At 41.1% G+C, this 57,333-nt stretch overlaps 1 protein-coding gene across 1 annotated transcript; it reads left to right on the top strand.

The window, feature by feature from the left end:
- Positions 1 to 25,047: 25,047 nt before the first annotated feature.
- Positions 25,048 to 48,289, top strand: LOC139641301 (uncharacterized). The gene is made up of 18 exons (XM_071515608.1): positions 25,048 to 25,196; positions 29,177 to 29,514; positions 29,805 to 30,110; positions 30,206 to 30,376; positions 32,720 to 33,025; positions 33,957 to 34,121; positions 34,516 to 34,602; positions 34,687 to 34,845; positions 35,194 to 35,267; positions 44,683 to 44,806; positions 44,898 to 45,123; positions 45,520 to 45,790; positions 45,903 to 46,157; positions 46,514 to 46,700; positions 46,798 to 47,046; positions 47,258 to 47,429; positions 47,554 to 47,702; positions 47,940 to 48,289. The coding sequence occupies exons 1-18, from the start codon at positions 25,048 to 25,050 to the stop codon at positions 48,119 to 48,121; spliced, it is 3,570 nt and encodes a 1,189-aa protein (XP_071371709.1). The 3' UTR covers positions 48,122 to 48,289.
- The last annotated feature ends 9,044 nt before the right edge of the window (positions 48,290 to 57,333 follow it).

The raw sequence follows: 57,333 nt of genomic DNA, 5'->3' as shown, positions 1-57,333 counted from the left end.
CCACTTGAAAAACAAGACAACACAATCAATATGAACATTGTAAACAGCATAGACAATAAAAACAATAATCAATAATAACTCAACAGGAAACTACTCAAAAACAGTAATTTACCAAGCTGTGAACTATTTCACATCGGGTGCTTGGTTTAAGCACAGCATGTTATGATAATCCTCCATATATAATGTTATTCCTTTTCTTTAAAGGTCCCATATTGTGGAAAAAGGGATTTCCCTTGCCCTCTGATTATAAAGAAGTGGGATGTGCTATCTAAACATGGTGAAAGTATCAAAACACGGTCGCCAACTAAATCCACACAATCCATATTAGAAAAGCGAGCCTCTAAACGAGCCGTTTGGACTTCCGTAACTTTGTGGCGTCACAAAGGTTCGCTCATTATCATTTTTGTAAGAAGTAATACACTAACAAAGTGTTTTTTTCAAAGCGGTTGAGCAGTTGTCACCGGAGAGTTTTCCCTACCTGTAGCTGCCAGGCTGTGGTGTCTCATGTTTCACTCTTGGAACGGTTAGCCAATCAGAACAGAAGGTCTTTAATATTAATGAGCATTAAAGACACAGCAACAGCAACAGAAACAGCCTGTTCTTGGTAAGGCTCAGAGAGATGCTGGAAAAATGGAGTAAGAATTGATTGAGAGTGTTTTTGGTACATAACATTACACAAACAGCTTTTAATGGACCTCAAAACATAAAAGAAAACACTGGAAAGTGTAGAATATGGGACCTTTAAAGACACTTCGAGACTCTTCAGACACAAATTTACATTCTACACACACATGACAAAACATTCATCATGGTACATACTGCCATGTCTTTTTTAAGTGATGCTCTATACATTTGAAGATATTTTAATTTGGTGTCTGGCCAGGACAAAAGCCAGCCAGCAGAATTGTAGAGAGCTTTAATAACATGCTCTCCCATTCAGGAGACCAACCCAACCTCATCCTCAACATTTTTACACCTGTGACATAGGACATCTGCCAACTCTGAAGCAATATGTCACCTGTCCAGCTCACATCACACAAATCATGGACCTCTGTTTTGAAATCATCAAGGATGCACCCAAAGCTGTCTGCAGTGTTTTACACCAGTGATTCTCAACCTTTTTCATATCAAGGACCCCTAATTTTGTCCACATAAGAGCCACGGACCCCCATTTGATGAGATTTTGTCCCAAATCTGAGCATATTTTTATTGCTAGATATGATTTTGTCCAGAATTCCATGATTGTCTGTATTGTAGGTAGAGAGATAACAGTGAAACTATGACCAAAACAGTCATTCTTCTGCATTCTCTAATTGTGTTAACTTCTTGTAAATGAAATAATGCTGAGGTTTAACGATTCATCAGTTTGCTGGGGACCCCTTGCAACCCCCTCAAGAACCCCTGGTGGTCCCCGGACCCCACGTTGAGAACCACTGTTTTACACCTCCCAAAATACAAGGCCAAAGTCAAAAGGGAAAAGCCCATCTACAATACAAGGAGATACAGGTTTGGTCTGAATGCTGCAAAGAGAAACTTGGGGACCATCTTGAGGATACAGCATGGGGCACTTTTTTGTTCTTGTCAGGACAGTCAAACTAACAGACACTATAGCCTCTAATAATTTATGTGAATCCAATGCAGCTCAAACTAAAAGTATTACAATCTCTCCAAGTAAGTTATGGGTAAGTAACAGCTGAAAGGTTGCCTCAATGAAAAGGAAGCATTTTGTAAAGGTGATACCATGAGTGCTCATGAAAAGAGGAGAGAATTAATGGATAAGATAAGGAAAGCAAAATTCTACACAGGCAATGTGAGGCAGGCCTGGTTGGGCCTTTGTGTTATGATGGGCAGAGAGGATAAGAAACAGGAATGTAAAACCACAAATAGTCCCTTTTTTGTTAATGATCTGAATGTTTTCTATAGCAGGTTTTAAAGGATAAGGCTGGTGTTTTTTAATGCATTTCTTACCATCAGCAAATCCTATGAAAATAACAAAATCAGCAATGAATTTGTTTTGCGTCCATGTAGCCGATGCCCAATAAAGCCATGTCTCAGTAGCCATAGAACTCCATTGTATTAAAAAAAAAACTATTAAAAACACGTCACAGAGCCATGCTGCTGCTCTGGCAGCATATTTCATCATTGCGAGGCACCTGGCCAGCCTACTTTTTCTCAAACAACTTAATAAGCCAACTGTAAACACTAGTGTTGTAGTACTCGAGATCGGTCTTGGTCTCGAGACCGGTCTTAAGACCACATTGTGATGGTCTTGGTCTCGTCTCGGACTCGACTGCATTTTTACTTGGTCTTGACTCGTTCTCGGACAAAGAGGACTCGGAATTTTATTTCAAGACCAGTCGAGACCACAAGTGCAGTAACATCATTACCTGCCGGTGCATTGTCTGATTTATTTATTTTTTACTGTGATTGGATATAAAACTTTCCCCTTCAAATTGCAACCGATAACTTGGCTTATTTTAAGTTTGAAAGTTTATTAACCATTAAACGCTGCCACCCTCACTCACCCCCCTCTGAGCTGCGCCAAGAAAGAGAACGCAGGATACAGGGGGAGAGAGCACCATGTGTGGCTGAGGAGGAGAGAATGAGAATAATACAATTTGCCTACAGAAATCACAGAGAGTTTTGCAAAACAGTTCTAAGAACAAGCACCGATTCGCAGGCACATTCAATTCATTCGCGTTCAATTCAATGCGATGCATTAAAGCATTGCGACAGTTATCGGTTAAATTATAATTTCACTAATGTTAGGCTTAAATTCCACAAGGTAATAACGTTACCGTTAAAGTCTGTAGTGCAGCAGAAGACGTGTTATCAGGTTACTGTGTCTACCGTTACTAACACAGGCGAGTAAATTGTGGAATTTTAAGTTTCACTTTCGTCTGCACAGCGGGGCTCTGGCAGATTGAGTAGGGGAGAGCAGGGCAAGTTGTCACATTGGTCAAAGTCAAAACACTATCACATAAAAACAATTTGTAGCCTATACATGAAAGTAAGTTTATGTTTCTTCTCATTTCAGGAATCAAAATAATTATATATTGTGACATAAAAGCAAGGGTCAGCTATAACCTGATAATAATTTTGAATGTTTTAGTGAAGCTATCTGCTCAGGGTGTTTTAACACTTCTGTTTCATTCTGCCAACTGTCTTGAGCCTTTCCAAAGGTCAGTGAAATCGATTTGCAATGTTTCAAAGGATTGCCTTCTGTCACTGAGTACATACTGTACATCCATTTGTATTTTACTTAAATTCCTAAATAATGCTTTCTTTCTTTTTTAATTTTAGCAGAGAAATGGTGTAAATGTTGAGCCATCATTCTGATTACATGGTCTTGAAAATGGATTCGCATTGGTCTGGTCTCGGTCTTGACTCGGTCTCGCCCCCCTTCGGTCTTGGTCTTGACTCGGTCTCGCCCCCTCAGAGTCTTGGTCTTGACTCGGACTTGATACGCTCTGGTCTTGGTCTTGACTCGGTCTCGGTTTAGGTGGTCTCGACTACAACACTAGTAAACACGTTCAGGAAACATCTCAGGAAAGTAGTTCCGTAGCACCGAAAATAGTCCCCGGTGTAATGAAGAATTTGTTCCCATTTGAATGGGATTTGATTTGGTAATAACTACAAAAGCCTGACTTTTCATGGAAACAGTTAGCGATTTTTAAAATTGAATGTATGTCTTTGTGAGCTGTATTTCAAGGTTTTTAGCTTACAATTGGAGCCAATGACTTCTGGGTTTAAGGCTAAAAAGGGAACGTGGGAAGTCAGAAAGTAATGGGAGTAGAGCAAACGCATTGTTGATTGTGTTATTTTCATAGGATTTGTTGACGATAAGAAATGTATTTAAAAACACCAGCCGTATCCTTTAACTAAATTCTTCCAGTTTTTGTGGGATGGCAGCACTGTTCCAAGGCATGGATGTATTAAACTATGGATGAGGTATTCAAAGATGGCAGCCCATTCATTCCAATAAAAGTTGCTCACCCAGCGCATGTGCCAAAAAACTTTCTACGACTCCTACTTCTAGGCCCAACATACATTAGTGTCTTTCTTGGCCCCGCCTGGCCTACATGAACGAGCCTAGTCGCATTCTCGTAATGACTGTGACAACAGCATGTTCGTGAGTGTCGGCAGGCCAATTTTTTTTTTTTTTCTGTTTTTTATTTTACTTTTGGCACATCAAGTAAAGTGTTTTATATTCATGTTTTTTGAGTAATTTTAGATACATTTTTGTTGTTTGTGATCCTTTCTGATGATAAAGCCTTTTATCTACACAGGTCCTTGGCACATATATTGGAAGTAAGCATGTTCAATTCTTTTCTCTGTTGAAATAACACCTACACTAGTTTTTTTTCCCCCCTTGCTTTTGTGGAATCTTACCTTGTACTGACATATTACAGCTGCCCACTGTGGACTTGGGCTCTCAAACCATCCACCTGTTATAAACTAGTGTTCCAGTCCAGAGATGATTGGTTTTTCTTATCATTGGATTGGTCTCCTTCAAATCTGAGACTGTCTTGTAATGCTTAATACCCCTGAGAATGTTTCACGCATTTGGAAATGGAAAATGAAATGTTTATTTTGAAATAAATGTTTATTTTACACTACATATAACAATTTGTCTTGGATCATCTCTTAAATAACTCTTATGTATCATCAAATTGTAGTCCATTGCCCTCAAATTACTTTTCTCCATCTTACCTTGGTTATTACATTTACCAGCATTTAATTACATGTTTTTTTCCAGCCAGAAATATCAATATACAGTATACAATATACAGTGTTACTAACAGTGTTTTTAATTATACAAGCCAGTCTTACAAGAATATACGCTGATACATTTTTGAATTCCTCTTCTTTGTGAGTACTTTATGACAATATTGACTAAAGCCACACATCTAGACCACATAGTCCATGTTAATGAACATTCTGTTGCCTCAGTGTAGAGATAGTATTGCTTGCCATTATTCTGCTGCACGTATTGATTTAAGCCATGGGATTGAACTACACTGGCTCAAAGGTGAGTCGCCTCAAAACATTTGGCCATGACATAAATATTAAAGCTCTCTGATCAAATGGAGTCCTATGTAAACAGTGTATGAAGATTGGTTTGTGTTATGCAACTTAAATGCAAGTTTTGCTCATTAAAGGGATAGTTCACCCAAAAATGAAAATTCTGTCATCATCTACTCACCCTCATACCAAATGAAACACAGGTGAAATTTGTTAGTCCATCACAACTTCGTAGCAGCCTTCTCCAAAACAACTGAAGTCAATGGGGACCTGTTCTTTAGAGTTCAAAACAAAAAGTTTAAGTTTAAGTTTATTTATTTAAGAAGGGACAATGCACATTAATTAGTACTTAAGTCCATCATGTAAAAGTGCCAAACAGCCAAACAATCACTCTGTGAATAGAAAGACCTATACACCATTATTTGTTGCAAATCAATCAGCTGTAGTTAAGATTTGCACTAAATTATGGTGTAAATATACTGTAGGTCTTTTTGGAACTCTGAAGAACTGGTCCCCACTGACTTCAGTTGTTTTAGAGAAGGCTGCTAATGGAGTTGTGCTGGCAACCTCCCTGTGTGTTATATGGACAAACTTCACCTGTGTTTCAACTGGCATGAGGGTGAGGAGATGATGAGAGAATTTTCATTTTTGGGTGAACTATTCCTTTTAAAACAAATCTGTTAAATTGTAATATCATTGAGAATATGCTGGGTTTGTTTGGTGTCACAGCAAGTTTGCAAGTAGGTATTAGTATCTAGAAAAATTCTATATGCTTGATCTCCCTATACAGTGCCCACAAATGCACCTGTTTGGAAATACACACAATGCCATTTACATAGATAATAGACATTAGCAGTATGTAACTCTTGCAGGTTAACTCCAGTTGAACAAGCTAAATTCACAGACAGAAAAACAAATTAGAACAACCCTCAAAGCCAAAATATATTCATAATTTAATAATAGGATAGAGAAAACTACATAGGCATAGTCTGTAAATTGACAATTCTGAGATATACAATAGTAAGTAGGTTTAGATAGCTAGATAACTACAGCAATTTTACAGTTTCTTTTCTAATGTATCTATGGGAAAAAGCATTTTTGGGCCCCATGGCATCACGTGAACTGCAGTTTCGAGCTTGGCCACTACACCAAAATTGCAGCACAGCCCAGGGCTCTTCCTGGGGGCTTGTTCCAAGGTCTTGGAAACTTTCTCACATGGAATCTTTCTGTAAAGTTCTCAGTCAATTTTGCAAGAAAGTCAGTCATGATGGGCGTGATGAGTACTCCTGGCAATGTGCTCATGAATGCACAGAGCTGTGGGAAGTGTAGCAACTTTGTGCCGTCAGGTTGGACGTAACTTTAGTCTTGAAGGCACAAAGCCTCTCCACCGAATCACCGACAGATTTTTCCCAACCTTGTAGTTCGAGATTCAGTTTGTTCAAGTGTTCTAAAATATCACAAAGAAAGTGGACCTCCACCATAAATTTTTCATCCAACATGCGCTACAAGAGGTTCCAAATACCCATCTGGAAGGGGGCACTGGCGGTTTCTGAGGTTTGCATTCGAGGGCAAGTCCTACAAGTTCCGTGTCCTTCCCTTTGGCATCTCCCTGGCACCCCGCACTTTCACCTGGTGCATGGATGCAGTCCTTGCACCCCTGCTGTGGCAGGTTGATCTGCGCCCACACAGAGCGGTGTCATGTGTCCATGCTAGGACTTCAGGGCTTGGGTCTTCACCTGAACGTGAAGAAGAGCAGGTTGGAGCCCTCCCAGACAACGCAGTTCCTGGGCATGGTATTGGACTCCAGGTCTGCGATACTGACACTGACTCTGGAGAGGCAAGAGGCTCTCAGAGCCTGCCTCTCTCATTTCCGGCCAGGGGGAAAAGTCAGCTGGAGGATGTGCCTGCGCCTCATGGGCCTAATGGCAGCAATGGTTCAAGTAGTCCTATTAGCTCTCTTGCACATGTACAGAGGTGCTTTCTGGGCTTGGCCCTGGCCCTACAGAAGTCCTTGTTGACCAAAGTGTCAGTCACTCAGAGACTTTGTGTGGCCCTCCGCTGGTGGGAGAGCCTGGGCAATGTTGCGAGGGGCAGCACATTGGGTCCGGTGACCTTCTGTCATCTAATCTCAACTGTTGGACTGGGTCTTGGGCATCCCAGCATATAAACATGCTAGAGCTGAGAGCTCTATATCAACAGACAGGGGGGCCTCGGCTCTCCTGTCCTGTGCAGGCTGGCACAGAAATTGTGGACTTGGCTATTCCCGTGGTTCCAGTCTTTGAGGGCCGTCCATGTGCCAGGACCTGCGAACCTCACCGCAGACTGGTTGTCAAGAGTAGGCCCAAACCCAGGGGAATGGAGGCTCCACCCCCAGGTGGTCCAGGGGATCTGGCACCACTTTGGACAGGCAGAGGTCGACTTGTTTGCCTCCAGGGTGTCAACACACTGCCATCTGTTCTTCTCCCTGGGGAGAGACGATCCTCCTCTCGGGAACGATCCCCTGGCACACCAATGGCCTCCAGGCCTGCTGTATGCCTTCCCTCCATTTAGCCTTCTCCCACCTCTTCTTCACAGAGTGCAGGTGGAGAGTGTGAGGGTGATCCTGGTTGTTCCACATTGGCCCCACATGGTGTGGTTCTCCAGAATCCCCCCTCTGCTGGACGGGGTGCCATGGGAAATTCCAGTCCGGAGGGATTTGCTGTCCCAGGCAGGAGGGACCTTGTTCCATCCCTTCCCTTGAGGAAGGCGGAGAAGTCCGCTGAGGTCATCTGTGGCCCATTGTCAGTGGTAATGGCCAACGGCATACCCCAGTGGGAGAAAAGGCCATCCAAAACATCTGTCAGAGCATGCGTTGTGACACTTGAGACCGGAATCACTTCAGGCCACGAGTGGAGATCATACACCACCACTAGGAAACGTTGGTGGTGGGGAACCGCATGGCCATGGATCTCCCCACATATATCCAGCTGGAGATGTTCCCAGGGGCGAGATGGCCACAGGAGCGGCTGCAGAGGGGGTGGGGTTCCACCCCCCGCTTCACGGGGGGTGGGACTGGCATGCTTCACAGTCTTTGACCAGAGCTTTGATATCTCTGTCGATGCCTGGCCACCACATCAAGGCACGGCATCTCTGCTTCAGCTTAATACAGCAAAGTGTAGACCTGTTTGTTTGTTTTTTAAGATATGTACCAACTATCCTCTGTCCTATTTAGTGGTAGAAGAAGTACTCTGATCATTTACTTAAGTAAAAGTACCAATTCAGCGATATAAAAATACTCCATTACAAGTAAAAGTCCTGCCTGAAAACTCCTACTAAGTAAACGTGCATAAGTATTAGCAGCAAAATGTAGTTAAAGTATTAAAGTAAAAGTAGTGGTTTGGTCCCTCTGACTGATATTTTATTATATATGACATCATTAGATTATTAATACTGAAGCATCTGTGTGTAAGCAGCATGTTACTGTTGTAGCTGCTGGAGGTGGAGCTAGTTTGAACTACTTTATATACAGTTAGCTAGTTTAGTCCAGTGGTTCCCAACCTAGGGGTCGGGCCCCTCCAAAGGGTCACCAGATAAATCTGAGGGGTCGTGAGATGATTAATGGGAGAGGTAAGAAGAAAACACAAAGTTGTGATACACAAATCTGTTTTCAGTTTTTGGACTTTTTCTCTAATCTTTGACTTTTGCTGAAATATTTTATCATTTGAACATTTATTGAAATGAAACTGTTGGAGCCGTTTCACATTAGTGCCGCCCCTACTGTTGGCATAGGTGAATAGCGGCATAGCTTACTTTAATTAAGCATCAGGTGCGCGTGGAGGCAGAACGCCAGAAAGAGAAAAGGTTTTTAACCGCACGCACGCATGCACATGTACAAGAGTATAGATTAACGAGCATGGTAGAAAGAGTTTGTTTCGAATATTTGTTTTTTTTGTTTGTTTGTTGATTTGAACTCGAATCCCTGCTCTGTTTGGGTTGCTTTGCCTTTTTATTTTGATACATCGATCGCACACACACACACTCCAACCACAAAATCTCCGCTTGGACTCCAGCATAAGATCATCAACCAAGAACATCAAACCGTGAGTAACCTAAGCAGCAGAAGAATCCAAGTGTGAGCGCGTTGTTGCCCCGTATTATCTGGCGTAAAGGCTGTTGGTAAAGGTGAAAGCCATAGGCCTTACAAAAAGTTAAAAACCTTTCCTGATACGGACGCTGTATCGTTGGAAATGGACTCGGATTGAAACAGATAATTGAAACGGATGTGTCTCGCCTAACTGAAGTTTATGGAATACGTGATGTGATGTTTTGGAAATTGAACGTGGAAATTGTTTGCTGTGGACAAGGATTGCTGTTGGTGCGTTCTGAGTGTGAAAAGAAGAGGACCGCCGCTACATCTTCCGTGAATATTGACGGTCTGTGTATTTTGCCGTTTTAATTATGTCTGCGCATGAGAGTGAAAAATTATCTGAAGCTGTTGGTGGAGTGACTGAAGTTAGTACAATTCACTGCTCTGAAAAAATCATACACTTGCCTGTGACTGATGGAAAAAGACAAGGGAAGCCAACACAAAGGGCCCTTGAAGCTAATTTTGCAAAACAATGTAAGGCAAGAAAAGCTAAACTTGGACAGCTCACAAGCAAAAGGAATGTTATAGAACCACTTCTGGTCGATTTCAGAAATATTGAATTGGTGAAACAACTATTCAGTGGATTTATTGATAAAACAAATGAGTTCAAAGCACTTCACATGTCAGTACAGCAACTACTACAGAAAGAAGAAATGGAAAAGGACCATAATCAGTGGTACATGCCAAAAATTCTATTGTTGCAAGAATTTCATGACAAAGTTGAACAATGGCTAAAAGAGGCACCTTTTCCACAAGTGACACAAGCACAAAGTTTAAAATCAAGTGATAATGTTTCAGTTGGCATGATTAGCAGAAGATTCAGCGGAAGCACTTCAAGTACCTCCTCAGTTCGTCGTCAGGCAGAGGCAGAAAAAGCAGCTCTACTTGCACGTGCTGCTACTCTTAAGCAAAGGCAGGCATTGGAAATGGAGGAGGCAAATTTGAAAGCAAGAAAGGAAGCATTTGAATTGGAAGTGGAAATTTCAGCTGCTAATGCAAAGTTGAAAGTGTTGGATGCTACTCAGGATGTAGACCCCAAGCCTACTGCTAAACCTTCAGACCGCATCAATGAATATTTTGCATCAATGGCACATGTACCATTGGACAATATGGAGGATGATGATGATGATGATGATGATGGTGATGACTATGATGATGATGAGGAAAATGGAGCTTCACAACAGCCAACCAACTATCATGCCCCTAGTGGCCAATCACATCACTTTCGGGGACAGAAATCTCAGCAGCTGCCTTCATGGCAACAGATGCCTACTACTCACCAACAACCCAACCCAAATGTTGGCTTTCAAGATGGTGCTCAGTTTAACTTTCAACCAAGTGGAGGCATGATGGAGATTATGAGGAAACAAAACTAAATCACAGAAATGTTAATACAAGAACAGAGACTCTCACTCTTGCCATCCCGAGAGATTCCTGTTTTTAAAGGTGATCCGTTAAATTATATCACCTTCATTAGAACATTCATTTGAACACTGTGTAGAAAGCAAAACAACCAACAACAGAGATAGATTGCTCTTTCTTGAACAGTTTACTGATGGACAACCAAAGGCAATGGTGAGGAGCTGCCTTCACATGGATTCCCAAAAAGGCTATGTGGAGGCAAAAAGGCTGTTACACAAACACTTTGGGAATGAGGTTTTTATTGCTGCTGCCTATCAGGAAAAGATTTTGAATTGGGATGTAATCCGGTCAGAGGATAGGAAAGCCTTGCACAAATATTCACTATTCCTGAGAACATGCTGTAACGCTATGAATGGTAATGAGATTCTGCAAGACATGAACAATCCTACACACATGAAGTCTGTGATGTCAAAGCTACCATTCAAGCTTAGAGAGAGGTGGAGGACAGTGGCGTATGACTTTCATAAGAGCACAAACCAAAGAGCCAAGTTTCAACAGCTTGTGAATTTTATTGAAAGACAAGCAAACATTGCCGTTGATCCCCTCTTTGGAGACATTCAAGATACTGTATCAACGAAAGACAAGAAGGCAAACCCTCGAAGCAGCAAATTTAAATCCATTCCTGGTTCATCATACAATAAGAGCAGTTTTGCCACTGTAACAGAAACACATGAGCAAAGGAATGAACATCCAAACACAAACACTACATCCATGCCACTGAAGACATGTTTGTTTTGCAAAAGAAATCACAGCACGGAGCTGTGCAAAGAGTTTGACAAGAAGATGCACAAGGACAAAGTTGAGTTCTTTAAAATGAATGGTTTATGTTTCGGTTGTGTTAACAAGGGACACATGAGTAAGGAATGTAAAAGGCGAATGACTTGTAAGATATGTTCAAAGAGGCATCCTACTGTGTTGCACATTGAAATGAAGAAAGATGCAAGTCCAAGCACAGATAATGTGTCGGTAAGCAGTGCGTTAGTCACTATGAAAAAGCCTATCCATATTGGGGCCGGTGACCAACAGAAACTGTCAATTGTTCCTGTACAAGTTAAGTTGACAAATTCCAACCAGAGACTCCAAACGTATGCTTTCCTTGATCCAGGAAGCACTGGGACTTTCTGCACAGAAGCTTTAAGGAAGCAACTGAATGCCAAAGCGACGCAAACTAGAATCCTACTTCGCACTCTAGGACAAGAAAAGGTCATCGGTATCGACATGATCAATGGGCTGGAAGTGTCAAGTCTTGAAGGAGATGATTTTCATAAACTGCCACCACTCTACACCCAAGAAGAGATTCCTGTTACCAAGGAGCAAATTCCCACTCAGGATGATGTGCAAGAATGGGACTACCTAGAAGAGGTTAAGTTGCCATATATCGATGCAGACATTGGACTCCTGATTGGTAATGATGCAGCTAAGCTTATGGAGCCATGGGCAGTGATCAATAGCAAGGGTAATGGACCCTATGCAGTTAAGACAAGACTTGGATGGGTGGTTAATGGACTACTACATGAAAACACGAGCCAGAAGCAGCCAAACCACATTTTCAGCAATCGCATATCAATAGTAAACCTGAATGACCTCATGATCCAACAATACAACTACGATTTTCCAGAAAGACGCTACGAAGAGAAGTCAGAAATGTCTATGGAAGATAAAAGATTCATGCAAATCATGTCTAACTCTACTGAGATGAAGGATGGTCACTACCAGCTAAAACTTCCATTCAAGCAGAATGACATCGCAATGCCTAACAACCGCCATCTTGCAGAGCAGCGTGCTATGTCACTGAAAAGGAAGTTCAGAAAGGATCCTGAGTTTCACAAAGAGTATACTAACTTTCTTGAAAGTGTAATTCAAAAGGGACACGCCGAAACTGTACCACAAGAGCAGCTAAAACAAGAGGAAGGAAAGATCTGGTACTTGCCTCATCATGGAGTGCGTCATCCCAAAAAACACAAACTTCGTGTAGTCTTTGACTGTTCAGCGTCATTTCAAGGAACTTCATTAAATGATGAACTTATTCAAGGCCCAAACTTAACCAACACATTGTTGGGTGTCTTGATCCGATTTAGACAGGAGCCAGTGGCAATGATGGCGGACGTAGAAGGCATGTTTCATCAAGTGAAAGTCACACTAGCTGACAGCAACTTCCTTCGATTCCTATGGTGGACAAATGGTGATGTCAGTCAAAGCCTAGTTGAGTACCGAATGACAGTGCATCTGTTTGGAGCAACATCTTCATCCAGTTGTTCTAGTTATGCCTTGAGAAGGACTGCTGAAGATAACAAAGACAAGTTCTCAGCAGTGGCTGTTAATGCTGTGAAGGAGAATTTCTATGTTGATGATTGTTTGAAGTCTGTGTCAAGTGAGAACGACTGCATAGCACTATGTAAAGAACTAAGAACCCTGTGTGCTCAAGGAGGTTTCCGCCTAACCAAATGGGTAAGCAACAGCCGTGCTGTATTGACCTCTATTCCAGAGGAAGAACGAGTGAAAGACATTGACTTGGATAAGAAGCACCTACCGGTTGAGCGGGCCCTTGGGGTGCAGTGGAATGTGGAAGAGGATACATTCACGATTCAAGTGAATATGAAGAATCAACCCTACACAAGAAGAGGAATCCTCTCGACTGTAAGTTCAGTCTACGACCCGCTGGGATTTTTAGCTCCATTCATATTCGCTGCGAAGCATATCTTGCAGCAGGTATGTAAACTGAATTATGGATGGGACGACAGGATTCCAGAGGCCTTATGTCAGTCATGGCATAAATGGCTCACTGGACTACAACAGATGGAGAACTTTAGCATTGCAAGATGTATAAGATCTAAGGAATTTGGCGAGATCAAGTCAGCCCAACTTCATCACTTCAGCGATGCAAGCGAGTCAGGATATGGTACTGTGACCTACCTGAAACTGAGCAACGCTGAGGACCAAGTACATCTCGCTTTAGTCATGGCAAAGGCAAGAGTCGCCCCCTTGAAGCAAGTCACGATTCCAAGAATGGAACTTACAGCTGCCGTACTTGCAGTACGAGTCAACAGGATGCTAGAGACAGAGCTACGCCTTCCACTTAGAAGAGCTGTGTTTTGGACAGACAGTACCTCCGTCTTGAAGTATATCAGAAACAACACCAAAAGATTCCAGACATTTGTGGCTAACAGAGTCGGCATTATCAGAGAACTCTCTGCTATTGAACAGTGGAGATACGTGAGCACCAAGATCAACCCTGCAGACCATGTATCCCGAGGTCTTACAGCTGATGCATTTTTAAAGTGTGAAAGCTGGAAGAATGGTCCAGACTTCCTACAAGAAAAGGAAGAGACATGGCCTGACTTGCCTGCTGATCTCGCCTCCATACCAGCCGACGATCCTGAAATCAAAAGAGAGAAGGTTACAGTCAATACCATTCAGACAACAGATCAAGATCCTACTAGCACTCTGATACATCACTACTCAAGTCTCGATAGATTGAAAAGAGCTGTAGCATGGATGCTGCAATTTAAAACTCACCTTTTGCAACTGAGTAGGAAAAGGAAAGACATGTTTGCCATGGTACAAGTTCAAGAACCAGACCCAGACAGACAAAGACATATGATTGAAGTAGAGATAAAAAGGTTCAAAGACACTGTAAGAGTACACAGCCTCTCTCAGGATGATTTGAACAAGGCAGAGATGGCTGTTGTACAATTCTGTCAAAGACAAGGATTTCAAGAGGAGATTGAAACTTTACAGAAGGGAAGCTTGAACGTGAGAAAAGACAGTTCAATCTACAAGTTTGATCCGAAACTTGTCCAGGAGGTATTAAGAGTGGGTGGGAGACTAAGCAGAGCAGCCATGCCGGAAGACGCAAAGCACCCTGCCATCCTCCCAAAAGACCACCATGTGTCTAAGCTCATTCTTCGAAATATCCATCGGCAAGTAGGACACAATGGGAGAAACCACATGCTTTCCTTGCTGAGACAAAGGTATTGGATTCCATGTGCCAATTCATTGTCAAGAAAGATTATTTCTGAATGTGTGATATGTCGACGTCTTACATCTGTTGGTGAACAGAAGATGGCAGACCTGCCAAAGGATAGGATAACCCCCGACCTACCACCTTTCACACAAGTAGGAGTGGACTACTTCGGTCCGATTGAAGTGAAAAGAGGGCGTACCACAGTCAAAAGATATGGAGTCATTTTCACCTGCTTAGTCAGTAGAGCAGTACATCTTGAAGTAGCCCATTCTTTGGATACAGACTCGTGCATTAATGCTCTCAGGCGTTTTATCGCAAGAAGAGGTCAAGTGAGCGAAATGTGTTCGGACAATGGGACCAATTTCATATCTACCGAAAAAGAACTAAAAGAATCTTTGAAAGCATGGAATTTGGACAAGATAGAAAGAGCTCTGCAACAGAAAGGAGTCAAATGGACATTCAATCCACCCGCTGCTGCCCATCATGGTGGGGTATGGGAACGATTAATCCGTTTACTCAAAAGGACCTTGCTTTCAGTCACAAAACAGCAAACACTGGATGATGAAAGTCTCCATACAGTAATATGTGAAGTGGAAGCCATACTTAACAGCCGTCCACTCACAACAGTTTCAAGTGACCCCAACGACCTGGAAGCACTCACACCAAATCATCTGTTGTTGCTTAAGAAACAGCCGATCCTTCCACCAGGAGTGTTCCAGGCCGATGATGTGTATGCAAGACGCCGTTGGAAACAAGTACAATACCTATCAGATCTGTTTTGGACGAGATGGATAAAAGAATACCTACCTCTTATGAATGAACGTCAAAGATGGAACCGCATCCGGAGGAACTTTGAAAAGGGAGACATTGTGATCGTAGCAGACACAAATGCACCAAGAGGATCCTGGATGCTGGCTAGAGTCCTGGAAGCAATGCCAGACTCAAAAGGACTTGTGAGAAGTGTGCGTCTTCAGACGAAAACCAACATCCTTGAAAGGCCCATCAGCAAGATTTGCCTGCTGGTGCCAAACCCAAATTGAAGTACTGAAGATTAGGCAGGCTTATAAACACCATGCCTGTTTCACTCCTCTCACAAGTATTTACATTGCACGACACAAGTTAATCTTTTGTGTTGAACATTTTTCTTATGGCTCCTGTTTTTTGAGTTAGTATATTGTTATTAGAGCAACCCCATAACAATAGGGGCCGGTTATGTTGAAGCCGTTTCACATTAGTGCCGCCCCTACTGTTGGCATAGGTGAATAGCGGCATAGCTTACTTTAATTAAGCATCAGGTGCGCGTGGAGGCAGAACGCCAGAAAGAGAAAAGGTTTTTAACCGCACGCACGCACGCATGCACATGTACAAGAGTATAGATTAACGAGCATGGTAGAAAGAGTTTGTTTCGAATATTTGTTTTTTTTGTTTGTTTGTTGATTTGAACTCGAATCCCTGCTCTGTTTGGGTTGCTTTGCCTTTTTATTTTGATACATCGATCGCACACACACACACTCCAACCACAAAATCTCCGCTTGGACTCCAGCATAAGATCATCAACCAAGAACATCAAACCGTGAGTAACCTAAGCAGCAGAAGAATCCAAGTGTGAGCGCGTTGTTGCCCCGTATTATCTGGCGTAAAGGCTGTTGGTAAAGGTGAAAGCCATAGGCCTTACAGAAACCATGTGAGGTTTAGAGGGAAAAATCATTATTTGGTGGAGCTGTTAACAACTCATCGACATCTGAAATGTGACCCCGACTACACTTTTGTGCTTTTTGTAAGACATCAAAAGCCAAAAAGGTTGGAAACCACTGGTTTCATCTTTAACAATGTGTTGTATTTTAAAAGCTTGTTATATTATCCATTGTGTCAAATCTCCAGAAATCTCCATATCTCTCTGAAAAGTAACTAAAGCTGTCAACTAAATGTAGTGGAGTAGAAAGTACAATATTTCCCTCTGAAATGTAGTGGAGTGTAAGTATAAAGTAACATCAAATGGAAATACTCAAGTAAAGTACAACTATCTCAGAATTGTACTTTACTTTAGTAAATGTACTTAGTTACTTTCCACCACTGGTCCTATTTTAGAAGAACACCTATGTGGGCAGAAAATCATCTACATCAGATCTCTCAATACACTTTTACCATACAATGTCTGCCCTTGTCTTCCAACAGCACCAGATCAGTTACTGCACATCTGTCATTTTCAAGTGGCTTAAGAAACCATCTCACCAAGAGAGACAAAGAAAAATCAGAGAGAAATCTGAGGAAAAATCAAACAAGAGATCAGAAGAAAAATTTAACAAGAACACAACTGAATTGGATAACAGAACCCGAAAAAAGAAGTCTATAAGAAGAAAAACCAAAGTACATTAAAATATAACGAATTAAAACAAACGCTGGATGCAGAAAATTAAATCTAAGGGAAATGAGGACGTGATTGTGAGTGTGATAGTGAAGTGTGTGTGTGTGTGTGTGTGTGTGTGTGTGTGTGTGTGCAAGCTGTCATCACTAAACAAAGATAATTCTATTAGAGATAAGAGAGATATATATGGTAAGTAATGCAGAATTCACTTACATCCAAAATAAATGACATTTCTAAAAATTGAAAAATTAAATATGGCTATTTCATAAACTAGCATTATTATTACAATCCACCAAGAACAAAACAAAATCCATCAAACTTTTCCGAAACTTAAACTACTAAAACTTTGCTGAAGGCAAACGTTATTAAACGTTGTTAGGATCCCTGTGAAAAATATAGTTTCGATGTACAAATATGCTAGCACGTTCATAATTTTTTATTTTATTCTTGTGAAGTAATACTTCAAGTGAAATAGTGCAACTTGAAAATTATCATCATATGAGGTTACAGCTCATCCTTCTCCTCCTTCTCCTCCTTCCTTTCTTCCTTGTGGAAGACCTGTCCATCAGGCTGCTTCACCCATCTCAGCTTGACGTTTTCATTCAGTCCTTGGTCCTTCAGTCTCTGATTCAACTGAGAAACAGACACATTGTTTATTATTGCCTTGTTGTTTGTGATGCACTTTTGACTTCTGTCTCAAAAACACTTTACTATTATAATACCATTATTATAATTTTAATAATAAATGGAAGAAGAAGAAGAAGAAGAAGAAGAAGAAGAAGAAAAGAAGAAGAAGAAGAGGAATCAGACAAAAAATCTTGTCCACCGGATCTTATCTCAACAGTAAAAGAAGAAAACTTCCATTTTTCCATTACAGCATCAGGTCATTACTACCATTCAGCCTTCTGGTGTTTTGTGGCCTAATTGAGCATAAGTTGCTGTATATGATGGTAGGAGTCCACTTTATAGCCAGCCACCTTTCCTCTGACATTCAAGCCAGGTTAGATCAGATTCATTGGACCGGTAAACATCTTTCTTTCCTGTCTTAAAGGTCCCATATTCTACACTTTCCAGTGTTTTATTTTCTGTCTTGAGGTCCATTCAAAGCGGTTTGTGTGGTGTCATGTACCAAAAACACTCTCAATCCATTTTTCCACGTAAATTTTCCAGCATCTCTCTGAGCCTTACCAAGAAAAGGCTGTTTCTGTCGCTGTGTCTTTAAGGCTCATTAATAATAACGACCCCTCTGTTTCGATTGGCTAACCGTTTCAAGAGTGAAACGTGAGACACCACGGCCCGGCAGCTACAGGTAGGGAAAACTCTCCGGTAATAAACAATGACAACCGCTCAACCACTTTGAAAAAAAATGTTGTTAGTCTATTACTTCTTACAAAAATGATAATGAGCGAACCTTTGTGACGCCACAAAGTTACGGAAGTCCAAACGGCTCGTTTAGAGGCTCGCTTTTCTAATATGGATTGTGTGGATTTAGTTGGTGACCGTGCGTTTTGATACTTTGTTTAGATAGACCATCCAACTCCTTTATTATCACAGAGGCTAGGGGAGTCCTGTTTTCCATGATATGGGACCTTTAACATTACCATTCTTTCTTGTTTCTCATGTTTCACTGCTGTCTGTATTAGGCGATCGTTCATCAGAGGCAACTGTACTTGACACCAACCAGAGCAATTGTTGCATAGTCTGGATAATAACTGGAATATTCACAGTGTAATTCACTGGCAATTTCCATTTTTTTGCTATGGTTGCTTTTTGTTTACTGCTATGTCCATCCAGCTAAAGATAGATAGTTAATCCACAATGTTGTAGCAATAGAAAATTAACTCAAATTAAAATTAACTTTTTGTTCCATCACTTTGACACTGTCTGACCATCTCAGTAGTTCTGACAAAGTTTGAAACTTACCTTGCAAGTTCAGTGGAATGTTTTTAGTTTGAAGTTTAACTTATTATTTTAGTGTACAGTAATAGCTGGCTGATAACCAGCTTGGATAGCCATTTGGGTGTATTAAAATGAGGCTGCTATGTTTGGAAATTCCACCAGTTAGGATGCTTCTATAATATCCACAGTCCAAACTGTGGGTTAGATCCTAACTCACTCCTGTCTGCATATTAGGTCTTTCTGCAATGGCAAAATTAAATTAATTGCAATCTAAAGGGAGGTAGAAAGATGCAGTTAGGATGTTTCTGTAATGTGACACCTGAACATTCTTCCTTCCAAAGGTTAACAGTGTAGAGAAAAGTGTGCAGGAGTAAGCCAAAGTATTCAAACAAATGAATGAAGAAAACTGACAGATGTGGCAGAAAGTGAAAAATCAGCACTCTCCTCACAAAGGTTTGAAGCCAGGAATAAAAGGAAAACGCTTTTAGCAATTCTCAAGCTGGCCCTTGCTTTGTCTTAGTGTTTGTGACGATATACAAATGTCCACGTATTCTACACTTGACAAGTGCTATTGCTAAAAGCCTAAACTGTAAGAATGATCTTTCTGCATTATGGTGAAACATCAATCCCTGCTGCAGGATGGCTTCCTTCAGGTCCTCCAGGTCCACCGAGGAGTCTGTTTTGGTCAGCTTCACCCTCACCACCTGCTTTGTCAGAGCTTTAGGGATAGATATTTTATATAAATAAAATAGGCTTTCCATCCAGTAAAAAGTAAAAATTAAAGATGATGACCAGAAGTTGTTGTTGTTGTGAATATTGAATTGACAGAATTCAGTGGTGACAGAACTCACCACTGTAACAGGTGAAATAAAATTTCTGACCACAAGGCCAATTCTCCCATTTGCCAGAACGTGTAGCCACACAAGATTCTTTGACTGTGGCATCTGGTTGATTGTTTTCAGCATTCCAGTTACTGAATGAATTGGCGCTCCCATCTGACCACTTCCACGAGTCTCTGAACAGGCCGATCCACACATCTCTTCCTTGGGTTATCATCTTCTTAATGTCCTCGTTCTCAGCTCGGTTCCTTACGCTGGCCATGTCTGTGTAGTGCTTCCTGTAGTAGCTCTGAGCCTCGGCCCAGGTCTTGGTTTCTGTTACAAAGATGAATCTGGAAGAGCCGTCAGCTTCACTGGCCCCTGAAAATATTTTTTAGCAAAAGTCATGATGCTGTAGTCTCAGCAGTGATGTTACACTCAACAATGACCAGGAATTTCTGCACAATGATACTTTTGAAAGTGTTTTTCTGGTATACAGGCTATCCACAAACTCAGTCAAAGCAGTAGTAGCTAGCCAACACTGTAGCCTCAACGCTAAAAGAGGGGAAGTGGATAGAGCCCTGCATTCTGGCCCGAACGCACAGAAGACACAGTCTGCCTGGCGCGTGCACACACCCTCCTGTCGCTTCCAAGCAAGCACTGGCCTCATGGTCTAACGTTACTGTTCTGTTCTTGAGAAAATGGACTCTAGCCATGTTCTTTGGTGAAGCTTTTGATCGTACACAGCATGCGTTCTGTTTGCGTAACAGTTCCGCCTGCGCTCTGCCCGTTCTGTTGCGCATATCTATTATTTTACCTATGGGTAAGTCAACACAGTTATCCAGTTTTGCTTATTGTTCTATAAACAACTCACGTTGTACTGTGAGGAACATTAATATACCATAGAAGAGTACTTATGTCCCTTTTTATGAGTGTAGATGTACTGTTGCCAAATAGAAGCTTCTCAGTGGCTCTCCGTGGATAACTTCATCTCCAACATATATTTAAGTGGCATTGATTTATGTATCCTCTATTTTCCTACCTGACATGGTGATAAATAACTACAATAAGCAAACTAGTATTTATATACATTTATATGGCTAAAATACGGAACAGACGGACGTGCAGTAGTCCGTCAAAAATAGAAGTCATGCGTATCTCCAGAGCTGCGGCTCCGATCCTGTTAAAAAGTTCAACCTTTTTCTGATAAATGTTTGAACTGACACATTTAATACTGGTAATGCTTTGGAAGTGTTTTGTATGGTGTTTTGTATGGTGTTGATTTAATAAACTATTCGAAATTGATCAAACACATTAGGTTTTTATGTAAAAAAAAACAAAAAACATTCGGGCTCGGGTCGGGCTTGGGCTGAGAATTCTCACAAGCTTTAGGGCCCAGGCCGGGCTTGAATGTCTAGGGCCCGGGACGGGCTTGGGCCTAAATTTGAGGCCCATGAGAAGATCTAAGCAATCACTTATAAAATATTTACTTCAATAAGTGGTTGGTTTGTTTGTTATTTTTCTGTTTCTGTTGTCAGACGACTGCGCAAATAACTGTGATTGAGGGTCACAAAATGCTAACTGGCTAACCAAGGCTAACAGTAATTTCTGTACTGTCAGCATTTTGTGACCCTTGATCAAATCACTTTTTTTTTTATAGTTTTGCAGTCGTCTGACAACAGAAACAGAAAGATATGTCAGTGACAACACCTGTATTGTGTCATACATTATGTTGAAACACAAATCAGTCATCACAGACAGAGTTACGGGCGACAGAAAGTTGGCTTTTTAAAATTGCTGCCAATGGTGAGAACCGATCTGCGGAAGTACGGCAGCCATGTTTGTGAAAAGGGCCTATTCCATCAGGTACATAAAGATTTCACGTCATTTTTTCTTCCACAGTGCAAAGCAGTGATCGGTCCTTTAAAGCCCTTTACCTTCACCCTATCGGTGAGATGTTATTGGCTGCGTTCATCATCTGGAGATGGTAGAAATTTTTGTTTGTATCTACATGAACGTAAAATGATGATGATGTTGATAATTATTTACGACAAGCACAATACTATTGTTTCACATACTTATTATTATTTTTCCACAAAACTTGTGCGCGCTACACTACATAGACATGTGAGACATCAAAATGTGCGGCTTATTGAGGGGAAGTGTGCTATTACTTTTCTAAGAGATTCGTCGTGGGGTTTTTGAGATATTCGCGATTAAGTACGAATTTTTTGCCCCATTGACTTGAATGGGATTTTGCATAAAAGCAGCTGTAGCTCAGAAACCGTAAGAGCTATAGTTCCCAAACTGGGTACATAGGTTCACAGTGTCCCCTTCTACTCTGGTGTAAAAAATTACACCAATTGACCTGATGGTGGCGCTATAACAGCCCTCTTTACGTTTTGGTCTATAACTTTTGAACCGTAGTATGTAGAATCAATCATCATTCCCTGGATTCCCTGGGTCAATATGCATCTACTCATATAGGCCACACCCATTTCCGCCTAACAGGGTTAGATTTTCCACCATTTTGGATTTTGTCCAAAACTGTTTTTTCGCTAGTATTCCTACAAATTGTGTCCAATCTTCACCAAATTGGGCACACAGCATGTCTGGACTGTCCTGCACAAAATTTATCGAGCCGTTTTTTGATATTCCGTACCGTTTTGATGTTATGGGCTTCCAAAGTTTGATGACATGTTGTGGGTGGGGCCTATGATTTAAAAATTGGTATAACTCATGAACGCATTATGCTATCCCATCCAAATTTGGTACAGTTGTGCACGTGTCATGTCTGAGCCGACCTCTAAAATTTCGTGTCATTTCGCCAATAGGGGACGCTACAGCGACCTATTAAGTTTTAAATGATTGTAACTCAGTGACCATAAATCCTGGAAACACAATTCTTTTTTCCCTTGGATTGTCTTTGTTCCCTAGTAACCTAGCAACCACTAGTGACACCCTAGCAACCACCTAGCAACACCCTAGCAACCACCTAGCAACCACCTAGCAATCGCCTAGGAACGCGGTAGTGACCACTGGCAAAACCATACCAGCGATTTAGCAGCGCTCTAGCAAAGACCGGTTCAAAGTGACTGTTGCTCGGACGGCAAGCACAATTAAATTTTCTTCAGAAAATTTAGCCTTTTCTAGTTATTATTATTACTTGTACTCATTTTGTTGTTTTCCTCTCACCGTTGTAGCAGATGAATCGGTATTTGTAATTGCCGTGACCATCCCACCATCCTCCAGATACATGCATTACTGCATAGGTCTCATGGTAGAGATTATTGGGTTCAGTTATGTCCCACATCCTGAATTCAGCCTCTCCTTCACCATAGTAACCCTCATTTTCCAGAGACCACCTCCAACTGTTAATGTCATCATACAGTCCCATCCACACTTGACTATAGTATCTGCAGTCAGCTTGTCCATATCTTCCTTGTTGTCTATAGTGGCCAGGTCAATGTACTTCTCCCTGCAGTAGCTCTGGGCTTCAGTCCAGGTCTTTAGTTCTTCAACAAAGTGGTACTGATGAGGAAAACATGAAGGGAGGATGCACAGTCCTGTGACGGCAATTGAAGCATGCAGTTTAATGCATTTAGTGAACTGAAGGACTCCTGCATACAAAGGAGTTAATCGGTCAATTGCAGTTAAATGTGATATTTATTACTTATATATGATATTGGCACGAGATACAAGTAAAAATGATGGATAATGCCTGATTTGTTTTACACTCATATGCAAATTATACGCAAATTGCATTCTAGATTAAAAATTTTTTTATCTCTTTGGTTTGTACAATGACTCTTTGTGAAGTAAATTCAGTGTGAGACATTTGAGTTTCTTTATGCTGATCAGAATTCCTTGGAAACAAGACTAAGAGTCCCCTGCTGTCGCGGGGCTAAAATTTATGACCATCAAATTTCACTAACCTGATAAGACCATGACAACAAACACCTTACCTTCCATGATGTACGATGCCACAGCTCGCCTGCACCTCACTGTCATCAGAATAAGATGATTACTGTGAGAGGAGAGTGGCTCAGTTATTTAAATTTTTAAAGCTGCTGTAGGTAAGTTTATGAGGAAAGAGATCAAATCTCTGGAAATTCAAACCAACACAAGGATTGACAAGCCTCCCACTCCTCCCAGTGAGTGACAGGAGGAGTGATTGACAAGACGAAGTCACACCTTCTGCCTCAGACTTATTGGTCGGATGGGTTTCACTTTGAAATTAGAATAGCACATATTGACCACCAAACTTTGAGATTTATTTGTATTACTTCTAAATAAATGTTAATTCTAATCCATAAAAGTTACCTACTGCAGCTTTACACACTTGTTTAAAACATATCAGTGGAACAAAATGTATTGAAAAAAAATCAAAAAAGTAACTTTCAGTCACTTTACATTCAGTATTCAGTCACTATGTTGAATGTATATTTGTGGACTGATACGTTTAGCCATCAAATTTCTCTGAAATCCATTTTGTAACTCAAGCACCTCCATTTAACATCAAAAGCATTACTATTGTGTATGAAAGTGTTACACAGCTGACAAATACATTTGAATCAACTTGCATTTACAATCTCAGAATAAGTGTTGTAACATCATTTGCTGCTAAACTCTGAAGATATTCCATAAGTACTTGTGAAAAGTACTCTACATTTTTCTTGTCAAATCTCATTTGATCATCACCTCACCACCATTATCATTACCTGATTGAAATCATTTTCAAATGCTCTTTATGTAATAGCTGATAGAAATATTGTTTTCAAAGAAGCGATGCTTTACCCTTCTTGTGTAAAAGGCAGAAATGTAGTCTGTCACTCAATCTTCCTCTCACTCCGAACTTGCAGTCTGACAACACTGACTTGGCAGTGTGAAGTGTCAGTGTAATAGAAGTGTAGTGTAGTGTATTGTCTGTCTCTCTTCCTTACATAAGTGACATTCTGATCATTTGAAAATGAAGTTAATCAGTCACCACAGCATGTTTGTTTAGCTAAAACAGTGCTGCTCTCTTTCTTATGAGACTATTTGAATATCATGAACAAGTTATCGAAAAAGTGGCTCAGGTGTTGTGATAATGTACTCATGAAAGCACAAAAGGAGCCGCATTATTTAAATGATGACATGATACAGACCGTAAATACATACAGTAAATGGAATGGAAAGGAAGCAGTAACATCACAGATCCGTTGTTCATACAGAATAGTTGATTTCATCATTGTTTTATGTTTGTTTGTTGCAAGTACTATAAAGCTATTTGAAAGGACACAAGCCTTTTTTCTGCCGCTGATTCCAACCCGTGCCTGCATATCACAAGCAGAGTGCATCACAGAGCATCACAAAAAGGCCGTTAAAGAATCATAAAGTTCACTTCCTGATGTACTCTGCATCTACCTGCAGTGACAGAGTGATAAGAATGGAGACTGGCCTTCCAAACAGGAGCGACTTTAATGCTGTGGTGAGCTATGTGAGGTTGATTGAGGCTGACACTGAATACTTTGCTGGATGGAGGGTGAACAGCCTGTCACTGGAGGACAAGGTCTTCATGACCTTGATGAAGCTGAGGCAAGATTATACATATCTTCACTTGCAGCAGCTGTTCCACTGCAGCACGAACACGGTGAGAAATGTCATCTACACTTTCATCTATGTTCTGCATGAGGCTCTTTTTACAGGGTTTATGATCACCATCCCCAGTAAAGAGAAGAACCTGACCAGCTTGCCCGATTCATTTTTTAAGTTGCCACTCAAGCTGGATGGACACCCAGAAACAAACGTTTTCCTCCTACAGGGGAATGCATTCCTTCAAGGTGCTTTTGGGTGTCACTCAAAATTCAGTTATTACTTACTGCAGCAAGCTGTATCCTGGTGTCTGACAAGGCCATTGTGAGTGTGTGTGGTGTCCTGGAGCATTTCAAACCTGGTGATGTAATACTAGCTGATAAAGGCGTTCTGATAAATGATATTCTGCCCCAGGGAATTTCAGTCAATATTCCACAATTTCTTCACAATGTCAAGTTCATTCAAAGTGAAATCAACCTCACCAACAATATAGGAAGGAACAGGATACACGTGGAAAGGGTCAATGCTCGCTTCAAGTGGAGTACAAAATTCTGTACTTCTGCGCTTTGGTTAACTTGAAGAATCCTCTCATCAAAGAGATTGCTGTTAATTTGAGTGGGTAATTGGATTAATGTACTGGCTACTTACTTGAAGCTCTGTATCTGTTTGTGTTGTGTTGTCCACAAACAGTCCCTTGTGATCATTCTACTTAACTTTTACAAAAAGTCGTTACTCCATTTTACTATCTTGTTTGTTCTCTTTGATGAATGCAATATAGAACCTGTTAGACATGTCTAACTACATAACACTTTCTCCTTTTTAACTGTTTTTCAGGATGATATCATCAGAGTGGAACATTTCAGATCAACTGATAAATTAACAAGCTTGCGATGTACTAGGTATCTGGCAATGTCACTCATACCTGTGTGGTCAGTAGTGGATGGGTGGTGCATTGTTCTGCTCAGAGGGACAGAATACGGCTGACTTGCGTTGTTTTGAGCAAGGATCTGCCTATGTGCTGCCTTGCTGGGCTAGGGTGTGTATGGCTGATGCTTGCAGATGATCTATTTGAACTTTTACATGAACTTTAGATGAAACAGATTACTTCGGACCTGGTTTCTAGTTGGCTAAATGAAGATATGGGTTCGGCTGTCTGTTGTTCCTCTGCATTCTCTTTGTCGGCCATCGTGAGTATGATGTGAAGAGTGGGAGATGATGCAGTAGTACAGTGGTTCTCAAACTTTTTCTGTCAGGCCCCCCTTTCATGCAACTTGGATTAGACGATCATGTGGGCTATTTGACACCTCACTGGCAATAAACCAAAGTGCTTTCTTTTTATTCCTAAATAAATAAATACATTATAACGGATCTAGCTGTAAGAGCATAATGTGCGATTTAAACAATGAAATGCTGTTAATGAGGTGAACAGACACAAACACAATTCACAAGAATGATGAAAGAGTGAGACACATCAAACAAACACAGTAAACCAACTGGTGATCCAGGGACGACACAGAAGTGATTCCAGCAAAAGACAAAACGTAGGCTACTGGCCTTTATGATGAAAATATGTCCTTTCATGGCAGTCATTATGCACCGTGACCAAAGTTATGAATATGGTGAGAATGGAAACAGAGGTAGGCTACACCTAAAAGGCAGAGAAATTTTCATTTTTATTTTTTAAAATAAATAATAATGATATAAAAAAATTAACCAATAACATTTCACTATCATCATTTACCTTAGTGTCAGTCTGTGGTCTTTACTAACACCAAATAGCAGTAATGTAACCTGGAATAAACCCCATCAGCATCACTGCACTGCTGTAGAGTTACGGGGGGGGGACCAATGGGTAGTGATGCAGATCAACTGGAACTGTACTGTCCTAAATAGTAAATAGTACTGGAATAGTACTTGGAACTGTGGTGCCTTAAATCAATCTCAATGATGGACAGTGGACTTTAGATCATGAAGCTACAGGAAGTCACTGTGGTTCCTGCTAGCAGCTTCCTGTCCGTACTGTTATCAGAGAGAAACATGAAGCTGATGAGGAGATAAAGGATGGAGAGGAAACAACACATCTGACTAGAAGAGGAGAGCTGAGTGTCAAACATAAAGACACAGAAGACCAAGAGACACCAAGTTAAGACGACAGGCTGATTCAGACTGACAGGCTGGTTCAGACTGACAGGCTGGATATGGATCCCATACTGATGCTGCTCATGTTGTTCTGCAGCTCAGGTAGGACTCTGATTTAATGATGGATTTGTGAAAGGCTCTGAGGCAGATATCTGGGAGAACCAGGCTGCAATGGAAGATCTATGGAAGTTAAACTGTCATCAACTGTGCCAACAACACTGTTAGAGAGAGAGGCTGTGTGTGTGTGTGTGTGTGTGTGTGTGTGTGTGTGTGTGTGTGTGTGTGTGTGTGTGTGTGTGTGTGTTTGAGAGTTTGTGAATGTGTATGTGTGCACACAAGCGTGTGTGTGATAAATTCTTTGTTAAGACAGCTCAGTTCCTGTATCAAGCAAACCAGAATATAATAAATAGTATTTCAGGTTACATTTTCAAAATAAAATCGTTATTGATGAACATACAACATTTTTAAGTGATATACCAAATGAATGAATGAATGAACAAACTTTATTTATATAGCACCTTTCATGCACAGAATGCAGCTCAAAGTGTTTTACAATTCAGTAGCAAGTTTAAAACCACACGTTTAAAAACATACACAAAGTGAAAATATAGGATATATATGAGGGGAGTTCGGTAATCAACAAAAATACAATCGATGTAATTTCCCAGGATGTTCTGTACACTCCAATAGTTATTAATTTTTTCCCAAAAGTGACACAAGTGACTTTTATTTTGACCACAGAACGTCCTGTCTTCTGGTCTCCTCTGGCTGACTGTTCTTGCTGGCAAGAGGCTGTTGAGTAATTGATACGGAAATGTGATAAATGGCTCTGATTGGATAAAACCTTGTGGTTTAGTTGACGTTATCAACAGTTACAAATGTAGTTACACATTATTGCTTAATTCTACAAAAATGTATTTATGTTGTTTTGATAGCAGGTAAAACTCTAACAGTGTTTTCTATCTGTGGTAATGTCTTGGTCAAGAGAGTTACTGCATAAAAGACTTAATGTCAAAGTATGGGATGCTGCAGAGCTGCTCTGACCCAAGTATTGTTGTTACTGCAAGTTTCACTATTATCACAAGTGATGTTAAAGGAATAACCTGTGTCTGACCTTTGACCTGCACAGTGTGAGAAAAAACAAAATATCTTTACAAGCCCCAATACATGGAGAGATTGAGCAGGAAAGTAGGTTGTTAACCAGGTTATGTTACTGTGATTATGGCTTTTACATGACATGTCAGGAGTCAAAGTATTGTTTTGCTATTACTCGACTAAGTATTGCTTAGTCGAGTCAAATTACTAGTGTGAATGTAAACACACTTATTGCCACAACATTGTAATTTAGTTAGCTGAGGAGTGTGTTTGAGTTTTGTATTGTGAAATGTGTGTTTTTTAGTGTAGTGAGTGTTTGTGTGTTTGGTGTTGAGTGTTTCCCTGCTGACTGCTGTAGTGACACCTGTGTTTCCCTGTGGATTTAATTCAGTATATTTCATCTCATCATTTATATTTAATTTTTCAAATTATGGACATGAAATTTACAGTGACCTTGTCAAAATGAATCACAATTGAGTCCAGTCCATAATCTCTGTGCATTGTAATTGAAATGGTTTAGTTTTCGAACCTCAGAGCTGCTGGAAGATCATCCAGTACTCCTTGAGTATTTAGTCTGTCCAAAGCTCTGGTCAAGTCATGAAACAAAGTTATTTTCTGCTTTGTCTCCTCAGGACTCCAGGCTGAAGAAAAACACAATTCAATAGGTAAATAGAAAATAAATAGAAATGGAGAATTTAAAAAAAGAGAAACAGCTGTCTTGATCTGGTTTGATCTTTTTCAAATCAAAGTGACTTTACTTATTTTACTAACCACTCTTGTCTCTGTTCAGAGCCTGATGATGTCAGGTTGGTGGGAGGAGCCAGCCACTGTGCTGGTGGACTGGAGGTGAAACAACATGGAGACTGGAAACCAGTGGACGACTTGTACTGGAGCCTGAAGTCAGCAGCTGTAGTGTGCAGACAGCTGGACTGTGGCTCTGCTGTTTCAACAGAAAGGAGAGAGGATTCCTCACCAAGATCTGTATGGTTGATTAGATCTTCCAGTCTTCAGTCTGGGTCTACACTGAGGGAGTGTGTAGAAACAAGGTCTTTTTCTTCCTCTTTTAGCCTGGAGATCACCTGCTCAGGTAACACCATCAATGACATCAACTATGACAGTAATGTTTCCAGTCTCTTCCTTCCTCTGTCACAGTGACAGTGACTGTAAAGTTATCCAGGACAGTGGCATATGTATATAGTATATGTATATACTATAGTGGAGCTATTAACATAATAATGTATTACGTTAGTCAGGGCAGCAGTTTGTCTCTGTTTGTTTACAGATAAAGGCTTTATGATGGTAACAGTCTCTCTCTCTCTCTCTCTCTCTCTCTCTCTCTCTCTCTCTCTCTCTCTCTCTCTCTCTCTCTCACTCCAGAGTCTGTGAGGCTGGTGGATGGGACCAGTCTGTGCTCAGGCAGACTGGAGGTGAAGTCTAACCAGTTCTGGTCCTCAGTGTGTGAAGCTGACTTTGACCAGCAAGATGCAGAGGTGGTCTGTAGGGAGCTTGGCTGTGGGGCTCCATCAGTCCTCCAGGGGGCGCTCTATGAAGAAGTGGAGGCTACAATGTGGACCAAAGAGTTCCAGTGTGAAGGCAGTGAGTCCGTTCTCCTGGACTGTGGAAGCTCAGGCTCAGCTAGAAACACCTGCTCACCTGGCAAAGCTGTTGGACTCACCTGCTCAGGTAGAAGAGGAGCTGCAGCTTGGATTTGGCTTCATTTCTGTTCTAATCAAAGTGACTTTACTTCTTTTACTAATTACTCTCTTGTCTCTGTTCAGAGCCTGATGATGTCAGGTTGGTGGGAGGAGCCAGGCGCTGTGCTGGTGGACTGGAGGTGAAACAATATGGAGACTGGAGACCAGTGGGTGGCTGGTTCTCTGATTGGAACCTGAAGTCAGCAGCTGTAGTGTGTAGACAGCTGGACTGTGGCTCTGCTGTTTCAACAGGAGGTAGAAAGGATTCCTCACCAGTTTCTATATGGAGGATCAGATCTTCCAGTCTTCAGTCTGGGTCTACACTGAGGGAGTGTGTACTAACAAGGTCTGCCTCATCCTCTTACAGCCTTGAGAACACCTGTTCAGGTAACACCAGTCTCTTCCTTCCTCTGTCACAGTGACAGTCAGTGGTTTACATTGGACTGTTACTGAACTGTAAAGTTACCCAGGACAATGGCATCCTAAAGGGAAGAAAAGTGGGCTTGTTGCTGGAAGCTCACTGGTTCAAATCCCCCTCTTTTACTGTGGTGCCCTTCAGCAAGGCAGCTCCCCCTAACTGCTATCGTGGAGCTGTTAACATAATAATGTATTACAGTACGTTAGTCAAGGCAGCAGTTTGTCTCTGAGCTTTTTCATGTATTTTGGAAAACAATGGGAGTCTATGAGTTCAAACCTGCAGTAGAGCAGACAGTAGGAGCTTCTGACTGTGGAAATACATCAGAGGATTTAGACTTTTCATGGGAGATAATGGAGACAGGGAAAAATATTCTGGTATTATCCTTTCAACAAATAAGTACTGAATCTAGATCAATATTGCAACTTGACTCTCTCCCCCCTTTGTCAATTCAGTTTATTTGCATGAATGGGTGGTAGCCATTGTTACAAGAGCAATACAGCTATATTGATAAGGTATTTTGCCAATTCAATATCTCTGTTAAGAATTTGATAACAGTGTAATTTCTTGCTTGCTTTAATTTTGTTTTGCCGATACTCATCACATACATGTTCGTTAGAGATGTCAGTTTCTTTGAATTTTGTAGCTGGGGATTGAACAGCTGAAATTAGGTTCTAGCAGGTCAATCTCTGTTTTCTGATGTTTACAGATGAAGGCTTTATGATGGTAACAGTCCCCCCCCCCCCCCCCCCCTTCTCTCTCTGTCTTTGTTTGTTTGTTTGTTTATTTGTTAGGATCCCCATTAGCTTTGCCCTAAAGCACAGCTAGTCTTCCTGGGGTCCACATTTAAAAACATACATTAAACATTACAATCAACACAAATAGCAAACACCAAACATAAACATAACACTTATATAAAAAAAAAAAAAAACATTAATATGTATGAGTAAAACTTACTGATGGCTCTCTCAAAGTTACCAGCAAAAACTACAAATCTGCATATGCATAGTATCCTACAAATATTATATTCCTAGGTGTTTCCTTATTTGCTATTTAAACATTGATTTCTGTGTTAATTTAGTCAGTGACAGTGGTAAAGAATTCCATGTTTTCATTGCTCTATATACTACTGTGTGTTCAAGGAAATTAGTGTTTGCCTTGGGAAGTGAAAACCGGCCTTCTGTTGCCTGTCTGGTGGCATATGTATATGACTCTAAATTGTGTTTTAATTGACTGTACTGATATGATGGAGTTTTTGATTGCAAAACTTTCCATGTTGAGAGTAGAAGTGCAGCGACCAGCCTGTCTTCAACTCTTAGCCAGTTGAGATGGAAGTGCATTCTATTGATGTTAGTGCCGTACGGACACTGGAGAGCAAGGCGTGCCACCTTGTTCTGTACTAGCTGGAGTTTGCTTAAATCCTTTTTTGTGGCATTCACCCATATTATCTGGCAGTAATCAAGCTGCGAAAGAATAAGGGTACTTAATACAAGTTTAATTAAATCAGGTGTAAGATATTCTCTGCATCGCCTTACTACAGCTAATGCCTTGCCCATTCTATTGACAATAATGTCGATATGTTTTGACCAGGACAATTTGTTGTCAAGGGTGATGCCCAACAGGTTGGTTTCCTTTACTTGCTGGATGGATATTTTATTTATAAAGAGTTTAAGCTCTGGCTCTCGCCTTAGAGAATGATTTGAACCAAATACTATGCTTTTTGTTTTGGATATGTTAAGTATCAGTTTGTTTTCAAGGATCCACTTTCCGATAATATCTAGCTCACTGTTCAAGATGGCAGTCAGATCAGCAGGTGTTTTTGCTGATGCATGTACTGTAGTATCATCTGCGTACATAGTTAATTTAGCATTTTTTAGTACGAGAGGTAAATCATTGGTAAAAACTGAATACATAAGTGGGCCTAGGCAGCTCCCTTGAGGAACTCCACATTCCACAGACACGCTATCTGAGTAACTTCCCATTAAAGAAGACTCTCTGTGATCTATTTACCAGATAGCTTTCCATCCAAGCAACTACAGTTGGTCTAAATCCATAACACTCAAGCTTTTCAAGAAGAAGCTTGTGGTCAATAACATCAAATGCTGCCCAAATGCTCCACAGATCATTTTGTTGTCCAGATCTCTGTACCAGATCTCTTTCTCTCTCTCTCTCTCTCTCTCCAGAGTCTGTGAGGCTGGTGGATGGGACCAGTCTGTGCTCAGGCAGACTGGAGGTGAAGTCTAACCAGTTCTGGTCCTCAGTGTGTGAAGCTGACTTTGACCAGCAGGATGCAGAGGTGGTCTGTAGGGAGCTTGGCTGTGGGGCTCCATCAGTCCTCCAGGGGGCGCTCTATGGAGAAGTGGAGGCTATAATGTGGACCAAAGAGTTCCAGTGTGAAGGCAGTGAGTCTGTTCTCCTGGACTGTGGAAGCTCAGGCTCAGCTAGAAACACCTGCTCACCTGGCAAAGCTGTTGGACTCACCTGCTCAGGTAGAAGAGGAGCTGCAGCTTGGATTTGGCTTCAGTTCTGGTCTAATCAAAGTGACTTTACTTCTTTTACTAATTGTCCCCCACCAAAGGCGGGACTATGGATCGGTCTCCGTCAGTTCATTCGTTAGTTAGTCACACTGTAACGTTGACTTTGTGCCACTAGGGGGCGGCATTGACAATGAATGGGGACTCAGTGGTAAAGCAGGTCATACCAAGTACAGTTAAAGTTATCATACAATGTGGGGGACAATGAATGGGGACACAGTGGTAAAGCAATACAGTTAAAGTTATCATAAGTACATAATAGTCTACACACGCTACACACTTGGAGACATCAGACTGGGTTGATGTGTTGAAGTGAGAGTCAATGGAGAATTTTTGGGCAAACCTCTAACCACAAGACACTGTAGTTATTGTACAGTTGTTGGACTGTTGTACTGTTATTGCACTCATCACTGCACTACCACTGTGCCTCAGTGTTGACTACTTATATCATATTACCACTTACCTACTGTGCAATACCATATATCACTTATCATTTAGCATTTATATTATTCATAACACTCACGCTCCTGGTGTTGTATCTTATATTGTATATTGTATTATAAATTGTATTGTAGTGTACACTGTGTAATGTACGGATTGTATTTATTGCGTATTGTAGTTCTTATATTTTGTACTGTACTGAGTAAAAACAGGACAATTACAGTTAGTACATTTCAAGATATAACTTGTAAGCCTAATTCAGAGGAGAGTAGGCAACAGAAATATATGGTCAATCTGTCCTTTCATTGTCCCATACGAAAATGCTTATACAATTTCACTCATATTTCAAGTACACTCAGCAATCACTGACTGACCCAAGGGTCTACATCACTGGTGGGGGACAACATGTTTACTATTTGCTTGTTACTCTCTTGTCTCTGTTCAGAGCCTGATGATGTCAGGCTGGTGGGAGGAGCCAGCCGCTGTGCTGGTGAACTGGAGATGAAACAACATGGAGACTGGAAACCAGTGGATGACGGGTACTGGAACCTGAAGTCAGCAGCTGTAGTGTGTAGACAGCTGGACTGTGGCTCTGCTGTTTCAACAGGAAGTAGAGAAGATTCCCCAGAAAGATCTGTATGGCTGATTCTACCTCGCTGTGATGGGTCTGAGTCTGCACTGAGGGAGTGTGTAGTAAAGATGGATTCATATAATAGCTCTTCCAGCCTGGAGCTGATCTGCTCAGGTAACACTGAACAGTGACATCACATACTCAGCTGCTTCCACAGTGACAGGCTGCTCTCTGACTCCTCTGTATTACATGTAGCAGTTCTCTGTCTTGTACGGTGGCTGCTAACAGACAGATCCTGTCGTCTTTCAACCATCAGCGTTCATCACTTTGACAAAACAGATGAGGAGAAAACAATCAGCTTCTCACTGAGGAAGGAAGCATTAGGATATAAGTAACATGTATTCTCAAGTCTTCATCATCTATCTGTTTACAGATCTGCTGGTTAAGCCAATCATCTCCTTGTCTCCCTCCATGGACGGGGTCTCCGAGGCCCAGCAGCAGGGGCTTCAGGTGTTCCGGGGCTCCAGCTTCACCATCAGCTGCTCCATCCAGCCACAGTACCCAGGAGGGTCCTTCCACCTCACCTCCACCGCCTCCAATACAGCACACGACCACACCCTGCCAGCTGTCAATCACTCTGCCCACTTCCTGTTTCCTGCTGCAGGCCACGCCCACCAAGGGATCTACAGCTGTGTTTATCACATCTATGTTTTCTCTCATAGCTTCTCCTCTGAGAGCCAGCCCCTCTCTCTCACTGTCACAGGTAACCTGAAGGAGAATCTGAAGCTGAATCCAACAGGAATATGTGACAGTGTTAGCAATCCATTTAATCGTTTCAACAAGACATGAGAGTTAATGAGAAAATCAGCAGGCTTTACTTACTAATTCCTGAAACCTGACTTTCTACAGATATGTGGCAAGATGATTTTTAGAGTGGATCAGATTACCATATTCTCTAAGAATCTCATAGAACTGAATCAAACAGTATCAAGAATCAATTTAGTGATTGTAAGGGTTTAGGGCAACATATATCTTTAATGGGAGCTGTTGTCCTCATGATGTCAGGTGATCTGATGTGATGATTCTGAATCTGTTTCAGCCTCTCCAACAGATCTCGTCATCAGACTAGTTGTCCTGCTGCTGACTGTGGTGTTGTTGATCACTGCCCTCCGTTTCTACTGCAAGGTACTGAACATCTTTATTCAGTAGAGGATTGGGTTAAATGAAGTAGTTAGACTGTATATTTTTAGCTAGGTGTGATCCAGTCCAACAGAGCTGCTGTCATGTCTCTCCAGGCTACCAGGGGGCAGAAGCCGGGAAGAGAGGAGAACATTGAGCTGGATTATTATAACCTTGGTGGTTCCAGTGCTGAAGGCAGGCCGGGTGAAGAGGCAGGAGCCCAGGGAACAAAATAGGATCTCTAAGCAGCTCATCTCACTTCCAGATGGATCGCTCAGCTTTCACACAACCGTCCATCACCTTAGTGAAGGATTTTACAGTGACAGAGCTGTTCCCTTTAAGGTCAGACTGAAATCACAGCAGGAAAAACAGGATCATTGAAAAGGAAGTCAGGACATTTTGCTTTAATGGACATTCGCAAAACTCCTAGTTTGTAATGTGTGAAAACAAAGTGTGCCCCCTGTCTGTCATGTGGTAATGCAGGTGTTGAATGTCTGACCATCCAGGTCATTGCTGTCACTTGATGCAACATCACTAAAATTCAGCCAATCAGCTGTCAGCAGTGAAGCTGCATATCAAATGAAATCACAGTTGTGACTCGTTGATATGAAAATCCAAAACAACACTCCCTGTCAGAGTAAGAGCCTCTAGAGTGGAGGAAATACAAACATTAACAGTGACCTCAATGCACCTAACTACTGACCTAAATATTGTTGTAGATATTGATGATAATCATTTCAGTCTGACTTTAATACATGGTGATTCAGTTTTACCATTAGTTCACTTCCATGTATTGGCACAGTAATATCTACAGTATGAAGTGTGGAAGAGGTTGAGAAATCTTTCAGGGATTGTGAAGAGGAAAGAGACACCAGAGTTACACTCACACATTTACATTTGTTCGGGCCATAAAGGCTATCTATCTATCTATCTATCTATATATATATATATATATATATATATATATATATATATATATACTGTATATATATACAATATATTTGTTATTGTAGTTATTATTGTGGGACAGCGTTTGTAATTTATATATTCAATATTGTATTGCAGTTAACCTAATTCAACTAAAGAAAGTGAATCCGCCTTTATTTTTAAGTTGGTACATTCCATGTGTGAACACAAAGGTGACAGCTTTTGTTTTTGTTTTTTGTGAGAAAAATGGGTACGGTGTGCCCTGCACTTGAAGCCCAAAAGGAATTTGGAGTTTATGTTTATGTTCCACGTGTCAGATATTACAAAGTGCCCATTATGATCGGAGACATTGGAAATTGTTAAGAAAGGATTGTTACAACATTCATCAGGGTACAATTCAGAAAGTGAAGAAAACAAAAAATAAACTATTAAATATTCCTCTCTAAAAAAAGAAATTAATAAAAACTGAAAGACATATTAACAGTGATGTATCACCTATAGACCATATGCTTCATATCAGTTGGTGAAGGTTGACATCAGACAGCAGGAGTCCATTCATTCCTCTGGGAGGACAGAAGCTCTTCTACATTTTGGTGATGAAGATCCTGAGGAAATTATTTTTGCTGTCTGCGGTCACATTTTACATGTAAAAGTAAATTTTCTGCCATTTTGGGAAAATGGAAAAATTGCTCCTATATGTCACATATCATCACTGTCAGGCAGAAACATAATTACTCCAATTTTTTAACTTAAATTGAAGGATCACGTATACCTTTATGGGTTAACCCAAAAGACCAGGCTTTTACCTTCAGAGAAACTTTTATTTTTAGACCAGTTTGAAGATCTGGAAAGCTTGTTTCTCTTTATAAATCTCTGTACAATAGATCATTATGTGCTTCAAATGTATTGATTTAGATTTGTAAGCTTAGTGTTGTGATGTTGTGTGAAGCTTCAGTCAGTAGACTTGGGAAGGAAAAGCAAACTTGTGAAAAGATTTTAAAGAGTCTATCGTTCATCTTCATGAGTGTTTGTACTGACTGGCTGTGACGGTCCGAACCTCCACCAACTTTACCACACAGGAGAGGAGAGAGGAGACGGTCTGGTGGTTTTGGTCCGACCCAGGTCTGGATAAGACTGTCAGCTAAATGCTAAACAAATCTACAATACTCATTTGTGTATTGCTTTATTTTGTTATTATTCATTTTGTTACTTATCACTTCTATCCTGTAAACACCTTGTGTAACTTCAACTTTCTCATTTTTTTTGTTGAAGATTTTGCTTGAATTAAAAGTTTGCATGGTCCGATCTTGATGAGCTCAGGGCCCAACCCATTTAAGAGCTCAGACCTAAAACCTTTCTACTTTTTGTACTAAAATTGGCTTTTTAAAGAGAACAGTGTCATACAGCTGAATTTTTATATTTTCTCTTTTTTATTTTTGTTCTTTGTAACTAAAAAAACTGAATAAAGACAAAAAGTGGTTGAGGAAAACGAAGTGTCCGTCGTGCTGAGTGTGTTCCAGCCTTTCTGCAGTGGAGGAAGTCAGTCTGTGTGTCTTTACAGCTCTGCCTTCTGATTCTCATTGGTTTCAATGCAGCACAGCCATGTTTTTACGAGTTTGAGTTTGAGTTTGGTGAGCCAGACTCTGAAAGTTAAAGATATTAATTTTATCAAAAGAGCGCTGCACTTCACGCTACGCTTTCAACAGCATCTGTTGAGACCTGCTCTGTTTTATTCTATTCTATTCTATTGACCTGCTGAATGCTGCTAGATGAAAATGATGCTCAGTGGATTCAGGTGTTGAGAATTGTGAGAAAACAGCTCCATCTGCTGGCCATATAGACACACAGTAGAGCTGAATATGGGTGGTTGACATATAAGCCTGAAAAAAAAGTTTTTTTTTTAAACTTCAAATATTAGGCATGAAAATTATTGAGGTGTGTTGTACTGAATCTTAGATTTCCAAAATATATGTGGTCTTTTAGATTTTGTATTGGAATCTGAATTTATTCATTCAAACAAAAACAGTTTAAGAAAAATCACACAAAAGTGTGGAACATTGTGCCACTAAACATTGTATAGCACTTGGGTATCGGACACAGGACTAGTGAAGAACCATATTTCTAGTGAGGAACACGCTAATAAAGAATAGTATCACTTGTATAGTATTGTCTGGTAAGTATTGTTTACAGGTAAGTCTGCTGAATAGGGCCACTCAGAATGGATTATTACATTGATCTAAAAAAGAAAAGAAAAAAAGAAAAACGAAATAATTTTGTCTTGATGATTTTCATTGAAAATAACTTATTTCAGCAGCCCAAAACATTTTATATTGGCCCTCATATATAAATACACACACATTTTCTCGCGATCAACTCGTTGCTATGCAACGCAACATTAGCTAGTGGAAATGAAGGGATGATGGGAGGTATTATACGATAGACAGAACTTAAAAGAAATTATGCCAGGCTAAAAGAAAATGAATCAGGGCACCAAACGACAATAGGGGCAGAGAAAAGGAGAGAAAAAACAAAGAAAGTTCTGCTGGCTGAGAGTGAAAAATGTGCTAAAAGTAGAAGGGCACTCGGAGAGCGCAGACCTCCGCCCAGCCAACATGTGTATGTGGGCCCCACATGGGTCATGCTTGGGCTACATGGGTACCTAGTGGGCATGGGCCCAAAATGGGCATCTTATCTGGGGCCCACTTGGGTCAACTATGTGGGTCCTAGTTGGGTCACTAATGGGAAATGAGTGCATGGGCTCAGAATGGGCAACACAAATGGGGCCCATTTGGGTTTACCAAATGGGTTAGACATATGCAAACACAATCAATCCCATATAGGCTGATTACATGGGTCCGAGGTAGTACACAAATAGGTAATCAGTATATGGGTTCCTAATGGGGAAATACATATGGGGCCCACTTGGCCAAACCATATGGGTAAGACGTGGGCAAACACAGGCCAAACATAGGTGTCTGTCTGTATGGGTCCAAGGTTGGTCAGTAATGGGTAAGAGGATATGTGGGATCAGGGTGGGCAGTGGGTCGGGACCCCATGTGGGTCAACTGTATTGGTTACATATGGGCAAACACAGGTCAAACCCGGCTGTAGCTTTTGTGTGGACCCAGGCAGGCGGTTTCAGAATGGTAAATGCATATGGGGCCTATTTGGGTGACCCATGTGGGTAAGACATGGGCAAACACAAGCGAAAAATAGGTGGGCACCTATATGGGTCCTAGTTGGGTCACTAATGGGAAATGAGTGACCTAATGGGAAATGAGGGAACTCAGAATGGGCAACACAAATGGGGCCCATTTGGGTATCCCAAATGGGTTAGACAAGGGCAAACACAATAAATCCCATATAGGCTGACTACATGGGTCCTAGGTAGTACACAATTAGGTAATCAGTATATGGCTTCAGAATGGGGAAATACATATGGGGCCCACTTGGCCAAGCCATATAGGTAAGACATGGGCAAACACAAGCCAAACATAGGTGGGCTGTCTGTGTGGATTCATGGTTGGTCAGTAATGTGTAAGAGGATTATGTGGGCTCAGAGTGTGCAGTGGGTCTGAGATCCATGTGGGTCAACTGTACAGTATAGCAAACACAGGTCAAACCCAGGTGTAGTCGGCAAATGACCTGCATAGCACAGATGTCTTTTGGAGTCTGAAATTGGGTGAGAGACTGTTGTACATTCATTGCCATTAAATATCCCAAATGTCAACTTTTAGTGGTCTGATTTAAGCTATTGAGCTATTGTCCGACAAAACTAGCTCACTTACGGTATTACCTCCATCATGTTATTGCTCAATATTAATACGGTCAACAATAAAATATGGACGATATAACTTGCAAAACAACATTAGGGAAAATGAACAGAATTCAATATAGAGCAATTAGATTAGCTACAGGAGCTATGAAGACCCACATGTGCATCATAGTGGAAGCAGAGGAAGTCCCACTCAATTTAAGGTATGTCAGCGTTGTCAGCTTGGGTCAGATTACAAGGGAGTGTGGGATAGCCATCCACCAAAGTCAGTTACATGAGTGTTGGGACTACTCCATGAAGGCAAAAGGGTTTGGGTGGAACATAGACAGATCATCAGATCAGTTCAGGCTTGGAGTATAGTCCTGCAATAGCTATGAGGAATATTTCCCCCTGGATACTTCCAGCCCCCCAAGTAAACATAGTGATAGGAAAGAGTTTAATGATCAATAAAGCTTTGTGAGTTACAGCAAAACATTTATCAATATAGTTATATTAAAATGTATACAAATTGTTCAAAATATCCTGAAAATTGTCACTTTGGAATAGGAAGAATGGGTTACAGAATCAGTAGGCTATTCCATAGAGATGACTGGGATTATAATGGCTTTAAGATGGTGGAAGAAATCATTCAGTGGCAGAGTGGACAGGGTGGAGTGTAGCCTACTTACACCCAGTGGCTACTTTATTAGGAACACTTGTGCACCTGAACACTAATGCAAATATCTCATCAATCATGTGGCAGCAAGTCAATATGCAGACACCGATCTAGAGCCTCATAATGTTCAGATCAAACATCAGAATTGGGAAGAAATATGATCTGCTGGTGTCAGAGGGGGTGGTTTGAGTATTTTGGAAACGGCTGCTCTCCTGCCATTTTCACATCCAGTAAGCAGCAGTTCTGTGGGGCAGAAGCACGAGAGGTAAGAGGAGAGTGGCCAGGCTGGTTCAAGCTAACAGGAAGGTGACAGCAACTCAAATAGCCACACAGTGGCGTGCACAAAAGCATCTCGGAACACAAAACGCATCAAATGTTGAGGATGATCGACTACAACAGCAGAATGTTATGCCACTGGAATAATTATATGTATTGTATACATATGTATTATATGTATTTCCTTCCTCCTTAAAAGATTTAATATAGAAGAATTCATATAAATTAATTAATATTTAATAATAATAAAAAAGTTATATTAATAAGAATAAGAAAATCTATTTAAAATAAAAAATAACCGTCATTTTATTTTCAAGTCAATTATTAATAAACATAACATAAAAAGGAAACAGACAAACAAGGAACTTTAAATTTAATGATCTTTTTTTAAAACACTTTGAGAAGATCGAATTGTAAACCTTTTTCCCTGTCAATTTTCTGTTCATTATTTCTATTCCATTATTATTATTATTGTAGCCGTGGAATGTCAGGCTGACATGGTGTGAATTAGTCTCAAGTAGCCTAAGTGCATTACAGTCTTTTAGACCCAGTTTGTCACAATTAAATCCGACAAATTCAAGGTGTTAGGCATTTGGACTGGATGTCTCAAGGTAATAAATACTGATGCGTTATGACGCACGGGGCGCATTGGAGACGCCGGTGCCAGGCGCAGCGTCCTCTACAGCCTCCTCTTCACTGCGGTCTCACACTGTCTCCCCCGAGTCAGAAAACAAGAATACACAACTTGTCTATGCGTTTTTTATTCACATCAAATTTATGTGAAATGTTGAGTGCGTGGTTACGTTCACTCTTTCCAAAAACAAAAGGTACATTTACGATACCTGGATCAGGAAGATATAATGCGCCAACTGTCGGTAACTGTCTGTCGGTTCTGAAATAACAGCGCTATGTTTCTATAGGGTACATAAAATATGTATGTAGGCTATTGACCAATCAAGGGCGATGTGTGTGTGCGTCGGATAGGCCTATGTTGTGCGTCGGGTGAAGGCCTTTGCAGTTTATTTTCATGACTTTTTGCTGGGCTGTGCTTACTGTGTTATTTTTCTTGGTTGTAGGTTGCGTATTTAGCAATAAGGCAATGTGTGATGATGGTTAACGGGACATGCACGTTGCGCATTTGGCACTGCGTAATGGTGAGAGGGACACGTAGTTTTTGGCATTTGGCACTGCGTAATGGTGAGAGGGACACGTAGTTTTTGGCATTTGGCACTGCGTAATGGTGAAAGCATATGGCAATTTGGCAACAAAACGCATGTCAGGAACAAGTAAAGTGCAAATTTTCATAGATGATCCTATTTTTCTATTTTGCATGGTGACGCTGTGTGTGTTAGAGAGAGAGAGAGAGAGAGAGAGAGAGAGAGAGAGAGAGAGAGCGCTGATTGATGCTGTGGGTTATTGTATGTGTGTGTGAGTTTAGCACATGCGCATGCGACATGACCACTTGGCGGTCTTTTTCTTCATTTTCTTCACCGACAGCGAGCAGCAAGCAAGCTTCTAGCGGTGAGTATCTGCCAATTTGATTAAACATCATGTAAATGTCTTTTAATAAACCGTCCTACGCAATACCGAAGTATTGTTTTTTTGATAAAGAAGCTAAGACACTGTGGAATTACGGTAGCCAATTTGCTAACGTTAATTTGAACTCAGCTAATGTTAGCTAACGTATTGTTCTAGTGTTTAGCTAGCTAGTACAAATCAACCTAAGTTAGTTGACATACTATTACACTGGTCTTCATAAAGCCCCTCCCGAAATCAAAGGCAGTTAAAGTTTAAACATAAAACGTTTGTGGATCTTGAATATTTCTTTATTTTTTGTTGTTCCCCCAATAATGTAAGCTTTTTACAGTGAAGTTCAGCAGCCGCCATGATGCCGCTTTTTTTCTTTTTAGCCGCGCCCGTTCATTTTTCTTTTCTTTTTATGTGCATTTTAGTCCGAGCTTTCTTAAGTCAGTCTTTTTGTCTTCTTGACTTTCGATAAAATCAAACATGTTTAATATTACTGGAAGTTTTTGGCTCTGTAAAACGGCTATAAATGTCCCCACGTTTTTGCGGACAGGTAAGGAATTGGTGTCATATTTCATAACGGGAGTTTGGCGTAACAGTTTCCCCAGAGAGCGCAGGAGCTTTATTTTAATTCAAACACCTAATATGTATGTTTTTTTTAACGTTTTGTCATCACTACAGAAACACAGTAACAGTTAAATGCTAAAGTATGATAAGGTTGTCTGACGTTGGCTGCTGTTATTGGTTTGATTAATGGTTTGCACTCTAATAATGTGTGTTTTGTATTGATTACTGAAGGTGGCTGATTAGGCTAATCATCAGCTAATTGTACTCAGTTTCTAATGGCAGTATGCAGTAAATGGTTTCCCTTTGTGTGGTGTTTTTAAACTACGTTCCTAATTAAACATGATGTGCTTGATGGTGTTAGGGTCATTCTGCCGAATTTGCATGTTGTAACTTTTCAAAATTAAACTTCATTCTTTATCTTTTTTCAGCACTGTAATAACACACTATTCAAAATGTGTCAATCAGGCCATTTTTTTTTTTTTTTACAAGGTTCCTAAATGGAAGATGGTTGCATTTTACTCAGTCCTGTTGCCAAAACTCTTACGACTGTTTAAATATCAATTAAAATGCCAACTAGTTTCTTTGTTTTTCCCTAAAGTGGGTATTTTAAAGAAATAATTGGTTACATGTAGAGCTGCAACGATAAGTTGATTAATTGATTAGTCGACAGAATATTAATCGCCAACTATTTTGGTAATCGCTTAATCGTCGCTTTTAAAGAAAAAATGTCCAAATTCTCTGATTCCAGCTTCTTAAAGACCCCCTCCGATGAAAATCATGTTTTTAACCTTGTTAACATGTCCATGTGGTATTTTGCTAATGTTACAAGACATATCAGGAGCAAAACAAGCAGTCAACGCCATGTCTGAGCATATCTGCTTTGAAACCGCAGTGTACCAAGGACAGTCTCAAAAAAACGGATTCAATCAGGCAGGACTTCATACGTCACAAACCCAAGGAACCAATCCCGTAATAGACGGGGTGGTGATTTACATATCATTATGTGCACCTGCTTCCCTGTTGCGCGCCAGAGGAGAAGCCAGGTATCAAAACGATGGCAGAGACGTGTTTTGTTTTCGGCTGCAAATTCACAAGAGGAGAAACAGTGAGCCTTCATTTATTACCAAAGGATCGGAAAATACGAGAGAAATGGGTGCAGTTTATTTGGAGCAATCGTAATGTCCCAGCCAAACTTCCAGAGAAAACGCGGGTTTGCAGTAGTCATTTTCAAGAGCACTGTTTTGAAAATTTTTCACAAAAACAGATGGGTTTTGCCACAAAACTTATTTTGAAACCCGACGCTGTGCCATCCATTTATCCTGGGGACACAGCGAGTACGAGTCAACATGTTGGTCAACAGGTACGTTTATTTTTCTTGTGTTTTATCCGTTGACAGTGTCCAACAAATCTGCAGTGTGCTAACCTAGAGTCTAGGTTAGGTTCTAGGTTTAAGTTTAGGTTAGAGTCTAGGTTAGCAAAACCTAGAACCGAGGTTAGCAAAACCTAGAACCGAGAATCTAGGTTAGCAAAACCTAGAACCTAACCTAGAATCTAGGTTAGCACACCGTTACATTATCTAGACGTTATCATGTTCGCGTTATCACTGTTACGATATCTCCTAGATACGTTATCTAACGTTAGGTCCTAGATAATGTAATGGTTAATGTGGCGTATCTTCTGTTTATCTGTTTTTTAAGAGCACTGCTGCTTCATGGTCAAAGACCAGAGATGTGGGCTGTCAGTGTGAGCCACTGGAGAAGGCAAAGACGACAGTGGCCACACAGCTGTCAGAGTTGACTCTGAAGCACAGACGAAGTCAAGGTGTGTCACCAGTGTTCATTTATAATGGTAAGTTGTAGTCTTGTTTATCCAATAAATTTGTAGTAATTGTATACAATGTGTAACGTTACAGCTATCCAAGTCAAGCCATCCTCCAAAGGGTTTGGAATCAACACAGACGTGGCAGCAGACTTTGGAGGGTTCAGTTCAACCCCTGCCAAAGAGAAGCCCCCGCCTTTGAAAAGGAGACGCATCGAGGCATTGTTAGATGACACTGAAGATTCAGAAGACCCACTACAAGATCCTCATGACACTTCATACCACCCCAGCATATCTTCCTTGAGTGACTCCACTGTGAGGTAATCCTTGCCCATTTGATAAATTTAGTTAGCCTCTGCAGCATCTTTTTACAAATATTTTCTATTTGTTTTCTATTGGTTTATAATAATATAATAATATAATAATTTCTACTAGGTCCTCACCTCTGGACTTAAACTGACTACCATTACACTTGCTCTCTGCACTACTTACTGTTTGCATGTTATACTTCTTTACTGTATACAATACATCATCGATTTCATATTCACCACAAATTTATACTGTATGTTTATTATGTGAAACCTTGCACTTTATGTAACTATTTGCCAAGTCTTAGGTGTGAAACTCCATTTAGTAGTCCTAGTACTTGTACTCTGTGCGATGACAATAAAAATGAATTTAATCTTATCTAATAATCCAATTTTTTCTCTCCACAGACCCCCATCACCGGTACAAGATGTCACCAAGTATATTGTCTATGAGGACTGCCTATTAAGCCTGTTTCATGACTGCCCCACCTGTGGCCGGACTTGTGAGGTACAGAAGTATGTCCGGGGAACCTTTCTGTCTGTTTCACAGAAATGTCCTTTCTGCGAGTTCACCCGTCAGTGGAACAGTCAGCCGATCATTGGTAGCACCCCGGCAGGCAACCTGCATCTATCTGCAGCTGTCAACTTCACCGGCTCATCATTCAGACAATTCAACAAGGTAAAAAATAATTTACAATTGAAAAATATATATATATATGGCATTGTGTGTGTAATATCTGATGTCTCTTGTCAAATAAAATGTACTCATCAAGACTCTATTGTATTATTAGGTTCTGTCAGCTCTCAAGGTTTGGACCATAGCTGAGAGTACATACTTCCAGCATGCTAGGTCATACATGGATCCATGTGTTTTCTCAACTTGGAAGCGCTTACAAGCAGACCTCATCCAGACTCTGAGCCAGACTGAGGGTGTCACACTGGGAGGCGACATGCGAGCCGACAGCCCGGGGCACAGCGCTAAATATGGGTCCTACTCAGTAATGGACCTCCACACGGGAAAAATCATCGATGTCCAGCTGGTGCAGGTGAGGTTTTGCTTCAGTTCCCCAAAATTTCTGACCACAGCTAACACTTATTTTGAAATGTAGTTGCCTGATCCGACTACCGATAATAAATTAATGGTAGCCTGAATATCCAAGACAGTAGCTCTCAAATCAATTTGGGTACACATTTTATGCCCCACAAGGCAACCAGGCAGCAAAAAAATTGTATCCTAAATTGTCCATTTGAAAATACCTTGTAAGTTGGCCCCTGGTTCCGAGCAATCAAAGTAAGGACACCTGTATGAATCATTTCTTGCAGTGACTCACAAACAAGAGAACGTTGTTGCGGTTGAGTAAAAAAAAAAAAGGTTTTTGTGCAATTGTTTATTTTTCCACAGAGCAACGAAGTCGGCAGCAGTGTCAACATGGAGAAAGAGGGCCTGATTAGGAGTCTGTCTTTTCTGGAGGCGTCTGGGGTGACAATAAAGACTATGGTCACTGACAGGCACCCACAAATACAAAAGTATTTGAGAGAGCAGAAGCCAGAAATCAGGCATTTTTATGATGTGTGGCACGTTGCAAAAGGTATATCAAAAAGGAATATAGTTGTAAGTCAGATTCACTTTTAACTTTCAAATAGGCCCAAATACCTCACTTCCATCTGCTCTACCTCTGTACTAAGGTGTTTCTAGGAAGTTGGAGGCTCTGGCCAAGGAACGGGAGTGTGACAAGGTGAAGAAGTGGCAGCAAAGTGTCATCAACCATCTTTACTGGTCTTCCACCACATCATCATCTGGTGAAGAAGCTGTCGCTAAATGGGCATCTGTTTCCAATCATGTGCAGAACATACACAGCCACAACAACGCCCTCTTCCCAGAGTGTCAGCACCCTGCTCCAGCTGAGAGCCACTCCAACAAGTGGTTGAAGTCTGGTATGTAGAAAAACTTACTTTATATATATTTTTTATTTACAAAAACATGGTATGGGATGAACATAAATTAGACCTATATATAAGACATTATACCTGTACCATACCAATGGTTGAACTGTACTTACACACCACATTGCAAAAAATAATATAGGATAGATATGTATTGAAAAATAATCTACTGGTAATGAAACTAACAATGTTTTAATTACAGCATCAAAAGCTGCCTTCAAGCTCCAGAAAATTGTGGAGAACAAACGCCTGTTGAAAGACGTGGCAAAGCTTAGTCCGAACCATCAGACGTCGGCCATTGAGGGGTTCCACAGCGTGATTCTGCGGTTTGCCCCCAAAAATGTGGTCTTCTCCTACCGTGGAATGCTATGCAGGTAAGCATAATTCCTAGTTCATTTATTTGTTATTGTGAAAATGATATAATAATGCAAAGATTCTGATTACTCAAATGAAACCCATTTCGACAACAATTACAGTGTGAATATAATGGTATTTCAGGTTATATCTCACTGCTATGCATTTCAATGAAAATGCCACAAGAGCTCAGCTGAAGACCAAAGAGGGAGCCCCAGTCTACAAAATTAAATACCCAAAGTATAAGAAGGGGAAATACTCCATCCAGGCAGTGAAGACAAACCAAACAAGTGGTAAAGGACTATAATTATTTATTTTTCTGAAAAAAGTGAAAAATACTATAAATTGTAATCAAAGTGTATAAGTTAACAGACTGAACAGACCAAAAATACAAATTTTATAAAACTCTGCAACTTTTTTTCACCGCACATCTGTGAAATGGTTCTGGCTGAACTGGCCAAGTTACAAAATACAGTAATAAATGTCAGCTCCTATATACAAAATAATAAATGACAGTTCCTATATAACAGGCTACGTGGACAACCTGCTCCAGATCCTCTTCAATGAGGTCCTTGATGACCCTGGGCGATTCACCACTGAGCTGGACCAGCTGACCATCCCAGAACCCCTGTGCGCCCAGTTCGAGAGGCCTGACAGGGATGAGGCAGTTGCTGGCTTTGTGTCCCGCTTCAGTCGTCCAGAGCAGGTCTGAAGCCAACATACTGTCCCTGTGCATCGGGGAACTCCTGGCGGATCCGAACCACGACACAGGATGGTATCACTCGCCTGTTACCGCGGCCCAAGTATCCCCATACCCTGCTCACAAAGCTGCGGTAGGCCAGATACCTGCTCCGCCTAGAAAGGGACATTTTCACAGTTGTGTAAATAGTATGGAAAATAAGTGATTTATTTCTTTGGGTTTTTTTTTCCTAGATCTTTTGTTTTTATGCTTTGTGTTCTCCAGTATATTTATTATACATAATCTTTGAGTTTTACAGTGATGTCTCCAATTTTATAATACAAATAGCCTACAAAAACATTTGTTTATTGTGTTTTTAATAACTGTATATTGTCCCTATTTACATTGTGTGCATTTATTGTGAACATTTATAGTTTTAATAAATCAATTGTTTGTATAGTGAACAATCTGCATTATAGATCTTTGTGTGACTAGTGTGTGGGATCTTCCTTTTTTACAAGCTTTGCCTAGTGGTTTGTCCTACGTATCTGGCACCTCTCTAGATGTGCATAGTCTCTCATTTTTTAAAAATCTTACTTACGCTTCATAGCCAGTAATTTGCCGCATAGCCCCATGGAGGACCCTATAAATGTTGAGGGCATTTTGTAGGGCGTAGGGATTCAGGCACACCGGCTGCAGGCCTGGGTGTAGAGTCATGCAGGTAGGTGGCTGCGGTAATTCCCTTAGTCTCCTTTCAACCTACAGCACAAAATACAGACATAGCAATGATGTGGACACTTACCTGTAGCTGACCAAAGAAACATTGCTGTATATAACTTGTAATAATAACTCCAAAAACTATGGTATGTTACTATGTATAGCCTACCTGTGGTATTTCCCAGCAACAAATGTTTTCTACCTCTGTGGGCATTGTAACACAGTGAGCACACGAACACCTATCAGGGGGGTAGTATGATACAATATTAGTTATGAACTACATGCCTTTCTCCAGAGACTTTCTATGGTGTTCAAAGCGTTTCTTCCTAACTGCACATCTGAGTGTTTATCTTTACAAGGTAGATAACTTGTCAGAGCTGGCGAGCGGGACCAAGGTTTATCTAACATTAGCAACACATTATTAGCTGATTGATAACGTAGTCAAGCTGAAGGCTCATGTTATTTATTTCTAACGGTTTCTAATGGTAGAGAGGATACATAAAATACATTACCATTCTGATACGTCCACTTGTAAGCGACCCAGTCCAATTTGCTCTTCTTCTTCTTCGGAATCGGTTTCTGGTTCGAACATGTATGGCTGAATTACTCCTATATTACCACTTGCCATTGTGTAGCATACAGTAGTAACAGAAAACAACCAGAGTCACGTAGTTTGCGTCTACAAGGAGCTGTCATGTTGGTTTTGGAGTTTTTCCGCGTCTGCCCCCCCCCCTCACCCTGCTGATCAGGCGGCCAATCAGAGCAGCGCCTCATTATCCTGGCTTCCCCGCCCACTCAGAACAGCGCATAGTTAATGAGGGAAGAAACTGAGAGGATGGAGAGGCCCCACAGAGCCTGGATTTGTGTGTTTTTTTGCAACAGAATTCATAACCTTGTTTTAATGACCACTGAGAAATGTTTTAAACAGCTAAAAATAGCATAACAAGGGGTCTTTAAATGAATATTTTCTGCTTTCTTTAGTCCTCTAAACTGAATATCTTTGGGTTGTGGACAAAACAAGACATTTGAGGACCTTGCTTTGGAAAACAGTGATCAGTGACCTATCGATTAATCTGGAAAATAATCGACAATGAAAATTAAAAGTTAGTTGCAGCCCTACAAATTATATGATTAATATTAGTATTGATAAAATATTTATTTACTATTTATTTTTTAATATTTATCTACACAGACAGTTGTAAACTACTCAAATGGCTCTCGAGTGCCTGTTTTGTGTGTTATTGTATTTGTGTGAGTTGACTGTACTTCCTTTCATGTGACAGCTGGCTGAGTGAAGTCACACAGGTCAACCCTCAGGTGTGGTCCTGGTGTGTGAGGTTCCTGTTCAGCTCCGCCCTCCAAGACAGGTGAGTGACAGATGCTGACAGGTCACAGTGATGTATTAAACTGCAGTAAATATATTCACCAATAATTCTACTGTGTTCATGTCATGTTTGTGTGTTTTATGTAATCTGAGTCAGACTGGAGTCACTGAGTGTTTGTGTTGCTTCAGAATCCTGTCAGAGAGCGGTTGTTTCCTGCTCGTTATGTTCGGAGCGACTCAAGAGCTCCTCAGTTCTTCCAGTGTCGAGGACCCAGACCAGGACCAGGACCACAGCTGGACTGCCAGCTGCTGACCGCCTCCCAGTCCCTCACACTCTACCAGGTAACAACACACCTGAGTTGTAGTTAAAATGCTTTAACGATTCATTATTTACTGTATAAGAGAGTGTGGCTGAATCCAAATGTCTGGACTTTGCAGGCTCATTCCCGGGAAGTCTGCGAGAGTCGTGGTCTGTCCAAATCCACAATTCATCCCTCGTCGCGCCCTCGCAGACTTGACGTGATGATGGTGAACACGTCACGGTACGTACAACTGAAGTCCGCGAGGGTTCAGTCCACAAGTCCGGAGGGTGGACATTTGGATTCAGCCTCTGTTAAAGTTTCCTTGTACAGCAGGCTCATGATGTGTTGTGTGGTCAGCAGCAGAATTATTATAGTTTTCTATTTTTCATTAGTTTTTATTTTTATTTCAGTTAACTAAAATGTTTGTTCACACCTAATTTTAGTTTTTAGTTTAGTTTTAGTTAACTTAACTATAATAGACTGTAGTCAGACTCTGCAGTGTGAGCTCAGCTCAGCTCAGAGGATCACAGCAGACAGACGCAGGTGTTCAGAGAGGCTCAGAGGTCCTTCAACAGGTAGGAACGTTTAAAGGAACAGTCCCACATTTACTGAAACCCTCATGTTCTCTGTCTTCTCCAGAGTCACATGAGAAGATATCCGTTCCATCTCTAGTAACTTAGATTAACAAAGATTTCATAGTAAATGATTCATTTCTTAACTAATTAAAAACATAATTTATAGATGAATCAATAATGAAAATTAGAATTAGTTGTGATACATTAAGTCAATGATAGAATCAATGATAGCACTATATTTACTTTCAGCTTTAATGTGTCTCATCAGAGATGTTCAGACTCCTGTTTGTCTTGTTGATGTGTCTTCTGTCCGTCCTGCTCATTTATAAATCCGAACCGTCCTTTGTCTTCAGCGCCCGCTGCCGCCCGGCAGTCTGTCCGTCAGCGACCAGGACTCTGGAGTCGACAAGGAACTGTCATCACGACTGTCCCAGAGTCCACACCTCCCCGCTCAGCAGGTCAGTCAAATTTAAGGCTTTTTTCAAGTACAGGACGCAGTGGTTCCCCTAGATTTTTTTTCAGGCCTGGTGGTACGCACCAAAAAAACCCTAAACTGACGAGGCACGCGGGATGGCATATTGGCGCGGTTGGCTTCGGTCAGATGGCGCAGCAGGTGGTCTGCAATTTATATTTGCGTTCAAATTTTTGTTTGATTGGTATATTCAAGACTTAAAACAAAGTGATCACAAGGAGAGGATGACTTAATAAGCCACATTTATTGCATAAAAATAAGCTGTGTAACCTATGACCTTTGCAAAACATTAGCAGATCATGAACAGGGACTGAGGTCGAATAGTCTTTTTTGTTTAGGAAGGTTCCTAACTGAGTGAAATGACCCGAAAGTATCTAAGTGGCAGCCATGATAAGAGCTGTTCGAATTCTCTAAATGCTAAAGAAAGGTGCTTCAATGCTTCCTTACTTAGCTCCTTTAGTTAGTTAGTTAGTTAGTTAGTTAGTTTATTGTCCCCGGGGGGGAAATTCTTTTTCACAAAACTGTACATCACAAGAACCAACAATACACTTTACACACATCATCACATAAACAACATAAAAAGACAAGACTCATAGTTCCCTTAGCGAGTCACCCTGTTAGAGCTGCTATGGCTGCAGGTATCAGGCTTTTGCCAAAGCGAGCCCTTCTGCACCTCAGGGTCCTGTACCTGCGCCCAGAGGGCAGTGCGGTGAAGTGGCGATTGAGTGGGTGTGTGATGTCCTGTACTATTGTACTTGCAATGCGTGTGATGGCCTTACAGTTGAGCTCTGAGAGGTTGGGTGTGGGGAGACCTATTATCTTAGCAGCAGTGTTGGTTATGCGTGTGAGCATAGGATACACTGGACCATCCTTTACGAAAGGAAAGGAGATAACGCCATCCCACAATCCTCCAGCTCCAGTCTGTCTGGACTGAAATGGCTAGTGAAACCCCCCCTGACGTTCGCTGTGACTGCCGGTTGGTCCAAAGTTACGGTAGAAAATGAAAATTTTGCCATGTGCTAATGTAGAGTTTTCCCCAGGATATTGAAATCAGATGGACCGTGACGCATCTTATGTCATTATTAATGTAGTTGCAGTGTTTGAGGGTCGTGGGCCCAGTAGTACTTCTCGATGGGTTTACTGCTCCATAAAAGAGGACAATAAACAATACTGTGAAAACTGTACACCTATACATTTAGTATGCTGCGTGATGTAGCGCCACTGCTTGTTTTCGGGCTGAAACTATATTATAATTATATTCATTATTTATTTATCATATTTACAGACCTTGTGCTATGCCATTCGGCTGACCGCTGCTCACATTTAGTGGTTTCTGTAACTAGATCCCCCTCTCAGTTTCATAAAATTCTGTGGCATCTAGTGGCTGAATCTCTTATATAGCCACTTTAAGCTTTGTTTTTATATTATCGTTTTCCTTACTGTAGGTGGAGGCTGTATGCTCATACATCTTCTTCCTGACTAATTTTCAACTGTCCCATTCTTTTCAAACTTTTTTTATTATTGCCCTGATTGTACCAAGCACAAAGGTGCTATTTGTAATGTTAGCTTATATATTCTTAAACCCAAATTTGTTTTACAGAGGCTCTTAAGAAGAACGCACTGACGTCAAAAGTCAACCAGCAAGAAGCTGAGAGGGCGCTGTCAAAATGGTTCACTGGGGCAAGAGACAGAGGAGGACACAGCGTCTAGAATGCACCAAAGGTCTGGCGTGTCTGCAGAGCTCTCTCTCTCTCTCTCTCTCTTTCTCTCTCTCTCTCTCTCTCTCTCTCACTCTCTCTCTCTCTCGCTCTCTCTCTCTGGCTGAAATGTGCAAAATCATCTACCATATATATTTTTCTTTTACTTTACATGGTGTATACAACATCAACGATTTCTCTGAAAAAAAATGCAGCATGAGTTCACAGTGTTAATGCTGCATGGTTGTAAACGCTTATGCAAAGTACTACCAACTGCTGTTGTGACATAAACATGACAATATGATGGGTAGTTAAATAAAAGTGGAATTTGAAAAGATTTCAGTCTCACCGTGTGCTCTAATGCTTTCTGCCATGGTAATATTTAGCTAACTTATTTGTGTGGTGTTGCTACTCAGATTTGCCTGATGATGGATTATAGGACAACATTTTTAAGTGTAACCATGTGTAAAAAATGCTGTGTGTCATGTTAACATAGTAGTATGTCTGAGTGAGGGAGGCATTTATCATCTTTTTTTGAAAATTGTTCAAAGTCTTTTATTCTGGTTAATGGGGTATGTTGCATAGCCCAGGGGTGGACAATACAGCCCACAAAGGGCCGGTGTGTATAATAAATTCACAAGAAAAAAATGTTAGTCTGTTCCAGGGGGCCAGTGTGGCTGCAGGTTTTCATTCAACCAAGCAAGAGCACACCTGATACGACTAATCAACTGTGTGAAGACTGAAATCAGTTGATAGTCGAGTCTGGTTTGCTCCTGCTCGGTTGGAATGAAAACCTGCAGCCACACTGGCCCCCTGGAATAGACACCAACATTCTTTTCCTGTAAATTTATTTTTGACCTATTGTGCCATATATATTTTGCATTAGTATTTACAATACTAGATGTAGCAGAAGTTGGGGTTTTAATTATACCCTCACTGTAAATGTGTACATCTAGGTCCAGTGTGAAACCCATGTGTGTGCAATCTGCATGGGGCCAGCATGGAACCCGTGGACAAACCCACTTGCAACCCAGATTTCAGCCCATGTAGTTCCCATAAAGCTTGAAGATGGGACCCAGATGGGTCTTGCGTATGTTGCCCAGCTGGGCCCCACCTAACACCCAGTGTAATCCTGCATGAAACCCACATGGGCAATTGGCATGGGGCCAACATGGAACCCGTGGACAAACCCACTTGCAACCCAGATTTCCGCCCATGTAGTTCCCGTGTAGCACCCACATAAAGTTTGAAGATGGGACCCAGATGGGTCTTGCGTATGTTGCCCAGCTGGGCCCCACCTAACACCCAGTGTAATCCTGCATGAAACCCACATGGGCAATTGGCACGGGGCCAACATGGAACCCGTGGACAAACCCACTTGCAACCCAGATTTCCGCCCATGTAGTTCCCGTGTAGCACCCACATAAAGTTTGAAGATGGGACCCAGATGGGTCTTGCGTATGTTGCCCAGCTGGGCCCCACCTAACACCCAGTGTAATCCTGCATGAAACCCACATGGGCAATTGACATGGGGCCATTATGGAACCCGTGGACAATCCCATATAGGACCCATTTTTCAGCCCATTTACTACCCACATGGGCCCCACATACAAATGTTGGCTGGGCGCCAAGGTTCGTGATTGGTTGTTCGTGAGTCGGATCTGGATCCGCTCCAAAATTTAATGGGTTCTTCCTTGGCCCATGCTACACCCTTCCACCAAGTTTCATGAAAATCGGGCCAGTAGTTTTTCTGTAATCCTGCTGACAGACAAACAAACGGCACCGAAAACATAACCTCCTTGGCGGAGGTAACAACAGATTTATTTTTGAAACAGTCCGCCCGGGGCCTCTGCAGGTGTTGCTATCAGTAATGTCACTGCTTCAGCTAGCAGGGTTGTAGAGAAAAGCAAACTCCTTCGTAGTTTGCTAACGACATGAAGGTAAAACACATTTATTATTATATACTGTGGCTGTGCAGTGCTCTTTTCATGTTTTGGTGGAGCTATTGTAATATGCACTGTGGCTGGTGTAATGTTCATGGCTTATAATACATGTTATAATTTGATAGTGCTTTATTCTGTCCATGAGGGGGCGCCTTTGGTTCATTGTTATAGTATGGGGCGCTCTTGGTTCACGGTGGTAGTGCTTGGAAAAAACGCAAGACTGAGAGCCCGGATATAGTTACGGTAGCAGAGAGAGAGAGAAACATGTACAACTGAAGTTGAATAATCCAAGTAAAGAATTCAAATATTACTTTGCTGTGTTGGAGTTTGATTTCAGAATTTTACAGCTGGCAGTGCTCTTTTCATGTTTTGGTAGAGCTATTATATTATTATTTACTGAGGCTTAATAAGTCTGGCCTATGTATTTGTGCCGAATGTGCCTTAATTTACGAGTTGCGCGTATCATGTCGTAGCGCTCTGCTGCTCACAGTATTGTGTGCATTATTGTCGGCATTCATCAGCGATTGTAGTGTGTGTCAGTTGCGTGTGTGTTCTGTGTTCCGAATTCTAGTCAGTCTGTATGGTTTTATCTCAAGCTTTTTATGCTAACAATTGGGGTGTTGAGTTTGGAAATAGGGCCGTTGTGTCGGAAATGCCAGTCCGATCCCAGTCCGTCACTGCAGGTAAGTATAGATTACTCACAACTACTGGTAAGTAAATCAGTCATATCAACAAGGTTGCTGAACAGTGAGGTAATTTCTGCTTTCATAAACATTCATTTAAACGCACAGTATGTAATTTCTGCCGCTAGGGGTCTCTCAATCAAAACAATAACAAAAGACGTAGTTTGATGACGTCGGGAAGTAGCTTCGGCGACAGAACACGCAGCAAACGGGAATGAATAATCGTGATCCGTCAGGAGTGAGCAATAAAAACAATAGAATGAAAAAAACAACAGAGCGGCTAGAGTGGCTAGCTAGCTAGTTGGCCGACTTCCTTCCTCACTCTCTCAAGTATCATCTGGTGTTTCCCGTGTTTCCCCGGAAGTTAGGGGGTAAAGGGGATATGTTCCTTTGTTCTGTCGGCGGAGAGAGAGACACAGACAAGCATGGAGGTTTCGGTGCGCTGAGGGCTTGCTGCCGACCTTCCCGGAGTTTCCTGGTGGCACGCTGCCAGCCAATGCCGATAGCTGGGCGCTGATTTGTTCCCGGTGATCCGGTCGAGATTTCGGTGGGGGTCCCGACGCCGATGCGTCACCAAGTGTCCGGCGAACAGCGTTTTTGGCACCGATGGGTACAGAGCGACCGGGGCTTGGATCGGGAGGATCAATGCTGGCCATTGGTCGGCCGTGGCATGTGGCACACCCATACATGGTCCAGCCATATACTAGGTTTTGACCTAGTCTTGTTTCATGTGATGATAGACAGAACAAAAGTGTTAAAAAGGACAAAACATACATTAAACTTAGCTATTAGTTATAAAATACAAGAATAAATTGTTAGCTCAAATTAATAATTATTCTGTGTGTAGGAAAATACAGTTCATATCATATGGTGTGACAAATGGATCATATGAAGTGACAAGCAAAACCTGTTACACAATATGATGTAGTGTCACACCATATGAGGTTTCATGCACTTAGCACAACATTGGCCCTTGTGGTTATACTAACAGCATACCCACTGCAACATGGTAACATAGATTTAAAAGTAATAATGACAAAAAAGTAATTTATCTTTGGCATTTTTATGTAAAAAGCATCACACTAAAAGACACTGGGAAAGGGTGCTGAAGTGGGAGCGCCAAAAAGATTAGATTTATTGAAAAAATGACAACTCGCCTTGTAACCCTTCCATGTCCTTCTGAGATGTTTTCTTCCTGGTTGAACAAGGACCCCTCCTTCCCAAGGGTCTCCAAACAATTAGACATCTGTGTTATCATTCTGTACTTTATTGAGGAGAGTTACATTTATATTTCTTACTTTTATTCAAGTTTAAACTTTGTGAAACGTGCTTGGGACAGTCACACCATATGAGCGTTTTCATGTTTTGTTGAAAATTGTGAAAAAGTGAATGATGAATTGCATGAACGTTCAGTATGTTCACATAAAGCAGCATGTTCTGAACAATATAAAAGACATTTTTGACAAATTGAATTTTTATTTATTTGTGTTTGACGCTCGGAACCACAAAAAGGCCACCATGTCACGTCAACC

This window comes from Centroberyx affinis, unplaced genomic scaffold (assembly GCF_046629955.1).
Source record: "Centroberyx affinis isolate AG114_WGS23_722 - 3 ecotype Tasmania unplaced genomic scaffold, CSIRO-AGI_Caff_v1 ptg000029l_1, whole genome shotgun sequence".
In the NCBI taxonomy this organism is placed as follows: domain Eukaryota; kingdom Metazoa; phylum Chordata; class Actinopteri; order Beryciformes; family Berycidae; genus Centroberyx; species Centroberyx affinis.
The sequence above is the reverse complement of the archived record's forward strand: the minus strand, read 5'-3'. Positions and strand labels throughout refer to the sequence as shown.

Coding starts and splice junctions, on each gene's coding strand:
- LOC139641301 (XM_071515608.1), top strand. CDS start 25,048: ATGGAGACTGGCCTTCCAAACAGGAGCGACTTTAATGCTGTGGTGAGC. Junction 34,603..34,686: donor GGGGCTTCAGGTGTTCCGGG/GCTCCAGCTTCA, acceptor CCTCCAATACAG/CACACGACCACACCCTGCCA. Junction 47,703..47,939: donor GAAGACAAACCAAACAAGTG/GTAAAGGACTAT, acceptor CCTATATAACAG/GCTACGTGGACAACCTGCTC.